At 37.3% G+C, this 72,089-nt stretch overlaps 6 protein-coding genes across 8 annotated transcripts in view; 5 read left to right on the top strand and 1 right to left on the bottom strand.

The window, feature by feature from the left end:
• The first annotated feature begins 22,029 nt into the window (after positions 1 to 22,029).
• Positions 22,030 to 27,762, top strand: LOC113357342 (nuclear transcription factor Y subunit C-2-like). Of its 3 annotated transcripts, none has more exons than XM_026600719.1 (3): positions 22,030 to 22,193; positions 25,104 to 25,975; positions 27,482 to 27,762. In XM_026600719.1, exon 2 carries the CDS (start codon positions 25,135 to 25,137, stop codon positions 25,930 to 25,932), a length of 798 nt encoding a protein of 265 aa, XP_026456504.1. In that variant the 5' UTR covers positions 22,030 to 22,193; positions 25,104 to 25,134; the 3' UTR covers positions 25,933 to 25,975; positions 27,482 to 27,762. The 3 variants fall into 3 exon arrangements, with proteins under 3 accessions (XP_026456504.1, XP_026456503.1, XP_026456505.1); XM_026600718.1 differs by lacking the exon at positions 27,482 to 27,762 and adding an exon at positions 26,816 to 27,050; XM_026600720.1 differs by lacking the exon at positions 27,482 to 27,762 and adding an exon at positions 26,346 to 26,709.
• Positions 27,763 to 28,690: 928 nt separating this feature from the next.
• LOC113357344 (probable F-box protein At2g36090) lies at positions 28,691 to 30,770 on the top strand. Its single transcript, XM_026600721.1, has 2 exons — positions 28,691 to 28,969; positions 29,404 to 30,770. The coding sequence occupies exon 2, from the start codon at positions 29,418 to 29,420 to the stop codon at positions 30,543 to 30,545; it is 1,128 nt and encodes a 375-aa protein (XP_026456506.1). The 5' UTR covers positions 28,691 to 28,969; positions 29,404 to 29,417; the 3' UTR covers positions 30,546 to 30,770.
• Positions 30,771 to 43,587: 12,817 nt separating this feature from the next.
• LOC113357345 (protein trichome birefringence-like 10) lies at positions 43,588 to 47,277 on the top strand. The gene is made up of 4 exons (XM_026600722.1): positions 43,588 to 44,333; positions 45,330 to 45,719; positions 46,151 to 46,309; positions 46,543 to 47,277. The coding sequence occupies exons 1-4, from the start codon at positions 43,858 to 43,860 to the stop codon at positions 46,913 to 46,915; spliced, it is 1,398 nt and encodes a 465-aa protein (XP_026456507.1). The 5' UTR covers positions 43,588 to 43,857; the 3' UTR covers positions 46,916 to 47,277.
• Positions 47,278 to 47,638: 361 nt separating this feature from the next.
• Positions 47,639 to 48,385, bottom strand: LOC113359976. Its single transcript, XM_026603531.1, has one exon. It carries the CDS (start codon positions 48,383 to 48,385, stop codon positions 47,639 to 47,641), a length of 747 nt encoding a protein of 248 aa, XP_026459316.1.
• A 1,981-nt stretch (positions 48,386 to 50,366) lies between these two features.
• On the top strand, positions 50,367 to 51,005 carry LOC113359977. The gene has a single exon (XM_026603532.1). The coding sequence runs from the start codon at positions 50,367 to 50,369 to the stop codon at positions 51,003 to 51,005; it is 639 nt and encodes a 212-aa protein (XP_026459317.1).
• Positions 51,006 to 70,160: 19,155 nt separating this feature from the next.
• The window catches only part of LOC113357346 (NEDD8-activating enzyme E1 catalytic subunit-like), a 3,668-nt gene continuing 1,739 nt past the window's right edge, over positions 70,161 to 72,089 (top strand). The window contains exons 1-4 of the mRNA XM_026600723.1: positions 70,161 to 70,387; positions 70,480 to 70,643; positions 71,515 to 71,717; positions 71,914 to 72,089. The exon at positions 71,914 to 72,089 is cut by the window's right edge and continues 57 nt beyond it. Of these exons, the coding sequence (XP_026456508.1) occupies positions 70,283 to 70,387; positions 70,480 to 70,643; positions 71,515 to 71,717; positions 71,914 to 72,089 (648 nt within the window). The 5' untranslated portion in view covers positions 70,161 to 70,282. The remainder of the gene's footprint in view (positions 70,388 to 70,479; positions 70,644 to 71,514; positions 71,718 to 71,913) is intronic.

Genomic DNA, 72,089 nt, shown 5'->3' on the forward strand with positions numbered 1-72,089 from the left:
TATACATATATGTGTTTCCACAATAATGCTTATATCCTACCAATGGTTATGTAATCTAAACTCTCATTTCAATCATTGAAACATTCTCAGAGGACGTTATATAGCCGTTATTCACAGACCATTTTTTGTCAGAGCAATTTCCAAAGTGATTGAAACATAACATGACATTAGTCACTAGGTAAAGATGAATTTAGCTAAAGCGAAAGCTTACGAACACATATTTCGAGAAATAGATAGGCGAGTTACACTCGGCTCGAAATAACAAATGTGTATAATGAAAGTCTACATATCAAAACGACTTTTGTCTCAAGAATAGGAGATTGAGTAGATAGACTTTTGAGTGACAGATAAATTCAAGTCTCCACATTCCTTTTAGTCAATGAAGATCCACCAGTTCCTTGAGTTGTCCTTCGTATTGTATGATGATTGCCATGGAGTCTTGAGCTCAACTACACTTTTTATCCTAGTCCGAGACCTTTAGCTATATAGGCTAGAAATCAAGACTTATAGTTTTGATCCCTAACATTGACAAACATGCTTGAGATAGTGTTGATGGTGGATTTTAGTTCAGGGCTAAAATTGTAAAACCTAATTTAATGCACTGACATCCTGCAAAGGGTAAAGCTGGTTGACAAGTGATGAGTACCTCTTCGCTTTATTCGAAGCAATTCGATGAATACATGAAATTCACCCAGAATGGTGCATATAGCAACGAACCCAAATATTATGTGAATTTTTTAGCATTATTTAATGCATGATTATCCTAGTATTTCATGTGTTGTTCCACTCCGAACTTTCATTATTAGCATGAAATGACGACTGAGTGTTCACTCTCAGCAGAGTAGCATGAATCTCCAAGTGCCAAATTCGAGACATGCATGAAATACCCGTACAGGCTACGTCACTCTCTAACAAAGAGAATCTTACATCGGCGTGCTTGTATTAGCCCGATCGAGCATGTTCAATTCCCTAAAGGGAATCTAGACTGTCCATATCAGTCTACGAAACGACCGCGGCCACACAAGTTGGCCGCGCAATTTAACAAGTCTAGCCAAACCCTGGCAAGAATAGGCGATTGTCATGATGACCACCGGCGGGCCCACTTATGCCCTAGCCGGTTGGCCGTCACATGAACGTTTCTTAGCAACGTCAAACACCAACCCTAAGTAGGGTGGTCGTGCTGCTTTATAGAGATTCGATCGAGCATAGACTGTTCAGGGAAGTCTTAAAACGATCACGACTGCCAACTTCGCAAGCATGGATGGACGGATTAGATCATCCCGCGATTGATCAGTGAAGCGCTAATGCACGCATTAGTGGGCCCACTCCTCACCCACTTGATCAGTTTTCTCACGACCTAGCCCCAGAGCAATGAACGCTTGCTCGAAGTGAGGCTGGCGTAATGCTTAAAAGGTCGTGGAAAATCCACTAGCGTCTTAAATCGATCACAACCATCCAACTTCGAAAGCATACTTGGATGGCTTAGATTGCGCCTACGACCGTCAGGGAGGTGCACATATGTTCACCGCCATCCCAACGTGGGCCCCACATGGTCGGTCTCCCCAAAGGAGGAGCATGGCCTGCCAAACCGTTTGTCCAAAGTTGCGCACGCGTGACTATTCCAAAACCCTAATTAGGGTTTGCGGCATTGCATAACTGTCATAGTTTGATCACGACCATCCATCTTCACAAGCCTGGATGGAGGGTGTATATATAGACTTAAGAGGTCTCGAAAGTATCAACGAGATCACCGTGGGCCCACCTATGCGCATGCAAGATCGGCCTAGGCCAACCATGGCTGAATGCCTCGAAACACGCGCCTATAGGAGCCATGTCGACACGGCTTCCAAATCCTTCACGACAATGGATTTATGTCGCAAATCGATCACGACCACTCATCTTTGCCAGACAAATTGAGTGGCCTAGATCGCACCTCCACAAGACGAAGTGGCATGGACTTGTACACCGGCAAGTCGTCTACACGCATGCCCGGTCAGTCCCACCAAAAGAGGTTTCCATGCTTGATTTCGGTCAAGCAAAAAAGTGATGCTTGCGCACTTCTTTAAAACCCTAAAATCCATCAACGGTCGCAAACGTGTGTCGCGGATCATCTCGTCCATCCAACTTTGCCAGCTTGGTCGGACAGCCTAGATTAAAGGTTAAACGGCCAATGAGGCATATTGGTGATCACCGTCCGTCACTCTACCACAAGGAGTGATCGGCCAAGGGATGGCCCGCCCATACGGCCTCCAAACAATCACTCGAAGATGGTTGGGCATGCAGCTATTTTAAGAACGCTTAATCCGCGACTTGCTCCGTTAAGCTTTAAAACAGTGATGTTTCATACATATTGATTGTATTATATGCATTATAAGCATAGAGTATACACGATATTTCATGAATATCGGTTTCCTAAATAACTCAGTTATTTAACCTAGCACCATATGCTACTTCCTGTGGGTCCCACGACCCACTCATTCGAGACATCAAACATGTCACAAACTGGGGGATACTTACTGGGTATTGGTCTGCCGGTTTACAGCGTGCGGCGTGCAACATGCCCATTTACAAGAACGTATCAGGAGGCATGGACGGTTAAGAGGATGAGGGAAGTGGGCCAAGATGTGATCGTAAAAAACCTACACGACCCCACTACTCCATCACTCAACTTCCTCCAGTTCCTACGAGATGAGGGTTTGCGCTCAATGACTTGTATAAATAGGTCCTTCGCATATTTCCAAACAACACAAGAGACAAGCACAGAAAAACCAAGTGTTGTCACAGTATCCAGAAAACACCAGAGCTGACAGCTTACATTGTGCAAGCCAGTTCAACATTCTGATACAAGTCATAAACAGCCAACACCTTCACAATCTCAACACCTTCTTCGCTTCCCTCCCTAAGATCAACCCCATCTCCTTCACTTTGTGACCGAAGCAAGTCTGGAACGGCCATTTCTTGGTTTAATCCAGAATTGTATAGATTGATATCTCGAATCAAAAGCACTCACGTGCAGTGCATTTGTTTAGGGTTTAGACTCATTTCTCATCCACACACACCCAAAATTACCAAAACCAACAGAAATAGTTTTCACCCATAAACAGATAGCAATGCATGCGAGTTCGACCGAGCAATGCTCTAACAATAAGATTCACTTAAACTAGTTCAGAGTTTCGAAAGGGATCTTTAGACTATTGTTAGTTCTAAATACGAGCTTGTGATAATCCATTGTTAACAGACTACGTTTTGTGTGTGATTGATCACAAGAGATTCAAGTGATTGTGTGCAGGTTTTTATTGAAGATCTAAGAAGATTTGAAGACGAAGAAGATATTGAAGATTTCTGATTTGTGGTTTCATAATCTTTGGTGTGCACAATACTTGTTTCGGTAAAAGAGGATCCACCGGTTTATCCTTGTGATAGATTGGATTGATTAATTGAGTAAATCGGCATCAACACAATTCTTTGGATTAATAGTGTTGTTGCCTTAATCTTAAACGATTACTTCGGTAATTGAACATAAGATAGATCTAAGGACCTGACGAAGGAGTTTATGTTAAGATAAACAGAAGCGCCTTTGTCCGACTCATATCACTTGGTTGAATAAAGTTGATACCAAACATATTTGTTGTTCCTTTACTGTTTGGGATACGAACCAAAGGAATTGTTCCAAGTACATGACTAAGGTTGGAGGTGTGGGAATACAAAAGGAACTAGGTGAACTATAGGTTTAGTTGCTTGGTCTCAACTATACGAAGTTAGGTGTAATTTTTTGTAGCGGCTTAATCCTGAGAGTATTCAATTCTGGACAAGGTCCCAGGGTTTTTCTGCATTTGCGGTTCCCTCGTTAACAAAATCTTGATGTGTCATTTACTTCACACGAAGTGTGAATCGATTAGTTGCACTGTCTCGACTTAGTCCATAGACAATCACTTTCGGAGAAAGGACTTATAGGTAGGAAAAGTTTTATCTTGAGGTATATTTGGGTACCCTCGCCTTTTCACTTAACTTTTGACATATATGAGATAATCATAGTTCACAGACGTAAACACATATATCCCATAATATTTTTGCAATATATAAAACCAAAAAGATTAATACTGCAAAATCATCTTCCAAATAACTTAGAATTTAAATACATAAATCTAAAACATTGCAAGATGAAAATCGTTGGCAATAGCTATGTGTAATCACAGTATTTGCTATTCCAAACCCTAGTTATCCTTCTTAAAACATAAGAATACATTCTCATAAGAAGTTTCCTATACATTAAGATTATTGAAAAATTCTTTATCGTCCCCGAACTCCTTGTCGTCAACAAACAATGGAACATAAGGTTCATGAAGAAAGGAGTCAAATCCAATGAACCTTCTAGACTGATGCCGAACCAGGGCTTTCTGAATTTCAAGAGTTCTTAGAACAATAGCCTTTATTTGCTGAATCTCCATCCTTGTTTCTTTCAACTCTTCAAGAACACCAGAAAACTTCTGAATTTCATATTCTTTCTTTTTCTCTTCAAAGTTGTAGAGGAATGAGATTTATCTTTTTCCTTCATCATATATGGCTTAACAATCATATTAACATCTTTTCCATCAAGTTATGGAATTGTGAAGAAACACACAATACTAACTCCACAAGCAATCTTTTGATAAAAAAAAATTTAGAGAAGGAAAAAGGAATGTAGGGTTACGGAACCTATATACAGAGTAAGTAGGATTCACGTACGACCAACTCATAACCCTGAAAAAGGTAGAATTGTCGATTTTAACCCTCTTTTAATAATCAAAACAGGGGAAACCTATTCAATATCAGTTATGAAAAGATTAACAAAATTCCAGAAAACAAAAAGGAAAATAATCAAATTTTCTTAACCTAAAACCCCATTGTGCATAAATCTTCTCTTTTTAAATTCGGGCACATGAGATAAGATGCACTTTTAACACAAATAAGCTGTGTTGGGGTGAAATATAATCTTTCCACCATACAATTCTTGCCCGGAATTCTTAATACCTTTTTCATAGATTTTTTAGACCTTGTTATTTTCTGTAGAGGTCTAATTTTTTCTTTAGAAATTAACTTCTTCGGAGATGAGTTGAAATTACATACCTCAGATGAATTCGAATTCTGAACAAATTTGAGCTTGTTTGCTAATCGATTTTCTCTTCTTTGAAGTTTGTGGACATATCTTATTTTATGTTTGTATTTGAAACAATTAGAGAGTTCATGACCCATAAAAGTACAATAAGAACATGTCAATGTGGAGGACGGTTCAGACACCATAGCTGAGCATGCTGCTAAGAAAATCGAGGTACCTGAAACATGTGAGATAGAATTTTAAATAGACAGGGAAAAATTCCATTTTATCCTCCGAAGTGGTTAAAGAAGTTTCTCCAGGAAGAATATCAAGATTGATATACGTATTGCTACAATTATCAAAATCAATATTTTCACCAAGGAGTGCAACACTTGACTTTTCATCTTCATTTGAATCATAGCGATCAGCCATTTCATCAAGAGTTGCAGCAAGACCTATGTTTCCAGTGTATTTTCTACGATTTGGACACTCATTAGCAAAATGACCAAAACCTTTACACTTGAAGCACTGTGGCATATCCTCATCATCAGTATCGACGGTATCCTTGTTTTTAGGAGGGGCACGGTCATGAGGTTTGACTGATGACATGGGTTTATCTCTGATAAACCGTTTACTTCTCTTCAAAAGAGGATCTCTAAACTGTCTTGTGATCAGTGAGACTGAGTTATCAAGATCCTCATCTGATAAATCAGATACGAGACGTATTATGAGGGTCTGCGATATATATATATCCAAGATATGGATATATCTTGGATATTTATCAATTTGGTATTTATTTATTTAGTTTATATTCTATTGATCAGGATAATTAGTTTCCTTTATTGCAATTTTTTTATGAGAATAATATATTCTCTTAGGCTGGTTAGGAATGTTCTAGATTTTTAGGTTTTGTGTTTAAGGCTATAAATAGTCATTTTCATTATCATTGTAATTTAGCTGCGGCTCGCTATTATCGTTTAATGAAAACTCTTAAGTTGTTGGATTATACCATTAATTATTTGTCTCTTTTAACTCTTGGATTAGAGTCTTTGCCATGGATTGGAGTTTCTACCATCACCTCGAGGAGTGGAATCTCCTTATCTCTTATCGCTTCCGCTTGTGCCATATTAACATGACTTATATTCCCGAAGAACAACCTAGAAATATCAATCACCTCACAATAATCTTAATCATATGATAGCGAAACAAGATATTGTGGAATCACAAATGATGAGACGAAGATGTTTCTGACTACTTTTTATCTTGCCTATCGGAGATTAATCTCGAGCAAATCTTAGAGAAGATAGTACTCAATTACGATAGAAAACAATAAGATCAGAACACGCAACTACAGAGAAAATAGTTGGGCCTGGCTTCACAATCCCAATGAAGTCTTCAAGTCGTTAACCTACAGGGTTTTGGAAAAACCTAAGGTTAAAGGATAATCGACTCAAGTCGCAACTAGTATCACACAGGAGGTGTGAGTATTGGGTTTCCCAGTTGCTAGAGTTCTCCTTTATATAGTCTTCAAATCAGGGTTTGCAATCAATGTTACCTTGGTAACAAAGCATTCAATATTCACTGTTAGGTGAAAACCTGATCAGACTCAATCTAATATCTTTCAACCGTTAGATCGAACTTAGCTTGTTGCACACAAATGAAAAGTGACTTCATTTAGATATAAGTAACCGTACCTAAACGTGTACACCTTTGTTGTCTCAACGATAGTTAACCGAAGTTATCCATATGAACACTTTCATATCAACCTGTTGATGGTGGTTTTTAGCTTAGGGTTGAAATCATAAAACCTTGCATCTGATGTGACGTCACTCTGTAAGGAAACGGTGCTGTGAGTGCTAACCTCTCCATGGGCCTATTTATTGAGCCGTTCAACATACTTACATGAAATTTATCCAGATTGGCGAATGTAGCAACCATCCCAGATGTTCTATAAATTTCGGCGCCTCGCTTATATTCACTTAATATAAGTTCCTTTGAATGCCTTCTATGCTATGTTCTCTGGATGAACCCTTAATATTGATATGGCATGACGATTTGTGTTCACTCGCAGCAGAGTAGCACGAATTTCCAAATATCAAGGATAAGGTCATTGCATAAGGTATTCAATCAGAAAAAGCATGCTTCTCTCTGGCAATGAACTTAAAAGAACTCTGTGTCAACACATAGAATTCAATCAATTGCCCTGATTAACTTGCAAAAGTTAGGGTTTTGCGCCTCCCGCATTATATCAGACCTTGCTTGTCGAAATTAATCCTAGGCAAACTAGGTAATTAATCTGCCATGGATTATCCGATGCAAAACCTTGCTCAGAATCAGAAAACATGGAGCCGCAACACCAAAGGGAGGCGTGGCCATGCTTTAGGCCAACTGGCACCACTTTCCATTGGCCACGCCCCATCCTAAACGGGCCCTATTTCTCTCAACCGATCGTGTCGCCTCAAATTAGCCACGCGCACATAAGTTGTGGTTGGGCCCATACTTGTCGGCCCCACTTCCCATCGACCAATCAGGTCGCTCTAAAGTCGCCACACTCTCACCAGAAGTGTAGCCACGCCCATACTTGGCCGACCCTCTTTTAATCGACCTATCAGGTGGCTCTAAAGCCGCCACACTTTCACAAGAAGTGTAGTCGCGCCTTATGTTTGGCCGGCCCCTTTCCTTGGACAATCAAGTCGCTCTAAACTTTCCACCATACATTAAAGGCCAAACGCACCCTACTGCGCCACCATACTAGAGGGCAAGCCAAACGCGCCTTACCACAACAACATATTGATCGACATGCCCAACATGCCACTCTGCCGCGTAGCATGCCACTTTAGCCTTGGTCGCGCCGTCAAGCCCTAATTTTACCACAACGCAAAATCCTAGCCTTGGCCACGCCGCCAACCCCTAATTTTACCACGACGCAAAATCCTAGCCTTGGTCACGCCGCCAAGCCCTAATTTTACCACGGTGCCGAATCCTAGCCTTGGCCATGCCGCCAAACCCTAATTTTACCACGGCGGCAAATCCTATCCTTGGCCACGTCGCCAAGCCCTAATTTTACCACAGCGCCGAATCTTAGCCTTGGCCACGCCGCCAATCCCTAATTTTGGCCACGGAGCCAAATCTTAGCTTTGGTCATGCTACAACGCCACAGGCGTGGCCATGTCACAACGCCACTGGCATGCCGCCATGGCACGGCTACTAGCATGCCGATATGCCATGGATCCACCAGGCTCTACTATGCCAATGGCGTCACATCGCTATACAACAAGATGCGGCCATAATCAATGGCCACTCTTCCTCATGAGATGCAATCTCAGCCATCCAAGTTCGCCACTGAACTGACGGGCTTGCGGCAAGCCCCAGGAAACTCGCTACACCAGGCGCCACTATGTTAATGGCGCCACTTTGCTACACAACAAATATGTGGCCATAATCAACGGCTACCCTTCCTCATGAGATGTAATCTCAGCCATTCAAGTTCCCCACCAAACTGACGTACTTGTGGCAAGTTTTAGGCGGCCGACCAAGGCAAGCCTAATAGCATCACATGTTATTTTCCTATGGAAAAGTCTCTTGACTTTGACTTGCCACACATAGAAACCTGCTACACGTTTTCCACGAAAACACTCGAGACATCAAACATGTCACAAACATGGGGATACTCATCAAGGTATTGGTCTGGCGGTTTACAGCGTGCGGCGTGCAATGCGCCCGTTACAAGAAAGTGTCATGAAGCAGGACAATTAGTGGAGGTGAAAAGTAACGGTGTAAACAATTCATTACCTTCATCATGGAAGCGTAATGACTGACGGTTACACGAATTCACTTCCCTCATCATGGAAGCATAACGTCTGACGGTTACACGTTACTCTATTCTTCCACCACTCAATCGTTTCCACTTCCTACGAGACCAGGGTACGTTTCAATATGACTTGTATAAATAGGCTTCACCTATTTTCACCAAAGGACAAGTTTTGGTCGGCAACAACACAGTATCTAAAAATCACCTGATAGCTTTCCATTCTGCTAGCCAGTTCTACTTTCAGATACGAGTCATAAACAACCACACCTTTAGAATCAACTATTTTGGTCTCAACACTCTCTTCGCTTCCCTCCCTAAGACCAACCCTTATCTTTCGCTTTGTGACCGAAGCAATCCTAGAACGGCCATTGCTTAGTTTAGGTCATGATTGTACAGATTGATCTCTCGAATCAAAAGTACTCTCATGCAGTGCATTGTTTAGTGTTTAGATTCGTTTCTCATCCACACACCCGAAATTACCAAAATCAGCAGAAACGGTTTTCACCCATAAACAATTGGCGACCACGGTGGGAGATTAATCTCTCGGTTGCAATACCAATTTCCAAATTCCACTTTCATTTTTTAAATCCCAATTTCAAGATGGTAGAGCTCAGGTCCGGGTCAGCAACAAACCCTGAAAACACTAGCGCTGAAATTATTCTAGGTACTAGTGTTCCTTCCAGTAGCGTTAATACGCCACCTGTCAACGCCGGCAGCGCGGAGAATGTTCCTTCAGGCATTACACCTTCGGTTACCAGAGCCAGAGCCGCTGCCGTGGAAAATGTTCCTTCAGATGTTATACCTCCAGTCACAGAGCCAGAGCCGCTTCTTCCCCCCCCCCCCCAACATTTCTTAAAATGTGATATCTCCAACCGTCACCAGAGCCGGTGCTACTCCATCGGTACGAGAGACTGGGGAAGCCAGAGTGAGCCGACCCCATATTACCATTGCTGACTTGATGGAAAGACAAGAAGTTCTTGCTAGGGCTCATACGGACATGGCTTCGACTCAGAAAGAGGTGCTTCTTTTCCTCAAGACACTAACGGAGCGTCTACCACAGGAACCGCGCCAACCAGAGCCAACGACGAACACCTTCAATACTCCTGTCGTCGATGCTCAGCAAGGCACACCTTTGTAGATGAAGAGACTCGTTCGGGGGCTCCAACGGAGAGGAATCATCCGTCCAATTTTGTCACACGAGAGGATTTGGAACGAATTCTTCGAAACCGAGACAAAAGTGATTCTGCAGACATGCATCAACATTAACGCCCGTATCCTCCTGAAGTACAAAGAATTACTCTTCCGAGAGGATACTCTTCTCCTCAATTCTCCTTATATGACGGTACCGGTAATGCGCGTGAACATGTCTCTCTATTTTTGGAATCCTTGGGCGAGAACGAATACAACCATGTTCTCCGTTTGAGGGAGTTTTCAAAGTTACTTACCGAAAGAGCATACACCTGGTACAACAACATTGCACCAAACAGCATACCCAATTGGGGTGACATGGTTAGGGCTTTCTACAAGAAGTACTTATTTGTATCTGGGCAAATTACCTTCTCAGATTTAGGGAGGATGTTTCAACGAAGCAATGAACATCCAAATGATTATGTCACAAGATTCAGGATTCAAGCGTTGGACTGTCACGACCCAAATGTGACCGAACAACAATTAGTATATTCTTGCATCAATGGTATGGTTCCCATATACCGTGCCTTACTGGAGAATCTGCGATTCCAGACGTTCTCTGAACTTCATAAGGCTGCTAAACAGTCGGCCACAACAGCACCAGCATTGTTGGAAAGAACCAGGCCAGCCAAGGTTGAAGACACACGCGAAACTCGAGGAAACAGACGCCTCATCAACAAGCAATATAAAACTGGCCCCTTTGTGAGCGTGGTAAATGAGAGAGGAAAAAGGAAGGCTCCAGCAACAGAACAGTAATCCAAGTGTGCAACACCAGCACATCAGGCGGATCCACCGCGGAAGAATGCAGCTAAGGCTCCTGGGCAATATCAAGGAGCCGGAGAAAGGGCCTTAGATTTCCCGTTCCCAATAGAGGAAGTAATTGAACTCTTAGAGGTATGTATCCAAGATGACGCCATCAGATTGCCCCCTACTAGGCGCCCACCAACTGAAGAGGAAATGGCAAATCCTAAGCATTGTCGCTACCACATATTTGTCCATCACCCGACCAGTGACTGCAATAAGTTAAAGCGTATTTTCAAAGAAAAAGTGGAGGCAGTGGAACTTCAACTGGGAAATGAGGGAGTTCACAGAGATCATCTTCCAGTCAGGAGTTGCATGCTCTCTGGGGACTCTGTTCACAAAGCCTTGCAATCCATCATGGAGCATGTGTGCGAGATTCTCTGTTTCTCCAAGGCGCAACGTCAAGATATATTTACAACCCTCAATCGAGTTGTATCGGGCAAGCGACTTTTTCCTACTGAAGAAACTACGCCAGAACCCCAAACTCTCTCGGGAAGCGGTGCTGGAAAATACAATTGAGGACTGCTGACCATGGTTCATCTGAAGGACGCCGAGCTCGACAACACATTGATCGAGGCGGCCTCTGACTTCAACATCGTTACCATAAAAACTCTGAGAGCTGCGGGAATTTCGAAGCATGAGGCTACAGGTTCCCCAATCATGGTTGAAAATTTGGAAGGAGAAGCAATAGACGCATATGGCTACATCAACCTTGAAATTAAGGTAGGAGACGCTCTAACACATGGCAAATTCCACATTCTCAAAGAACTCTCAAATTACGACATGATTCTGGGGCGCCCATGGGTACATGGCAACAAAGCGAAATTAGGAGTATCCCCTCTGCCGGTGCCGATACCCGAAATAATTTCCAACAAACCATCCAACTTTGAAGATTACATGTTTTCGTATCAACAACTTACCGAGATAACTCAATTATCTGGAGAAAGCCCATTAGCGTTCATCCGCAGATTCCAAACGCAAGTAAGTTTGGTTAAACAACCCTTTCTGCACCCAGTCACTTCTCCTCTCGGCCAAGCATGGGGACTCAGTCCAGTCACCAACTTGGGCGTCATTAAGAGATGTGAATGGAACGCTGGGCCTTTCAAGTTCTTTGTCAAAAATTTGGAAGTTGCCGCGGTCAAAAATGACGAGCTCAAAAATAAAGTGATTGCGCAACGCACGAACCCCTTTCAAATTGGATATATGGTAGTCAAGACGACCTCGTTTCAAGTTGGAGATGTAACAGTGAGGATAGCCGCTCAACCTGATTCGTCTAAAGAAAAGGAAGACGAGCCGTATCTGGTGGCAGACGTTATCTTGGGTGGTTACTGCAAACTCATCAATGCCGACAAGTTGGAAGGTGTGACGATTCATTCGCGATGGCTCAAGCCCTTCAATACCTAAAACGTTGTGCTACTTTCCCCTCCAGTGTTCTCTTTTCAATATTCTCTTCAGCAATTTCCCCTTTCATGCGATGATTGTAGCTTCTCTAAAGTGATTGCACTGCTTGCATTCATGAGTAGAGTTTTCAATTTCAATTAAAGAACATCTTCCCTTAAAAAGTTTTCCTGGACCATCTTAAAGGAAAAATACCAAGTAAACCCAAACTCTCACAGAGTCATTACCCGTCGATTGAAAACCAGAGAAATCAAACCCCCACAAAATGTCTTATTCATAAAATACTGAAGAAAAGAATAATGCAAGAAAGAAGATCATCAAGCAGCGGCGCAGATACTTTCCATCAAGAATCTCTAGCCACGACTTTCACCTGACGGGTTTCTCTATTTCTCTCATGACGTGTTATCCAGCTTGTGGCAGCTCACACTTCTACGCACTCAGGCGGAATGCCACGGAAGCCCTGGATAATTTGCAAGGGAAAATCCAATAAAAAGAAATGGTTCTTGGAAAAAGTGTCTTTTCTAGGTCTCTTCTAGAAGGTTTTATTCATTCAATCAAAGATATGAAAGCAACATAAACGAAGGAATGATACTCGGTGATACATGGCTTCGGTCGCACAAAACAAAAAAAATTAAAGTGCCAAAAAAAATCTACGAGCTACGAAAAGATTGTTTTTCTCTATGGAAGGGGATCACAAAATGGGAAACCAGTTGTCAATAACGAACACCTTGGTCAATGACGCCTCCATCAGAGCTTTTTCAAGCACTTGCCCCAGCACCTTTTCCGATAGCAAACATTCCATCCAGAAGCTATCTCAGCAGAAGATTCAGCATCCCATCCAGAAGTCGTTTCAGCCTCAACATTCCATCCAGAAGCCGTTTCAGCAGCAGCTTCAACATTCCATCCGGAAGCCGTTTCAGCAGCAGCTTTAACATCCCATCCGGAATCCGCTTCAACAGCAGGTTCAACATCCCATCTGGCGCCACTTTCCATTGGCCACGCCCCTTCCTAAACCGGCCCTATTTCTCTCGACCGATCGTGTCGCCTCAAATTAGCCATCCGCACATAAGTTGTGGTTGGGCCCATACTTGTCGGCCCCACTTCCCATCGACCAATCAGGTCGCTCTAAAGCCGCCACACTCTCACCAGAAGTGTATCCACGCCCATGCTTGGTCGGCCCTCTTTTAATCGACCAATCAGGTCGCTCTAAAGCCGCCACACTTTTACCAGAAGTATAGCCGCGCCTTATGTTTGGCCGGCCCCTTTCCTTGGCCAATCAATTCTCTCTAAACTTGCCACCATACATTAAAGGCCAAACACACCATGTTGCGCCACCATACTAACGGGCAAGCCAAACGCGCCTTACCACAACAACATATTATTCGACATGCCCAACATGCCACTCTGTCGCGTAGCATGCCATTTTAGCCTTGGTCAAGCCCTAATTTTACCACGACGCCAAATCCTAGCCTTGGCCACGCCACCAAGCCATAAATTTACCACGGCGCCAAATCCTAGCCTTGGCCACGCTGCCAAGCCCTAATTTTACCACGGTGCCGAATCCTAGCCTTGGCCACGCCGCCAAGCCCTAATTCTTACCACGGGGACAAATCCTATCCTTGGCCACGCCGCCAAGCCCTAATTTTACCACGGCGCCAAATCCTATCCTTGGTCACGCCGCCAAGCCCTAATTTTACCACGGCGCCGAATCCTAGCCTTGTCCACGCCGCCAAGCCCTAATTTTGGCCACAAAGCCAAATCTTAGCTTTGGCCATGCTATAACTCCACAGGCGTGGCCATGCCACAATGCCACTGGCATGCCGCGATGCCACGGCTACTAGCATGTCGCTATGCCGCGGCTACGCCATTGGCATGCCACTATGCAATGGCTATGCCACTGGCATGCTGCTATGCCATAGATCCACCAGGCGCTACTATGCCAATGGCGTCACTTCGCTATACAACAAGATGCGGCCATAATAAACGGCCACTCTTCCTCATGAGATGCAATCACAGCCATCCAAGTTCGACACTGAACTGACGGACTTGCGGTAATCCCCAGGCAACCCGCTATGCCACGGCTACGCCAGGCGCCACTATGCTAATGGCGCCACTTTACTACACAACAAAGATGTGGCCATAATCAACGGCTACCCTTCCTCATGCGATGTAATCTCGGCCATTCAAGTTCGCCACCAAACTGACGGACTTGTGGAAAGTTTTAGGCGGCCGACCAAGGCAAGCCTAATAGCATCACATGTTATTTTCCTATGGCAAAGTCTCTTGAATTTGACTTGCCACACATAGCAACCTGCTACACGTTTTTCACGAAAACACTCGAGACATCAAGCATGTCATAAACTGGGGGATACTAATCAGGGTATTATTCTGGCGGTTTACAGCGTGCGGCGTGCAATGCACCCGTTACAAGAAAGTGTCATGAAGTAGGACAATTAATGGTGGTGAAAAGTAACGGTGTAAACAATTCATTACCTTCATCATGGAAGCGTAATGACTGACGGTTACACGAATTCACTTCCCTTATCATGGAAGCATAACGTCTGACGGTTACACGTTACTCTATTCTTCCACCACTCAACCATTTCCACTTCCTACAAGACCAGGGTACGTTTCAACATGACTTGTATAAATAGGCTTCACCTATTTTCACCAAAGGACAAGTTTTGAAAGGCAACAACACAGTATCTAGAAATCACCTGATAGCTTTCCATTCTGCTAGCCAGTTCTACTTTCAGATACGAGTCATAAACATCCACATCTTCAGAATCAACTATTCTGGTCTCAACACTCTCTTCGCTTCCCTCCCTAAGACCAACCCTTCTCCTTTACTTTTTTACCGAAGCAAGCCTGGAACGGCCATTGCTTGGTTTAGGCCAGGATTGTACAGATTGATCTCTCGAATCAAAAGTACTCCCGTGCAGTGTATTGTTTGGGGTTTAGATTCGTTTCTCATCCACACACCCGAAATTACCAAAATCAGCAAAAACGGTTTTCACCCATAAACACGACCATATTCATCTTAACATAACTAGTTCAAATGAAACTAGTTTTAGGGTTGTTCAATTGTTTATATTCTCATAGAAGTATACAAGACACAATTGAAGCAAAATCGATTTTGATTCACTCGAATCAAGTCATGAACATTATAGCCACGGTTTGCAAAAGATTGCATTCCTTATTATATAAATGTATTAGTTCATGAACAATCCGATTTTAGAACATTATTCACTCAAGTATGCAAACGGGTACGCATAGATTAGTGGTCGGACTAAGTTTGGGTTCGCCAGTATGCGAACGGGTACGCATACCACAAAACTCAGTAAAGTCCCGGAACTTGAACCTCACGCCAATACGTGTACCGGTATGCATACTTAGTTCCCGGACCTCTACTAAACCATTCAGTACCCATACGGGTATGCATACCATGGTTCCCGGACTTGGATCATACATATGAAAGTACGCACACAGTGCTTATATCCAATTGTTCTAAACTCTCATATCAACCATTGAAACATTCTCGGAAGATGACAATAGCTGTCTCACACAAACTATTAGCTTCAAATTAAGCAATTGTCAAGTGATTGAATGATCAATACGAAACATTCCGAGTCTACATCAAATGACTGTCTCACACAAATCATGTAAGATGTTACAAGGCGATTTTCACATGATCATATTTTGACTTTCGTCAAAGAATATAAGATGGACTTGGTTAAAGCAAAAGCTTACCAACACATATTTCGAGAAATAGTAAGCGAGATGAACTCAGCTCGAAATATCAAATGTGCATAATTGAAGTCTATATAGTTATACGACTTTTGTCTCCAATAGGAGATAGAGTAGATAGACTTTGAGTGATAGATGAGTTCAAGTCTCCACATACCTTTTGTTGATGAAGTTCCATAAGCTCCCCTTTGTAGTTCTTCGTCTTCAATCGATGAACGCCGTGAAGTCTAATGCTCAACTACACTTTCTATCCTAATACGAGACTTAGCTATAAGTAGGCTAGAAATCAAGACTTATTGTTTTGGCAACTAAACTTGACAAACAAGCTTGAGATAGCAACGCTTGCGAGTTAGACCGAGCAGTGCTCTAACAGTCTTAACCATGTTCATCTTAACACTTTTAGATCAAATGATAGTTAAATGAATCTAATTGTGTTACTCATAGAGTTGTTCAATCCGAGATATAGTTATAAGTAGACTAGAAATCAATACTTATAGTTTTGACAACTAAACTTGACAAACAAACTTGAGATATCAACACTTGCGAGTTCGACCGAGCAGTTCTCTAACAGTTTTTCTCTAATTGAGTCTTCTTTAACAGTATCTTCAAGTATACTAATCTTTTCGCGTTGTAGAGTAGTTTCTTGAACAAGATTTTCGATATTGTTAGAAAAAGACTCAACTATAATATAGATTTCACGTTCTCTATCAAGAGACTTCTCAAGTTTATCAGTGAACTGAGCATATTTTTCTTCAAGAGATCTGATTTTAGAGACCTGAATATCAATAATCTCAGCAGATTTTTTAAAAGTTCTGGTGAGCTCTATTTCAGATTCTGACATAGTGTTAACTGTCACATTAGAGGGAATGTTATCAGAATCTGATAGCAAAAGTTTTCTACCTCGGGATTCGGAAGAATCCGCTAAGGAATTATCCTTTGAGGTAAGCCCAAGATATTTGGCATAGTAAAAAACTTTGGAAGACATTTCTAAGTACGTAAAGGAGAGATAAACTTTTATTCCCCGAAATCAGTTTGCTACAAACACAAACTTATGAGTCTTAGCGTGTTTGCCTACTCTAACACCAATTGAAAAAGCGGGGGTATAATAACCACACCAAAAATTCGTTCGGAAATCTGTATGGACAAACTCCAATATAATTACGAGAGCACCAACTTAAAAGCGAGCTCAATTTCTTAATAAAATCTGCAATCGAACAGATAGAAATTTGTGATCCTGATTGGTATGAGAAATAACTTAGACGGTACCAAAGACCAATGCGCAAGTGCCAATAAATTATTATCCAACAATCACGGTCGGATTTACCAATTGATTAACTACGCACAACATATGATATTTCAATTATATAAAATATCATGCGGAAAAGAAAAAACACAGACACCACGGGACCTATTCCAGATTGAACACCACACTGTATTAAGCCGCTACAGACACTAGCCTACTACAAGTTAACTTCTAACTAGAATGTAGTTGAGACATAACAAAGTCTCACACAGATTAAGGTACAGTCGCGTTCCTTACGCCTCTAGAACCATGCAGATTCTGCGCACTTGATTCCCTTAGCTGATCTCATCCACAACTAAGAGTTTCTACGACCCAAAGTCGAAAACTTATAAACAAACCTGTCTTACATAGATATGTTTATTCTGATAGATAAATCTGTGTCCCACAAAAGTACCTATGAAGTTTTATTCCGTCTTATGATAAATCAAGGTGAATAGGAACCAATTCATAATCCAGTCTTATACTCCCGAAGAGCATCCTAGAAATATGAATCACCTCACAATAACTTGACTATATGGTGGTAGAAGAAGTTACTGCAGAATCACAAAGTATGTGACAAAGAACTTTGTGACTATTTTTTATATCGTACCTATCGGAGATAAATCTCAAGCAAATCTTAGAGAACATAGTACTCAACACGATATAACAAGTAAGATCAGAATACGCAACTACAGAGAAAATAGTTGGATCTGGCTTCATGAATCCCAAATGAAGTCTTCAAGTTGTTAACCTAATGGGGTTTTGGAAAAACCTGGGTTTAAGGAGAATCGACTCTAATTTGCAACTAGGACACAGGAAAGTGTTGGGATTAGGTTTTCCAGTTGCTAGAGTTTTCCCTTATATAGTCTTTCAAATCAGGGTTTGCTTAAAGTCAAAGCTAAGATAACTTAGTAACAAAGTATTCAATATTCACCGCTAAATGAACTCCTGATTTAAGATTCAAGCGAAGTCTTCTTTAAAATAAAGCAATCATTCCCCACTGTTAGATGGTCTTAGCTTACACACAAACGAAATATACTTTCATTTAGATATGGGTAACCATTACTAAACGTGTATATTTAGTTGGCTCAATAACAGTTAACCAAAGTTAGCCACATGAACACTTTTGTCTTAACCTCATTCATCTAACACTTCTAGATCAAATATGATGACCAATCAATCACTAAACATAATCAAATGATTTTTTGTTTCACATAGAGTTGGTCAATTGTTCACTATCTCATAAAATAATATCTGAACAAATTGAAACAAAATTAGATTGATTTGTAATTGTACAAAGTACTTATACAATAATCAATTCATGAACATTAAGCCACGGTTTGCAAAGATTGCTTTCCTTAATTTATTAATGTTTAATTCATGAGTATGAGAATCATACTTAACTGATTTTAGAACTTAAACCACTGTGTTCGCCATACTTAACTGATTTTAGAACTTAAACCATTGTGTTCGCAAACCAGGTACGCGAACAGCAGCTCCGGATCTTGGTATGTCCATCCGTTCACAAACTAGGTACGCGAACAACAGTCACGGACCCAACTCAGGTAGAACCATTCGCATACTAGGTACGAAAAAAAGGTTCCCGGACCTTTACAGGTAAAACCGTTCGCATACTAGGTACGCAAACAAGGTTCCCGGACCTGAATCATAACAATAAAGTTCGCATACTAGGTAGGCATACCGTGCTGTATCCAGACATGGTTAATTGTTCTAATCATTGAAACATCCTTAGAAGATGACAATAACTGTCTCACACAAACTATTAGCTTCAAGTAATTTTCAAGTGATCTAATGATCAATACGAAACTTTACAAGTCCATATCAAATGATTGTCTCACACAAATCATGTAAGATGTTTCAAGGCAATTTTCACATGATCATCTTTGGACTTAATAGTTAGTTTCCAACAAATAAATTGTTTCTAACTAAACTCGTCAAGAATAATGATAAACATAGTCAAAGCAAAAAGCTTCCAACACATATTTCTAGAAATAGATAAGCGAGATAAACTGAGCTCGAAATATCAAATGTGTATAATGTAAAAGTATATATATCTATATGACTTATTCTTATTAGAAGATAAAATAGAATAGACTTCTGAGTGATAGATAATTTTTAATCTCCACAAACCTTTTGTTGATGAAGTTCCTCCAAGCTCTCCTAAGTATATCTTCGTCTCCAATCGATGAACGCCGTGAAGTTTAAAGCTCAATTACACATTTTATCCTAATCCGAGATATAGCTATAAGTAGACTAGAAATCAATATTATAGTTTTGATCAACTAAACTTGACAAACAAGCTTGAGATAGTAACGCTTGTGAGTTCGACCGAGCAGTGCTTTAACATCATCTACATGTAATTCTCTTATTCATATCATGCATAAATTTCCAAAAAGGCCGATGAGGTAAACAAGTTCATTCTGGTGAATATAAATCATACTTCGGACAATTTTCTCTTCTCCCTCTCTCTGATTCTCTTTTAGCCTCCATCAACCCCAACCGACTTAGAAGATAATCAGAAAAATCTAACTACATATCACTGAAGACCTGATCGGAGATTAGCGATTAGAGTGATAATCAAGATTATGATCTGACATTAAGGATTGTGTCCTAACATCATGAAGGATGTGCAATGGTAAATTCGACGTATCTTCAGACTGTCCAAAAAGAAAAACTCAATATGTTTATTCTTAGCAATAACAACAGTATAAAAGAAAAAAAAACATCAAAAATCGGATCTCTTTAGTCGAAATAGAAGCTTAACCATCAAAAGAGAAAACCAATCTTTTGTGTTTCTCAATAGTTTAACAAAGTTTAGTTTGGTAGTTGGTATTACCTTCACCACTCTAGTTACTATAACCAACGTAATCACTTGGCGAAACGGGGTTTAAAATTCACTGAGATAGCGGAGATTTCATTGAGATGTTGCAGAGATCAAGCCGAGACAATCTTAACATACTGAAATCTGGTAATAAAAACCAAAGCCAGCCCCAAAAAATCTTAACATACGTAGAACGTGCAAAATGCCTAATATATGTATTATGGATATAAAACTTAAAGATAAGGATTCCAACATTTCACCAAAAATCTTCACGGCATAAAGTTGTCCGGGCAACGACATCGAGACAAAATCAAGAACCAAAATTGAAGAAACCTGTTTTGAGGCATACTGAATTTTTTTGAGGCATACTAAATAATGCCAAAATAAGGTCACTAAATAAAAAACAACATCACCCCTTATCCACTCTTTTTGATAATGGCATAATTACCCTTACATAATTAGTGTTAATGATTGATTAAATTTGATTAATTAGGAATTCTAAGAATTGATTAAAAATTAAATTATTAGTGGTAAATTAGTAGAGAAATCAAATTTATGTGAGAGAATTGGGATTTTTGGGAGGAAGAATAAGAAGAAGTGAAAAAAACTTGGGTTTTAAGATTTTAGTGATTAGAAGTGACAAAAATGTGTGATTCAAATCAGAGGTAGACTTCTATACAAGGTTTAATGTCCTTTTTATAAGTTGAATCTGTCAAAAATTTGAATTTTTAAAACCCAGATCTACTGACCAGATGAACGGTTCGGCTGACAAGTTATCAGTCGAACTTTACTCTGTAACTCACGAATTTAGGTTCGACTGATTCGAACAAAATCATTGTTCGCCGAACCCAGGTGTATTTTCAAAAAACAGAGGTTCGGCTGACAAGTTATCGGCCGAACTTCACTCTGTAACAAACAAATTTAGGTTCGGTTGATTCGAACAAAATCTAGCAAAATCGCATTTGCCGAATATAGTATTTCTCTAAATCATATACTAGGTTCGGCTCAAAATTGATATTCCAAGATCAGCCGAACTGATCTTCTGAAAACCCTAATTTCATCTTTGAAATCATATTTTATCGATCAAACAAAATAAAATCAATCAAAAACAAGATGAGTTTGTTACAAATGCATTCTAAAATACATCTAGGAGCGATTGAGATTTGGATTTCGCACTCCAACATCGCTCGCTTCGATTCGTGTTTCCTTTGATTGATTGATTACTTGATTGAATTGCAGTCCAAGATGTTTAAATTTAAAGGTTATTTTAATTTTTAGGTTTTTGAAGATCAGGGCACTCTAGTAATTAGATTGTTTAAGGATATATAGGTAATTGCACCAACTTTAGGCACCCCTTATAAAACCACCCTAGATGGGATAATAAATAAGTATGCCTCAAAAAAAATTAAGTTTGCCTCAAAACAGGTTTCCAAAAAAATTGGGTATGCCTCAAAACAAGTTTCAAATTGAATCCATATGTGGAAATACTGATCACGGCTGAGGCCCATTGACAATGAAACTGTAACGTATGCCCAAATGCAATCAAGGAGCGTTATCTCCCAAATCCGGGACTTCATTAGAATTATCCACAAAACCAAGGGTACGACAGTCTAATGACAACAACCTTTTAGTCACGTGCGTGCCAAACTGGTCCATTACAAGGACAATTCCGGTAAATATCACCTAACCTTGCCTAATAAACAACCAGCTGTCGACATCCAATTAGCTGACCTTCACAGCTATTTCGATCTAACGAATCAAAAGAAACAAAAAACTCTGAGACATATAAAGGGGTAAAACTGCCATAAAATAAAAGGTTAGAAGACCTTTTCCCTTGCCCTTCCTGATTTCGACGAACCAAAACCTCGGTATAAAAAACAAGTCCAGTTGTCTCTTATTGTAACCCTAGATTTCGATTTCGGAGTGTTCAAACAAAACCAAAACAAAAAAAAACATTCTCTCTTCTAAAATCAGAAAGCAAGAAGGATCACTAAGATTTCTACAAGGGTTTCGAATCGGACGGAATCGACAAGGGTTTTTTTATTCGAAGGTGAGAGATTCTCTAGGGTTTTGTTTTATTCATGTTCGTTCGATTGTCTTTCTGCGTTTTTATTTATGGCATGTTTTTAGCAAAATCGTAGAATATTATTTGTATTTTAGCGCGATTAAGTGAGAAATTATTGCATCCTTGTTGGTTACAGAGTTCAGTGATTGATTTTGCAGTTTGTGATAGTGCGAGGCTGTGAGGTATAACCTCGTCTAGGCTTAGGAATAGAGAACAATGTTGGGGAATTCATAATTCGAATAAGTGCAATGGAGATAATGCTGTGCTTATAGTTTAAGACCTCAGACTTGTTTTTTGTTGTCTTCGTTACACACGGTAAATGAAAGTTCAATGGAGAAATGATCTGAAGTCTGCTCTTTATTATAAAGTATTATCTGTGATTTAAACAACATTTGAGGAAAGATCTTCCTTTAGCTGTAACAACTTATAAAACCAACTTGCTTGGGTGTCTTGGGTTAGGAGGTGTGGCAATTCTGACAAATACTAGCAGTCTTTCAGTGCTAAGTAGTATTGGATAGTATGCTAAAGGCCCCTTTTGTATGTATATATTTTTTTTTATTTTTGTTAGTATGGTTGAGTGGAGGAATATCAACGTCGTTTGTGTAAATTAGAGGCGATGCTTATGCAGTTTCAGTAACAATTGTGTGCTGATGAAGATGGTTACTAGTAGTTATTGAAAGTAGCATACTAGCTTGTTTGCTTTCATTTTTCTTTTTTTGTTGAAGGGATCTGTGGTTAAAAAGAAAATGTTGTTGTTCATTTCAATCTTGTGATACAAAGCTGATGTGTGAAGCCTGTCATACAAATGCTGAATACAAGAGAGCCCACATGACCGATACTACTAAGCACTTGAACACGTGTTTTGCTTATATGCTGTTTCTTTATATCCAGTTAACAAGCGACAGTTTCCTTACTTTGTATACATTCAACCTCTTTTTCAAACAATTACCCACTAGTTCGGTGTTGTTAGACAAGGAGCATTGCTCAACTTTCAGAACTAGAGCCCTTGGTGAGTGCATGCTCCTTTGTAGGGATTCATTTGAGTTTAGCTATTATGCATTAACCTCTATAGGTTGTTTTTGCTAGTAATTAGTATGATTCTTCTTCGTTTGTTTACACTGGTTTGGGTTTTCTGCTGTATATTCTTCATTACTGTCTTATGCTCATGGTTTGACGATCAGCCAATCTGGCTGCAAAATTCCAACAATGGAACAGGATCATAAGGTGTGATCTATCTGATCATCACTAGATTCGGGTGATTTGCCGGGATTTGGTTGATCCTTGCAAATGATAGAGAGAGAGGGAGGGAATCATGTTTTCTTCTTCCTCTTTCTTAATTTTTTATGCTTTTGTGTGTGTGGGGGGGGTGTTTTTCCTTTTGAGTATAGAAATTCTGCCAATCTATCGAGGTGGTATGTTTGTGATTATGTTGGTACTTACAATGATTATGGAGGTAAATCCGTCGTTCTTTTTTCGTGAGAAGAAGGAACATATTTCTTTTACTGGAGAATAAGAGCGGCCGCAGGATTTCTGCAATTTTTAGGATGTGGAAGGATGTTAAATAGTAAGGGTTTGAGATTTGATAGGGTAAGTATTGTAACTGTAGGAATAAAGTTTCAATAGGGCGGGTTTTACAAGAAAGGAGTTGTCTTCTTTACATAACGGGGAGAGCTTTTTCAACAGTTTTAATATTTACTTCCGTCTTTTTACAATAGATTTTATCGAAATGATGAGTTTTAGTTTTCAATTTTATATGTAAAACACATTTTAGTTCATGTATATCCTGATTGGGGTATCAAAAGGATCAGACTTAGTGTTGCTGATAATAAATTCTTCCACTAATCTCCAATTGAAGTGCCGTGGTTTGTTTGATATAAGATCGAGGTTAGGAAGACAACTATACAACCTCAGCACTAAGATAGAAATAATTGGTGCAAGACATTCTTAGTGTAATCGTCAAGATAAGTATGAAATGAATATTATGCCTTAAATATTTTTTGAAGTGGCTTAAGTTAAGGATCGACAGCAAGATCTTGTTAAGGTACTTTCTAATTTTGATAATGCAAAATGCAGTTTCCCTTTCAGTTGGTAATGATGGGTACGTGTTATTGAAATAGATTTGTTGGCGGATGGGAAGTTATTGTATTAGAGTTTTTGGTCCATGCTTGCTGGGTTGTTTTTAAGTTCGTATGATTTATGCCAACAGTGTTTCCATCCTTTACTTTGGCATTTTGGGTTTTATAGTTGGGAAGATATTACGGATTTCAGTTTTATCCGGAAGGATTGAAGATCTTATTATCTATGCTACTATATTCTAATGCGCCTAATCCTTGATTTTAGGGGTATAGAATTTAGACCTTGAGTAAATTTTCTTAGTTGGATTTCAAAGATAAATGCTGTCGAATATCTTAAATTGCATGTCAATGTCTACTATTTGAGATTTTTAGGGTTGTAGTTTATGGAGGTTTAATTTAGTTGTCTAAAATGTTCCTGGACTTTCCTGTATGACCATTACAGAAAACGTTCAGTTCCTTGTTTTTCTTTTGTTTTCCTTGGATATCAAATTTGAATCTGATGTTTGAACCCGGGGTTGTGTTTATATCTCGCGTATTTGTAACGCTCTTCACATGCATGCTATTTCCACTTTTCTGGAAATATGTTTCTCTGCACCTGTGAACCGTAAGTTGGCTCAGTTTCATAAGAAACTGATTTTTGATAGGTCCAAAGCATGATACATCTTTCTCGCTGTTGACAGCATCTAATATACGTGTTTTCCAGAAAGCAACTTCATCTCCTCTCCTATCTTTCGTTCTTCTTTATAAGTGAATAGCAGCTTCATCGATTACGTTGCATCTGACTTCAATGGAATTTTTTGTTGTTGGATGCTATATCCAGAAAGGCAGATTCTAGCTCCATTTCAGCTATAATGGATCAACAAGGACATGGACAGCCCCCAGCTGTGGGGATGGTTGCAAGTGCAGGTCAAATGCCATACGGGACAGCTCAATATCCATCTAACCAAATAATTGGGGCGCCTCCTGTAGGCTCTATCCAGTCTCCTGGCCAGACAGCCGGATTCTCTGCCTCCCAAGCCCAGCTTGTTCAACACCAACTTGCTTATCAGCAGGCCCACCAGCAGCAGCAACAGCAATTGCAGCAACACCTCCAGACCTTTTGGGCTAGCCAGTACCAAGAAATTGAACACACAACCGACTTCAAGAACCACAGTCTTCCATTAGCAAGAATTAAGAAAATCATGAAAGCAGATGAAGATGTAAGGATGATTGCAGCAGAGGCTCCAGTAATCTTTGCAAGGGCATGTGAGATGTTCATCTTGGAATTGACACTTCGTTCATGGAATCACACAGAAGAGAACAAACGTAGGACACTCCAAAAAAATGATATAGCTGCAGCAATTACAAGGACTGATATATTTGATTTTCTAGTTGATATTGTGCCAAGAGAGGATCTGAAAGAAGAGGGAATTGCGATGCCTAGAGCCGGGCCTGTGCCAGTTGGAGGTCCTTCTGAAGCTCTTTCTTATTATTATCCACCGCAGGTTGGAGCTGCAGGGATGATGATGGGTAAACCAGTATTAGATCCAACTTTGTATGGGCAACAATCTCATCCGTACATGCCTCAGCAGGTGTGGCCACAACCACCTGCGCAGCAGCAGCAACAGCAACAGCAACAACAACAACAACAACAACAACAAGATTCTTGATAAGGGAGGCGATTGGTGATTGGCTGATAAAATGCGTAATTATGTGAGTGCTATTTCTCTCAACCCCTTGCCGTTTGCTTCATTTGTGGTTAATTTACGTAATATGATTATTTTTTCATTTTCTTAGTCATCCAAGTTCTGGTTATAGTTTCTGTTGACATCATATTTGCCTGCCATCACGAGTTTATATAACCATCTTTTGCTAATCATAACACTGATTTTCTTTAAGTGACTTAACCTAGTAGGCTAGTAGGATAAGTTTCTTCCATGTAGATGCAGCAGGGTTCTGTGTCGTATGATATGGAAAATTGGTTAATGAAAATCTGTGTTATTCTCATACACGTTCATAAAAGTTTGGTTCCTTCTTCTGGAAAATCTCTTTGTTAAGTCCGTAATTGCTGTTTCTACTGCAGTATATGCAACAGTTGTATCCTAGATGATTAGATCTTCAGCAGTCGTATACAAATATAAAGGCTGAACGACAAATAGAGAGCCAAGAACCGGTGTCACAAGTTTCTTGATTAATTTTACATTCAATAATCAGTATGAAAATGTGCATCGAGTAAAAGGAAAATAAACCTAAGGACTATAGAAGAACTTTTTCCGGCAGGCTGTTAAGACAGGGTCATGCTCACATAGCATAATTAACAATCTGCATCTTCCTTTTTAGAAGCAGTAAAACACAAACAAAAAGTTGTGTTGATGTGTGATCGAATGTCATGTGGAAAGGGTTGTTTTGATCTAAACTAATGTTAAACTGTGATTCTTTTGTTGCTTTTGGCTGTGAATCTTTTGTTGCTTTTAGCGTTTCATTTCTTTTACAACATAGTTTTGTTTGCTCTTAACTTTGTTCTAAAGGTTTTGCGTGATTTTGGATAATCAGAACATTTGCAGTGGAAGAGAGCTGTTCCTTTTGAAATTACTCTTTTGTGCTTGTGGAGCTGGCAATATCTGCATGATCATTTTTAGTCTCCTCTTTAAGTTGATAAAGATTTAGCCAATTAATGAAATATAAATAGAATTAAGCAGTGTCTTGCTTTCTATTAAATAACAGAACCAACGGTGACTGCGGTTTACATGCTTATAAAGTTTGATTATAAATTTTCATTTTTCTTTCCTCTTGTTGGAATCATGCTAAATTTTTGCCTGGGAATGGTGTGATTGGAAAGAAGAAGGGAAATAGTGTAGATTTAACATGGGCATGGTGTTAGACCATGTCCATATACATGCAGAAGGTTTCATCTTATTATTATTACTATAGTAACCCACTTCAGCGGACATAAACATTACGTGGTTTCATTACATGATCTGTGAGTAAGGTTCCTCGAAAATCATTTTAGCTATACCAGTTATTCAGGAAAAAGATGAATAGACTTCTCTTGGTTGATAATTTTCTTATTTCATAGGCGGAAGAACATAGTAGAAGTCTTCAATTTGATTCATTACTTTGTATTTGATTATTGTTTTGGAACGAGATCGTGATGCGACTTCTAGTGGACTTGCAAGGTAAAAATATGAGTCTCACATTGCAAATTTGTTTTTTTTATAGGTTGCATGACAAAATTTGGGTTAGGTGCCAGGGGAAGTTTGAGGTCACATGATAGGATTTAGGTGCCAGGGGAAGTTTGGGGTGGTAGCACTAGGCCGGTTTTGGGTTGCCGGAAACTATTAGATCACATAATACTCTCAGCAGGTGTATGTAATTACCTTGCCGTCCCACTCCATTGGCTGGTAGTGATAAATGTTGTAATCTATGAGGAGATAACAGTTGCAAATATGCAAGGAATAGTTAGGTTGTTGAACTAGTTCTTCCATGAGGACAAAAGTTTGTTGAATACTATGTATGGAGGAGTATATTTACAAAATGCAAAGCTAATGTGTCCAAATATCCCTTTCTAGAGTACTCAAAGTAGGTTAACCATATCTACATTTTATACTTATTATAAGTGTTTACTTTAAGTTCGATCCAATTTCAGCTATTTCAGAAAAATCCATTTATAACAAAATTTTAAACCGGGCTCTTTTAGTTTCAAACCTAACTTCACTATTAAAAGATATGAATTTTTGAAGTAGATGGCTTGCGTCTTGCGGTCTGCTTTTTCTTTTTGTACTCCCGCGAAGTGCCGCATACTGCATAACTGCATGGCCATAGAACATGAGAACTATGGAAAATGATGGGAAGATCCGTTTCAGTACTTGTGCCGCATACTGCATGGCCATAGAACATGAGAACTATGGAAAATGATGAGAAGTTCCGTTTCAATACTTGTTCGTCTAAGCGTGGTGTAGTGAGTTTTAGACCCTTTGAATGCAGCACAAATGCTCATATGCTATGTCCATGACTTGGAGCATCTACAAAGCTAGGGGTCAAAGTTATCCTACGTAGAAGTTTGATCCTCTGATTAAATTTTCCTCGGCAAAATCATGAATCCCAACTATACTCTGAAACGAATGGTAAGTGAATTGACATATGATGTGATGATCAACCGATATCCAACGGTAATAATAATTGTCACAGCTTGGTCCATTATCACTACAATACTGGCCATTGAATCTCATTTGACACAATCTTAAGAAATTCAACTTACCTGTCTTAATTATGGCGGGAAAAATCGACCTCTTGTTCCACGTGGAAACACCTAACCACCGTGATGTTACCGGCTAACAACCAATCTTTTTCTTTTGTTTAATTGACGAGGGGTTTATGGTCATTTTACGAAGTGATTATACTCAAATAGGAATGCTCTTATTTTGCAGGCTAAACCCCTGAAAAATCTACTAGGGAGAAAGAACAAATGAGATGAGAAAATATAAGTAAACCCTAGTTTCTACCAATTTGCATATCTGAGAAAATATAAGTAAACCCTAGGGTTGAAGCTCCAGCAAATCCTGATTCTATCATGTAGAAATTCATCAATTTCGTCTGAACTTCATCAATAAAAGATCATATTTTTTGAAAATCTGATAATAGTTTGTCTGGAGATAATTTCTCAATTGAGGTTTCTGGAAAGGAAACCCATGCTGGGAAATCATTAAGGTAAGCTTTTATTCCATGGGTCTGTATTAGTTTCTTAAATTATCAAGTTTCTTTTTCATTGTGAGATTTTAGAAAATTGCACAAAAAATTAGTAACTTGAAAACATTTTGCTGTGGAATTAGTTCAAAGCCCACATAGAAAACGCGGCTAGCTGAATCCACAGACCATGGTCGGTGGAGCACATGTAGTGTGTCAAAAACTACTCCAAAGATTGCAGTTGTTGTCATTGTGCTCTAAGTTTTGAAGAACTAAAAGTATAAGGTTTTGATAGATTGGACAGGCAGATTTGTTCTATGTTGCTGTCTGTTTGAAGATTTTAACATACCTCTAGGCCCTAGCTGACAAGAAATAAGATTTTAATTCAAACGTCTTACTTTGATCTTCTTTATAAAGTGCCTAGGCTGACTTGTTCTGTTTTGCATTTTTTTTCCCAGTTCATCAGAAGACTATGGGAATATCTGTCATGGAGTCTGAAAGTGTGGCAATTTTATGCGGTGACCTTTTCCATGACATATTAGGCCGTCTTGATGGTACTACTTTGGCTACTGCGGCATGTGTTTGTGCCGCTTTCTGCTCCATCTCAAAGCAAGAGAAAATATGGGAAAATGTGTGTCACTCTCTCTGGCCTTGTACCAATAGGGATGATGTTAGGAGTTTGATTTTATCGATCGGAGGGTATAGAAAGTTCTATTCAGATTGCTTCCCGCTTATTGTTAACAAAGATGTTTGTCTTTCTCATTGGGACCCTTCTCTTGATTACCCAGAAGGATGGGCTGAGGCTGAATATTATGGTGACCTGGATGTGTTTAAAAGTATTTCACCTTCAGATTTCGTCTCTATAGTTGATGTAATTTACAAAGGCAAATCGATATATTCGAAAGTCCTCTGGGGAATTCCTGATTCCGATAGCATCAATGGTTGGTTTCGTAACTGCCCTTTCCGCGTTGATCTCTTAACCAATTCTGACAGAGAGCATGACCACCACGAAGTTACACTTTCGGTTGATGACGGGCTACCATCAGTTACATGCATTGAGAGAGAGAGAAAAGATGGTAAACTCTGGAAGGAACTATGTGATGGGATTAGACTTAGCTGGATTATTGTGAACAAGAAGTTGAAGCAGGCTGCTAATATCTCTAGCTGGATTCCACTTGGTGGACAAAGACATTGGCCGACTGACAGAGATTTCTTGATCCGTTTTGGTTCCATTCTTCCTGCAAAAGACATTCTTCCATGCCAGGTAGCAGAGTGCATCCTCGTTATGAAATTCCGGGTTGCATTAATCACAGATGGAGAAGGAAATCAAACAACGCTGGAATTGACTGAACTAAGTTTACAGCTAGAAGACATGGAAGGTTCTCATGTTAATGGAAGAAATAGTTTGCTTGTTCTAAAGGAAGCATTAAATTGCCGCCGGAGCAAAAATTATAGTGAGGTTTTAGAATCTTGTCATATTTACTCGAAGGTTCAGAGTGAATTAAAAGAAGAGAAAATGAGAAATGAGAGCCGTTTAGATAGACTATGTCTCTTAAGTGGAATTGCTGCATTTTTCTCTTTCTGCTATTACGTACTATGAAATTGAGCAACTTCATTGTTTCTGACATCCATCTGAAGATAGTTTCTGCGATATCCATCTGAAGAAAGTTTGGGGTACTTAACTTCTGTTCTCTCAAGCTTAGAGTGAATAGCATGTAGCTGCTAGTATTTTACCCTCTATGGAATGAATTCCTAAATTTGTACATTCTTACTCTATGCTCAATAGTAATGATTTATCTCACTAAATAACTAAGTTCTTCTGATTATTTTGTTGTGTAACGAAATTCTTAAGAACATAGAAATAGTCTCATGGAAATGAATGATATGTCATATACTCTGAAAGCCATTAACAAACAATTTTGAGCAAAGGTTGCATAAAATCATCAGCATACATAGTTGATATAATCGCATTCTGTTAGGAACTTGTAACTTTCATACAGTTCTTACTGAATAAATATTCTTACATACTCCTATGATGGGGGACCTAATTATGTTAATACATTAAGGTGTCGTACGTTTATTGACAATATCTCTGTTGAGAATTATGGCGATGCCAACGCCAAGGTCTCTGCGTACGCTAATGTCTGCACCTACGTCAAAGTTTGCATCTGCTGTGACGACATCTTGTCCTAATAGAAAATAATAATGCAGATTCTAATAGATTAGCATGAAGGCAAAATCATTCTCAAAGGCATTTATTTGCTTAGAATTAGATGTACTTTGTATGAATTATTAATACAAAGAGGTTAAATACTTACGGCTAGTAGTTGATACCATAATCACCAGGATATTAAGAAAAGCTGCAGAAAATATCTTGTTGATGAGACATTTTGCCATTTTTGATTCTATTTATCAACATAGAATTTGTTGATCTCTTTTAGAACTTTTCTGATTGATAGACCATCGAATTTATGAGAATTCTATGCACAACAATGTTCTAAAAGAAAATGTCTTTGCTTGTTTGAGTGCTTAGGTCCAATTCCATGGTGATGGTGTGCATGCGCACGTCTTACCCACATCTGCGCAGAGAGTGCTGAGGTCATTTTTTTGATCCAATGTTAGTAGCCTTGGATTAATGAAGTTTATATTTATCTTAGAACCAAGCAAACATTAAATGTTTATGTTATAAATAGGTGATAAAACAAATCTGGATCCATTTTCTTTTGACACTAGTCTGGAGATCAACTGAAATGTCAACTAAGCCGTGTAAGGGTTTAGGAGAATTTGCATGAGTTGTAGGAGTATTTAGCAGTGGCAATTAAGGCCCTGATCTAGTGTTTTACATTAAAAAATCTGCTTAAAGCAGTGGCATAATAAGAGTATTTAGCACCTCAACTAGCTTAGATTAGTCATAAATGAAGTCGGTGGTTACTGTGATTCATATTATTATAACCTTAGATTAGATTTGATTAATTGATTACAATCATGACATTAATGTTAAGTATAGGGATTGCGCCACATGAACATGTGATTAGCTCCAAAATGTTTTGTTGTGTGGTTGTCATTCCTTATTAGACGCAAACATCAAATTATTTAAGCAAAAAACATACACCATGACTAATGTACATTTATATTAATAAGATAAGATAGTCTTGGTTTGTCATTAAGTATGCTTTAATGCATCATCATGTATAATACTATAGTTCACTGGTTGTGTTTTTAGCTAACTTTTTCCACTAAATCATCAATCATGAAATCTTATGACTATTGCCTTTAAACTACATTAGTATTATTAGAGTATTAGAGCATGGTAATTGGGAACTGCACCGAGACCATGGTTAACTAGGCTGTATGGAGCATTTCTCGTGGAATTCGGTAATCTTCTGGTATAGACTTGAAAGTAATTGGGGGATTCCCATTAGAGGACAAAAAGGTCACCCAATCCTAATTTGGATTACCCCTTATCCAAATATTTTGGTAATGCCTAATCTACCCCTTATCTAATTAGTGATAATCTCATTTAATTAGTGATAATCTCACTTAATTAGTGCAAAATTTTAAAATCAAAAGTTTAAAATCAAAATCATTGTTTTTTTCCAAATTTGTACGAAAAGTCGTCATGAAATTTTTAAAAAATTAACGACCCTCAAGAGTCGTCGTTGTTTCAGTGACGACTCTAAGCAGTCGTTAGTGTTCCAAAACGACCCTCAAGAGTCATCATTGTTTTAGTGACGACTCTAGACAGTCGTTAATGTTCAACTACGCATATGACGACCCTTTAATGTATTCCGCCATTAATGAATCTTTAAAGAAGATAACGACTCTTTTATAAGCAATAACGACTATTTAGAGTCGTCATTGAAACAATGACGACTGCTGAGGGTCGTTTTCGGAACAATAACGACTGTTTAAAGTCGTCATTGAAACAATGACGACTCTTGGGGGTCGTTATTTTTTAAAAAATTTCATGACGACTTTTCATACAAATTTGAGCCAAAAATATTTTTTTCGCAAACATAAAATTCAAAAAAAAGAAAAATTGATTTTAAAATTTTAATTAAAAAAAAAAAAAATAAGGGGTAAAACAGTATTTTCAATTTACTATTGATACGCCCTTAAAAATTTTGGGATGCAAACAAAATTGGTGAGGCCCCCAAATATTTTCCAGGCCCCCAATTGAGCCCTGCAAATTAGTCGTAGTGGACCTTATGGTATGATTTGTAGGGCAACAAGCTTTCCATAAGCACTACAGTACTATTTTTCATATATGGAATTTGAAATTCGGAGAGGACAACAAAATTCCAGGGTCCACCGGTGTCTTCAACAACACTTCTTAATCCGAAAACAATCTCTCTCTCCTTGTCAAATGTGAAATTAGCAGCAGGCTTGATGGTGATACGTGACAGCAAATGTTCATACACGTCGGTACGATATATATATCGGTACTATTGGGTCTCATCTTTCTTTCGAATCAATTATTCTTCTCGATTATCACATGATTCCTACGCGAAGAAGATCTTTAGCCACCTAAAACCTTTGATATCCATGGACGTTGTTCGCGAAAAATTAATTGTATCCATACTTTAACAAATGGTTGCCAAACATGACAGGACTACAATTGGCGTCCTCATTAAGCCGTGGTGCGACTGCAATGCGTTACAATCTCCAATACGCGACAGTCAACAAGGATCGAGACTTTCCTGCGAGTATTGACGGAAGTTCCGCTGTAAGCATCAGGAGGATAGGCATTGAGATAGGTAAACCAGTGGCTGGCTGTACGCGTCCTGTACTCTATCAGAAATTTGCAACACGTTATGCATAACCAATGCGACAAGAACTGGTTTGTTTTTGAAATTTAGTATATAAGTCATAGTTTAGTTTAATACTTAATTAGTGGACCTCTCATATTGTGATCTTTTTGGTAAGAATCTTCCATGACCACTACTAGCAGTATTTTGCAGGTCCACTGGTGCCGTGTTAGCATTCTAATACTTTAAATGCTATTTCCTTTTCAAAATGAAAAGTTAGCAGCAACCTCAGATGGAGATTTGTAACAGCAAATTAATGTCGATAATCGACTTTGGGCCTTTCTAACAAATTGTCATTGTAGTCAAAGAAGCGGCCAGTGAATGACTTGAAATGATCTCTAGGAGGAGGTCCAGTTCATTCATTCCCCTCCATTTCTGTTTGGCTTTTCTTTATCTTTAACCAGTCCAATCACTGGATTTGGGATGTTTTCCCTTCGGAAAGAGAATAGTTATTAGAGATCTAGGAGATAACCTAAAAAGCCATTAAGCTAAAAAAAGATTATTTTTGGAGTGAAAAGTTGCGCTGGAATTTTCTTGCAGAGAAAGCTTTATAGATTTGGATAAATTTTGTTTTGTTCTGCTTTCTTTAATCGTGGTTAGGAGCATAAGAGGTGGTAAAAGCGTAACAAATGTAAAGTTTTCATCCATAAATGAGATTTTTATTGAGTCTGACTCTTACTAATCAAAGTGTCCACCTCACCATTACAGTCCTCTTTAATTTTTTCAACCTGGAAGTCGGCAAAGCCAGAGAGAGTTCTCTTTTCTTTTCCTCCTTTATTGACGTGGATTGATGTAGAACAATTACATGTTCAAGATATCCGGGCCAATACCGGGCCGGTTGATTCGAGTCTGCATCTGGATTCTAAGATTGGGCACATTAACAATTTAGGACCCAATGGGTATTATCGAACTGGACCCGAAGTCTTAACATGTCCAAATGGTAGTATGTATCAACTACGCTGCGCCTGCTAGGACAATAGTAGCAGCTCCAGCTCCAATTGTTTGAAATTGCTCTGATACTCCTCACATGTAGGACATATGAGTATTTTCAGACCTTCCCTTATAGGACAAGAAATTATGATGACCCGGTCGCGAGAGTACGATATATTGGTGTAAAAGATTGAGTAGTAGCTATCAAAGAGATGCTAAGCCTGCCGCCAACGCTTTGCGGGTCGTATTCGTCTGATCCAACAGTTTCGCACGGATATAGATCTCCTTTCGTCGTCAACCGGGATCCCTTGTCTTGTATCTAAGATCTCTTCCATTGCTTGTTGATCTCCTACCCGATTTATATATTCATTCTTTAATTCATCGTTTTTGTAAAACTTTAGATATTTTATTGGTTTTACTTTTGATTTTTTTCGTTTTTCGTTTTGTTCTTACACTTCTTTGTTTAGAACATCTATAAAGAAATAATAATACATTTTTATAAAAATAATTTGGATCCAAGCCAAAAAGAGCTAGATATTAAGTTTCTGGAAGAAAAAAAATTGATGGTTTTCATCCAACGGGTACCCAGAATCGATGGTCGCCCGAAATTATTATTGAGTCCGGTCTGGGTCCATTGGTACCTTGATAGACCCGTACCCATTGACAAAATTTAAGAGTAGGAATGATGGAGCAAAGTCCATCTATTCTCCCAATGCAGAATATTTTCTACAATGTTTAACACCTAGGTCTACTTTAGTAATGTAAACTATTTATTAACAAACTCGAACTTAATAAAATCAAAATAATTTGCTGACCACTGATAGTCATATAGAATAACATTGATGAACCAGACAATTTAGTTAGTTTTATTTAAAAGATAAGACATAACGCATGAATGATACAATGCCTTATATAAAAGGCTAGAGATTGTAACAAATAATTGGCGACAAACCAATTATAGGAGTCAACAAAAAATGAAAAGTAGTTACATGACAGTTGTTAAGACGGAAAACTGTATATAGCAGCACCCATTGACAATTGTTGAGGAAGCCTCTCTAACTCACAAGTTTGCGAGTCCCCTAGGAATGACAAAAATGCTCAGTTTGTCCCTCAAAAGCTCAAATTTGGAGGTTGATAGGCTCTTAGTAAAAAAATATGCAACCTGAGAACGTATGGAGATGTAAAAGACTTTCAGAATTGTAGATTAAATGAGTTTGATGACGAAGTTAACGTCAATTGCAACATGCTTCATTCTAATGTGCAATAATGAATTAAAAACAAGAGCAATTGCACTCTTATTATCACGATCAGAAAAGGATAAACACGAAGGAAAATTTTAATAATTAACAAACTCATATATAATACTTACAGTTGGAGTATGAGCTAAGGATCCATATTTCGTTTCAGTCGAATTCCTAGCGATGGTTGATTATTTCTGTGAGGACCAAGAAATATATTTAAAACAAAAAAAAAATACACAGAACCACTGGTAGATCTTAAATTATTTGGATTCCCCACGCAATCATAATGACAAAAAAGTGCATGCATTCCTTTCTGTAGAACAACATTAAAGTCACTTGTGTCTTTTATATACTTGAAATCCTTTTTGCCGCGATAAAATGTGTTGTAGTTGGTTTGCTCATCTTGTAATTCAGAGAATCAATATTGTGCACTATGTTTAAATGAACTTTAGAAATGTCGGATTCTATGATGAATCAGAGTAAAACAAGAAAACATTTCAAAGTAAAAAAGGAAGAAGAGAGAAGACAAATGGAAATCGGGTTATTTCTAGCTCTAGCACCATGAAGAATTGTTGAGAAAAGGTAAATCAATCTTATTGATTAAACAAGAAAAAATTATTGAAGAAATAATAAACTATTATTCAGTATTAGGTTCAATCACGCCTACTTTTCCAAACTCTGATACCAATTCTTGGGCACCATAAAAGAAAAGGGACACAAGATCACAAAGTACAGTTGGTGATTTGAACCAAATAGCGATAAATAATAAGAAAGACAAAAGATAAACAACCACACACAAGATTTATGTGGTTCACCTTTACAGGCTACATCGACGACCAACACCACCAGAAAAACTTCCATTAATCAAAGATCATTACATGCTCTTTCAGCAACCCTAGACAAGAGACAAAGAGTTAATAAAACATACTCGAGAATACCATTAAAAAAAACATAAAAATCAACTCTTTAAACTATTTTTGAAACCAGGATCATGTCTTCTCTTCTACACCTTCTTCATAGATGTTATTAATGGAGGTGGAACATGAAAACATTATATACTTGGTTTATTACAAAACACTAAATTCCAAATACTAGAACACCAAAATCCTCTCTCTACAAGTTTTTATCTCACATAATTATTGGCCCTCATGGTAGCACTCAACGCTCCCTAACAAAAAGGCCAAATTCCTAAGCACAAGGATTTACTATTTTTTCTTTTTCTCCTAGGTTGGATGTCTACAAAGATACAATTCTAGTCCTATGTATAGAGAACACAAACTTGACCACCAAGTATGAGTATGCTATTAAGAAACTAAACTCTTTATTAAACTCTATCAAACCTAGATTAGCAAGTCCAACTCAATGTGGGAATGGTCCTGAATTAGGTTTCCTAATATCCTGTCAAGTTTCCATGAATATAACTCAGTAATAAAATTCAGAAGTATTAACCCGATAAAAAGTCTTGGTATAGTATTTCATCCCCAGAGAACAAGGGATATTAGTCTTAGGAATCCTCACAAATAAAATATTACGGTACTTACAAAACTTGCATGGGAAATGTTAAATGAATATGAAAAAATTTGTGCTAAAATCCTTAAACAATTATTTCCTTAAAACTAATCATTTTCTAAAAAAAAAAGAAGAATTATATGGATTCATGTACGTGGAAAGGTATAAAAATAATCTAGATGTGATAAAAATCCAACCATTTCCAATAAAATAATAAGATCTATTATTAAAATCTGGACCAAATTTTGGCTTCCAGGCAAAGAAGAAATAATTAATCGTGTTTTTATAGATGATCATAATAATCCCGTAACAATCAACCAACTGTTTGATGCTAATCGAAGCTGGAGTATACAAACTATTAAAAATTACTTTGAACCAAGCCTCAATAGTATTATCAAATTATTCTTTTGACGCAAAGCATGAGTAAATTCTTTAGAAAAAAAGTAGTGAAGCTCACAAAGAACTGAAGACACTGAAAACTAGACAAATAGGCAAAATAGTTGTTACATAATGAAAGCATGCAAGTTTCTTATCACCGTGTCAAGAGACTGACACTGAAAATTTTAAACTTTGAAACTTTGAAAAAAATACCAATTGAATAACAAACATTTTACATCATTAATTAGTCTTTCAGTGATTCTATACTTTATGAGGAATGTTCTTTCACCAAATAGAACCAAGAATCATGTCCTATAACCTCCATGTTTCCCACTTCTTTTGAATCTTTTCCATTCCCAAGTGAAACTTTCGACAAAGATTGGAAAAACCAAATAAATGCCAATTTATAAAAATAGTTCCATAAGCTTGTAAACACTTCAGACTGCAGAAAAATGTGAGAAATTAGATTATGTTTCCTTCATACATAAGATGGAACCATTAATCAAAATTTCGTCTCTTAATCTCTCTGAAGGGGAGCTGCTTAGTAACATAAGTTCCACTTAAAAAAACAAAAAAATATTTATACCTCTTTATATTTTGTTATTTGACCCAACATGTGGGAAATGAGGACCTTGAATCAGATTTAGCATTTGAGAAACTCATCAATTTCATTACTCGTAAGAAACTATGCAGAAATTAAAATTTCAGTATGTTGTTTCTTCTGACATTAAACCATTTTCTTTAGAGTATGATTCTTACGCTTTCAGATCTTGTTAACTCAAGTTTATTACATCAAGTGTTTCAGGCAATGATATAATTATATGGATATTAACTCCACCATGGGAAGTATACACACATTCAACATATAAAATAATTACAGATTATAAAAAAACCAAGAAACAATAAAAATTTTAAAGACAACTCTAGACACTTGACTCCCTCCCAAAAATAAAAATCTTTTACTGATAAGTAGTATCAAGAATGTTACCGCTAAGAAAATAAGCATTCTTGTCTTTGGTGTAAACTATGTAATACAGATACTTGTGAAAATGAAATTCATCATCTTGTTAAATGGAACTTTATTAAAACCATTTGGTTTGATATCTCCTTACCTATGCTTTCAAACTGTAATCAACAGAGACATCAAGAACAAGTTATAATCTTGGTTAAATGATCACTTAGTCAAACACTAATTTTCTAAAATCACCTTTGTAATTTAGTCTGTTTGGAAATATATGAATTCGATCATCTTTAAAACTATTCTGTAATTCAGAAACAATCCAATTATAAGCTCAGTTAAACTAGTTGTTATATAACAGAATATCAGAATTATGGAACAATAGTCTAATTATGGTTGGATAATCTCTCTTAACTTATTATTTTGGAATTTGACTGTATTGTGGATTTGCTATTTTTATTTCTGACAACATATGGACATTATAGAGCAGGGGCGAGATGGGTTGCCTTCTCTTTGAATGTTGAAGCAAAAACCTTCCTAGAGATCCTAAAGTGTATTAGTGAACTGAAGATCACTTCCTTTTGCATTAGAAGTGATTGTTTGAACCTCGTCAATATGATGAAAACAAAATCAAATATGCGGTCAAACCCTTCTTGGAGATTCTCCATCCCTTTTTTTTTCTCGCTGCATTATGTGTTTGTACAATTTTACAGTACGATAGTAATAACGATGGTGAACGATACAGACTGAACTAACCATTTCAAATTACGAAGCAAATTCCTTGAGTTAAATTCTTAGAATTTATGTTCTTTTTAATTTTTCCACCATCACATACAAGTGTATGGATGGTTAACAATAATTCATTTATTTTCTAATTTTTCATCCTGATCTTCACCATTCATCTACTGGCACCTTGATGGGGAAAATTAAATTTAAAATTAAGTCAGAAATTTAACAGAGCGTTTGGATACTTCTTACTTCTGCTTCCCAAGAAACAGAAGTGCTTTTCAGTATTTAGAAGCAACATCGCTTCAAAAATGGAATAATTTAGAATCAACAATATTTTGCTTCACAAAAAATCAATAGCTCCCACTGCATTGAATTAAGTGTTTTGTTTACAAAAAAATACACTTAGCAAAGCCCGGCTAAATTGGGACCTATGTCCATTAATTTGGGCCTACACTACAGGACAAAAAAATAATAATTAAGAGATGAAACTACCAACTTACCCTTTATCAAATACTAATACTACAAATGTGTCCCCATTAAATTCTAATCATAAAATTAAAAATTAAAAATTAAAATCAAAATCATAAAACTCAAATCATAAAATTAAAAACCAAAACCAAAACCAAACCTAAAATTATAAAATTAAAAACTAAAACTAAAATCAAAATCAAAATCAAATTTATTTTCATCTCCACTTCAACTGATTCTTCTTCTCAATTTAAACTAGGTTTTAATAATATGCAATCGCTCAAAAATTGAAATTTTTGAAATCAAACTTTTCCGGGTTTACCAGAATCGGTTAACGTTAATGTACATGTGACCCGATTGTCCTGGATATGTTTTTTTGTTCGAGAAATTTGAACCAGAATCGATCAATGTTAATGTCCACATAGCTCGATTGTCTACCATTTGAATTCATAACTGCTTAGCCCATAATCGGATTACATTAGCACTTATAAAAACCGATTATTGATGTATAACGCTAGAATCGGATTTTATATGTGTGTCGAGTAAACCGATTGTTGTAAGAAAAAATTCACAATTTTTTTGTATCTTTTTTTTGTTAGAATCGGATTACATGAGCACTTTTATAAACCGATTCCTGTTGTGCAATGTCAATAATCGGTTTTTATGTCTGTATCGTGTAAACCGATTCTGGTTATACCCAAATTGAAAATGAGTATGAGTATGATTTTACACAATTTCAAAACGAGTATGATTTCATACTCAATCTCAAAATGAGTATATGAATTTATATACGAACTGAAATCGAGTATGAAATCATACTCATTTTCAGGTCGAGTATGATTTCAATTATGTTTGATTTTTTTTTTTCCCATAATCGGTTTTTTGTGTACATTTGTAAAATCCGATTCTGGTTATTTTTTGTGAATTGAAAAAATCAACCCTGAATCGGTTTATGAGAGCACCAACATATACCGATTCTGGTTTGATTTTTCTCAAAAAATAAATAAATCACGTTTTGATGAAGAATCAAGATTAGTTAATTTTTAGTTTAATTTGATTAAACATCAATTAATTACCCTATTACCATAATTAATCAAGGGGTAAATTAGCTATTTTTTAAAATAATCGGATAAGGGCTGGTTTTTTTTTAATTTTTCAATGACCTTTTTTTGTCATGTAGTTGTAGGCCCAAATTAATGGGCATAGGCCCCAATTTAGCCAGGTAGCAAAGACGTATGAAATTTTATAAAGAGCTTAAGGAAGTTCTAGACTTCTAGTGCACGATTGCATGCGCTAAAAGAGTTGTAACCTTTTAAATGAGAACAGTGCGGGTTTAATCAAATCCCTTCCACCAAAATTACGACCTTACTTTGCTTGTTTTTCCACATGTTGTGTAACACAGCCTCACAATTAATGGTGCCCTTATCTTTAGAGTGTCTGTACTTATATTTTCTGTTACTGTCAGTCTCACATGTGTGTTGTACATGTGTAAACTAATCTGTTCTGACCACTGTTGTTACTACACGTGTATAGTGTAGATTGGTTTGTCTATATAAATGTAATGTCATGACAGCTCCTGTAACAACTTTGACTGTTTTTCATTAAATAAAATATCATTTCTTTTCACCTGTCATTATGGTACCGAGAGCAGGTTAAGCTTTTTGATCCTTCAATGGTGATTTTTTCTTCATCTTCAACGAAACTCTGTGTCCTTTTTTCTCTTGCGACGGTGATTCACAGATACACTTTTTGGTGAAGATTATTTTCCTCCGGTATTCTTTGTTTTCCAATTCTTGCGAACTTTCTGAGATCTACTTTTGTTTTTTGAGCTTTTCAATTCGTTCTTTAATCAAGATTTACTCGAAATCTTGATATGTTTGTTCATCATAATCGCTACTATCTTGATTTACTTTCTTTTTCTCTCAAATCTTGATTTCTGTTTTTCAATTTTATCTCAAATCTTGATTTCATTCGATGGATCACAGACCTAATGTTCGCATTTCCACACTTTCGCTCAATACTATTGCTCATATAATTCCTTTGAAACTCAAGGATGATAATTTCATCACCTGGAAAAATATCATTTCTTTTCACCTGTCATTAACAACAACATTCAAAATACATAATTACCATTGTGGCCATTAATTAACGGCTATATTCACGAGACTTAAAAGAACAAAAAAAAAAAAAAAGCAGGATAACGGAAGACAAAAAGTAGTACCCTTTTTTCAAATGATGCCAACATACTTTCTTCATGGGAAGAGTAGTTGAGTTCAGCATGTAACAAATTTGCATGAATCCATATATTCTCATCATGACCTTCAACCCTACCACACTTCATGAATAATTAGGTCTTACTGATTATGAGTAATTATTTGCTACCCTGGTTAACCCCAGTCTGCATTATGAAGATATCTGAATACAATATTGAAATTATTTCTTGTTGTTGTTGACAGTTTAAACCAAACTTAATAGATGCAAGTCGAATAAAAATATAACAGATGTCACTGTAATATTCTGGTCAAGTTATTAGGTGATGACACCAGTGACTAGAAACGGAGACTCTTCACGGGCAAATTCTTTAGCGATAAAAATAAACAAAAATGTGCCTCTGGCTCTGGACGATGAAATGACCAGTGAGACTAAAATTTTCTCGATGCTGCAACAAAGTGGATTACAAACTTGGGACTCTGATTTCGAATAATGCCTATCTTGGAAATATGAGATATCCTCCTGCTTTACCTCGATTCTATAAGAATGTTCAAGACTTGTTTAACAAACCCTGGTACTGCCCCAGCAGTAATTCACCACTACATTACAAACAAAGGTAATTTACCCCACTACCTCTTTAAACTCTCCGAATTTAACCGTCATATTGATGTCTCCACTCTCCATTTCTTTACTGCTGAGTTTTACTTCTTTATACACCTCCACATCAAACTCTTGATACACCAAACATAAACAACCATTGGATCCAAAGTCAACATTTTAATTGGCAGACTCTCTGGCTACCTCTCCGTCACAAAGATATTTTTACATGGGTGGGCAAGAAGCCAAGAAATCATACTTACCATAGCAAAATACGGTAAAGTCACTAAGTGATAACAACAATGATATGAACTTGTCAGCACCAAACCAACAACTTATTTGTTAAAAGAGAATCTCGAAAATATATTCGATATTAACTATGAGATAATTTATCAATCTTCAAATTTTCATATGTGAATCTGGTTTATGTATAAGCACCCATGTCAGAATTCCTATGTTAGCTTTCAAAACTAGTTGCCAAATAATTTTGCATGACAGAAAGCATTTTGCAGGCTTGCGTTCGAACACTTTTGACGTAGTATCATCACAAACCAACCATTTCGTGTATAGGGTTGAGAAAATATTTGTAAAATCACTAAATTTGTCCAAATTAACTAGATTGATCTTAAACGGTTGCCGTTGCAGGGGCATAGTCCCCGGTGATGCTAGCTAGTATCATGAGACTGTTTAGTAGCATAGCTTTACACTTTTTATCTCTTACTGTAACTGTCAAAAACCCACGAAGACATGAATGCAGACAGCCTCTATTCTTTCTCTCTCTCTCTTAGAAATCACACTCACTCACTATCTCTCTCTCCACTAAACACGGTTACAGAGGAATCACTGCTCTTTTTACCATTTTTAATTGAACCCTCTTTTAATGAGTCCTTCTGTACTCTTAAAAACCTCCTCAGTTTAGAAAAAAACCTTCTTAGTTTAGACAGAAAAAACTTCATTTTCTGTCTCTCTAGATGCAAATGTATAGAAAGATTTAATTTTTGCACTTCATTTTTCAAAACCCATGTCTCGATTTGTCAAAAGAACATTACAGAAAATCTAGAAATACCCATTTTTTCAGTTTAAATGACTGAGAGGCAAAGAAATCAAGACCCAGAAACAACAATGGCATACTTGGAAGTACTGAAGAAGTTAAAACGTGTAAAACCCATTGAACCAGGGATCTTGAGTTGTTTTTTGTTGACAGTTTTTTGTTTCCTTTCTTGTTTTTTTTACTTAGATTATTACAAACTTGTTGTGATGAAAGGGTTTGAGTTTCATCAGATTTCGAAGAGATTTGATTGGTTAGGAGTTAGTAATGAAACTTCTGCTCCTGTTGATTTCAATGGTGATGTTAAAAGAGTTAGATTTTATGGTGAAGAAGGAGGAGGAGAAGACTGTGATGTGTTTGATGGTGATTGGGTATGGGATGAATCATATCCGTTGTATGAGTCTACAGATTGTAAGTTTATGGATGAAGGGTTTCGTTGTTCTGAAAATGGTAGACAAGATAAGTTCTATACTAAATGGAGATGGCAACCTAAACATTGCAACTTACCCAGGTGTGATTCTAGTTTGCCTTTGAACCCTCTTTTGTTAGATTCTTGATTTTTTTCATGTATGGGTTTTGTCCGAGTTTCTGGAAAAATTGAATTTGACTAGTTGTTGGAGTTCTATATTCCTCTATGTTTGATTTTCTTATGAACTGATTAGGCCTAGCACATTTTTATACTCTTAGAACATTTTGGACTATTGGAACTGAATTTATTTAACAAAATCGTACCTGGTCTAATTGTTTTGAAATTTTGACTAAAAAACTTAGAAATTGACTGATGAAATTAACTTCCTGCTGCTTTCTTCAAGTTTGTAATGATTTCTCGGTGACATATGTTGCGGGGGTTCGAACAACTTACGCTTTTCTAAGTTTATTCCGATTGATTTGACTTGAACCTATTGGAATATTTTGTTTGCTCTGAGGTTTTCTGTTGGTGAAGTACAGACTTTTACTTGTGGTTTTATTTAGATCTGCGAGCTTCTTAATTCATGCAATTGTGACTAAAATTATCCTAGAAAATGACTCCGTTAAGTTTGAATTGGTTTTGTAGAAAATAGTTTAGTTGCATCGAAAAGCTTTAGAATTTAGCTAAAATCTAATCTATCTTTTCTTTTCAACTTTGTATTCGTTTCTCACTCGATGATTCCTAGAGTTCATAGCAAATAGGCTTGATAAAGTCTTTTTGATCAATGTGGCTTAAATATATGGAATATAGTTTTGTGCGTTTTGTGCTTTAAGGTTTTCCACGGGCAAACTTATGCTCGTGGGTTTATTGGGATCTTTAAGCTTTTAAATTTGGCTTGAATGTAATCATTGTTTTATTGCATTGCAATCTCTTTCTAGGTACTTTTGAAGTTTGTGATGCTTGTTTTTTCGATTAGTTGATGGTGTTTGGAGTTTCGCTATATGTGTTTGGAGATCATACTTTATATCAAATTGACTAAATCTTTTGGACCTTCAAATATTATATAGAAATTCAGCCCTTCTCATTCTTCTGTAACAGATTTGATGCAAATACAATATTGGAAAAGCTGAGAAACAAAAGAGTTGTTTTTGTTGGCGATTCAATTGGTAGAAATCAATGGGAATCACTTCTCTGTATGCTGTCAATGGCGATTTCTGACAAGAGTTCAATTTATGAAGTGAATGGAAGTCCGATAACGAAACACAATGGGTATTTGGTGTTTATGTTTAAGGATTATAATTGTACTGTGGAGTACTATAGATCTCCATTTTTAGTGCCTCAGACACGGGCGCCGGTTGGGGCTCCCAAAGAGGTGAAAATGACACTCAAATTGGATCATATGGATTGGACTTCTGTGCAGTGGAGGGATGCAGATGTGCTGATTTTTAATACCGGGCACTGGTGGAACCATGAAAAAACCATAAGAGGGTAATTCCAATCTACCATAACTTCTTTTTTGTTTACCGCTTGGTATCTCTTCCATTTTCCATTCAATCAGTGGCAAAGCATATAACTTCAAAGCTTTCATATGTTCTGTTTGCTTGTTTGGGCCTATGTTTCAAAGTATATAACTTCGATCATAGGAACAGCATAACTAAAGAAATTTCTTCATATAATGGAGGTTGTTTTACATTGTTCTCTACAGCTGTCCTTCATTAACTGATATTATACTTTAGGCGCTCTATGTTAGGTACTGAGAGCACATTCAAGCTAAACTAACATATCTATACCAGTACAATATGGATGTACAATATCAAATTCACACTCAAAGAGAGTTTATTCGCTGATTATCTAATTACCTGTTGTGTATTGGTGCGAACTCTTATCTGATCTTGGAAATTCTTATTGGTTGGTCACAGGGGGTGCTATTTCCAAGTAGGGAAAAAGTTGAGGATGAATATGACTGTTGAACAAGCATATGAAAGGTCGATTGAGACGTTGGTCCACTGGCTTGGTACAGAAGTGAATACAAGCAAGACCCAGGTCTTCTATCGCACCTATGCACCCGTCCATTTCAGGTTTGTTTCTTAAACTTTATTGTCTCTCAGACTCGAAAATCATTTCTCATTTAAGTGCTTAAATATCTGTCATGCATTTGTTTTCTTGTTCTATGACAGTACTTGTTCATGTATGATTTGTTCACTTTGTGTTGTTAATGTTTATTATTAAGTAGATTTGTCATACGTATATCATGTTCGACTCGTACATTCAGTTCAGCAAATTTTTAATAAACAGCAAACTTCTTTTACAGAGGCGGGGACTGGAAAACTGGAGGAAGCTGTCACTTGGAGACACTACCTGAATTAGCTTCAACTCCATCTCGACTGAGTCCCCAATTTCACATAGTCAGTAATGTATTTGTAAATCATGCAAATGAGCCTCAAATGTCTGCACTGAGCCTGCTGAACGTTACAGAAATGAGTACGCGGAGGAAAGATGGGCATTCATCTGTGTACTATATCGGAACTGGTGGTCCTGCTCCTCTTCACAGGCAGGATTGCAGCCACTGGTGCCTGCCTGGGGTTCCCGATGTATGGAATGAACTCCTTTATGCAGTCTACCTGAATAGAGTATTAACTCCTCCGCATAATTTGCATAACCACACACGACTCATGGGGAAATAGTCACTTGTAAATTGCAGAAGATCTGAATATCCCAATACTTCTTAGAAGACCTGCAATTTTCTCAAGGGTTGGCACATACAAGATGAATGCTGCTAGGATTTCATCATCCTGTTATGAAGAGAAGGTCGCAACAGGATTCGTTGCAAGCCTTGTATTCTGGGTAGTTAGTTGGACAAATTATACGGCACTTTTTATTCTTATATTCTTATATGGTCGCAAGGTATAGCTCCCCTTAGCATGAAATTACACAATGTGGCATTCATTCCATTATTTGATGTAATTTGTGTAGATATATATCAATTCAAATTTGAATGCCAAATTTTGTCAAGATTAAATTATGAAGCAATGGTTTCTGTGAGAAACTTTCTGTAATCTTCTTCTTTCACACTGATTTCTTGCAAATTGATTTCTAATAAGTTGCAGAATACCTTCCGGCTTTCTGCCATTTCCTCAAACACTTAACAGGAACAAAATTGAATTAAGGCTTTAACAGTCCTATTCCGCATTGCTCTTTAGGCTCCATGAAAACTCAAAATTAACATCTTTGCTTTTGCTTTTGCTTTCTCGTTATCTTCTCAAACAAAATTTAAAGTTTTAAACACAATTCTCTCAAGAAAACAAAAAAGAAATCATCTCCAAAACTTGAAAAGAAAAATGAAAAAAAAATTAACCATACAAAAATTGAACTAATGCTAGGTAATGATGCTAGCTAGCATTTTCCTTTCACAATGCTCTTCTTCTTCTTGTCCATGTCCTTTTTCTTCTTGTTACAAACTCCATGAATGGTGAAGAAGAAACCCTAAAACTCTTGACCCATTTCTGCAAATCTTCTCCTCTGTTGAAGCCCAAGCTCATCAAAACAGCACAAGTACAGAATCCAAAACCCCAACTTTTGATCCCTCTCTTCCAATCTCTTTCAAGAACACTCAACAAAAACAACCCTAAAATCCCAAAAATTCCTAAATCACTCAACCCTTGAGATTCCTTCCTGAAAACCAATAACAGCACCAAAACGCAAACACCAAACAGATACTTGAGAATCCCCAAATTCATCTTCTTCCTTCTCCATCCATCACCTCCTCCACCTCCTCCTCTAAACCCATTCCAAGAACCACCAAATCCTCCCCCATTACCACCTTTACTCCTTAGCCCTTCTCTGATGATCAGATTAACTGGTTCGGGAAAGAAATTCAGATTCGTCGCAATTCGTAAAGCAGACTCTATTAGGGTTTTCCCAGATTTACCTAATCCAATTGTTCCCCTTCTCTTCCTTGCACAAACAATTGCATTAGTTCTCGATCTTTTCCTTTGAGAAGACGATGTGAGATTGAAATGTAAAGGTAATTGAGATGGTTCTTTCTTGATCAGATTCAGGAGATTTCTTGATTGAAAAGAAAGATGATTCTTATTGTTAGTGAAAAGAAGATGTGATTGAAAATAAGAATCAAGAACTAAACTTTGATGCTGCATTTTTTTTATTTTTTATTTTGTTTAGGTTCTCTATGTCTCTCTGGGAAAAAGGGAAACGAACACAAAATCTATATGTAGAGAGAGAGTGTGTGAGAAAAGAGGAGAGTAGCGGACCGTTTGTTTGCAGTTGACAAACCCCATGTTTTGGTAGGGCTCGGCCGCTCAGTATTGGATTTGGGCGCCTGGTTTAGCACTTTAGCTTGACTCCATATAAGGTTGGCATGGCTGACTGGTTCAAATTCATTAGCTCGACTCCTTTTCTTTTTTTCTCTTTGATAAACAAGGAACCTTTTTATTAATAGGATTTCAAGGTTACAATGAGTTTAAGATCGAAAATAAGAGAATACAAAATAATAAGAACATACCGTAAGAATACAATAGTCAGAAATCCGATAAGAGAAGAGAAGGATTATCGGAGTAAGACAAATACAAGTATGAATAAGATCCGATTAAATCGGAAGAAGGATGTTTTTTCTCGGAATTAAATTCCAACCATTTAGTTTGTTTTTCTTCTTTAGAAAGAAATGCTCCCAAAATAGGAGTGATTTGCTCAAATCTCTTGTAAATAGTGATGAAGCTTTCGTCATCAAAAAGACCACCGATAAAGATTTCGTCGCCGGATAAGTTGATGATGAAGATTCCGATGAAGAGTTCGTCGTCGGAGACAACGAAGATGGAGATTTTGTCGTTGGAGAGCATCACTATTGATCTTAGAGCTCAACCCAATAACCCAAAATCGCCATTAAAGCGAAGATAAACCTCAAAAGAGTAGATAAAACCACCAAAATGGTGTAGATAAGTAGAAAACATAATAAAAACTAAACTAATCTACTAAAGAACCTAGAAAGCAAGGAATAATGAAAAAATTTGCTCAGATCTAGTCCAAAAATGGACTAGATCTGACCAGAGAAGGGTTGTTTTTAATGGTTTTGTTGGAGAAAAAAAAGGAATAAGAGAGAGGAGAGAGAAGAGTCTTTAAAATTTTCAGGACTAGGTATTTCTTATTTTGCTTGAATCCATATAACGTTGGCATGACTGACTGGTTCAAATTCAAGCTTACAGAAAATATCGCTAACATAAAAAAAATAGAGTAACAGACTTTTTTTTTAAGAGGGGACCGGATTTGTTCCTCGTTATAGCTAAGGCCAACCACCATAGGCCATTGTTATAATGTAGTCATACGTCTTTAGCTTGACTTCAGTTTTTCATTTTTTTAGCTTAAACGGGAAATAGATCTATTCCGCTTATAGCTAAGAAATGCTCGACGGAAATTGAAGAAAGAAAGAAAAAGAGGGATAAAAGAAACGAAGAGAAACAACTTTTCAGAAAGTTAGACGTAAAAGAAAAAAACTGGCTCCGAGAAAAAGCTAATTAATTCTAAAAGTCGTTTTCAAAAACTAGCATTCCAACGAAATTTCAGCTTTTCTATTTTTATAATGCGTTTTGGATACCAGAAGCAGAAGACAATACTAAAAGTCAGAAAGTTAACTTCTTTTTACTTCGAGAAATCATTTTGAAATTATATCGTCAAACTAACTTCTGGGTTTTTTCCTCTGATGACTTGCTTTTGTTTTGCATTCAAAAAAAGATCGAGACCCTTTTATTTTATCTTATTTTCTCGTAGTTAAATGTCTGGAATAAGAAAAATAAGAAAATGAATAAACCAACAAGCAAGAAAAAGGTTTTTTTCCTCTTTCTCTTTTTTATTCCTCACGTCCAGGATTACGTCCTAGATCATTAGATAGGAATCCGAAGATAAAAAGAGAAACAAAGAATATCACTACTATGCCAACAAAGAGTTTGAGAGTAACCATTGCACAATCTCCAAGATCATTTTTGTAAAAAAAGGGGAATTTACTATTCTTTTTTAAACCACATATCCTCAAACACGCTACTCGAAGTCGAAAAGTTACATCTATTAAGCAACGAAGGTATAGAAACATGCTCTTAAAACTATGGGTGCAGAAATAACAAAATATTCATGAAGAATGCTATGCAACTTAATATGATCTCAGGTTTTAACATTAACTCCATTCAAATTTCCCATCTCCAATTTGCATATGATACACTAGTATTCTTAGATGTAACTGAAGAGGAAGCTCACAACTTGGTGATCATCCTTCAAGTTTTTGAAGCTATTACAGGCTTGAAGGTGAACTTCACTAAAAGCTCAGTTATTACCATTGGTGCAGATCATTCAGTTGCTGCCATTGCTGAGATTCTAAAATGTAAAATTGAAGTGCTACCTCTAAAATATTTGGGAATGGCAATGGGTGCTGCTTCAAGAAGTTATAACATTTGGGATTCAGTGATAGAGAAATTTCAAAAGAAATTAGCTCCATGGAAGAGGAAATTCTTCACTAAAGCAGGCAGAATTCTTTTGATGCATACCTCATTATCCAGCCTACCAATATATTATATGTCCATTTTCCAAATGTCAGTTTCCATTGAGAAGAAATTAGACCAGATAATGAGATATTTTCTTTGGGGTTCATCAGCTGACAAGAAAAGAATTAATTGGGTGGCATGGGATAGAGCCTGCAAACCAAAGAAATTGGGTGGCTTGGGAATCAGGAATCTCGGACTCACCAACAAGGCTTTATTGGCAAAATGGTCATGAAGGTTTTCAAAAGAAAAAAAGAAATTATGGAGAAGAGTAATTCAGGAGAAGATGCAGACTCATCCACAAACAATTTGGGTGAAAGATTACAACAAACCTCAAGGAAGAGGAATGTGGAACAATATTCAAAAGCAAAAAACAAGTGGTGCAACAAATTTCAACTCTCTACATGAACAAAAGGAATGCAGTTAGTTTTTGGTGTGATGCATGGTCTGGAACTCAACCTTTAAAGTCCATATTTCCATCAATATTGAAGCTAGCCACTCAGAAAAATGCTTCAGTTTCTGAGATGATACACACATCAACATGGAACTTGAAGCTTAGAAGAAAGCTATTGCAGACAGAAATTTCAGAAATGCTTGAGCTTTTTGCAGTGCTTGGAACCCCTCCAGATCTGGATGAACAACTGAAGATGAACTGCAATGCATAACTCCATGTGGTTTCAGCACGAAAACATGCTACAAATGGCTGGTAGAACAACTACCTGACACAACAAATTGAGTTCCTTATTCTTGTATCCGGATTAAGCCGGTACCTCCCAAAGTTCAGTTTTTCATGTGGACAGCTGCATAGAATTCTATTGCAACAACAGGCAACCTTATCAGAAGAGGATGCTCAATTCAGAATGTAATGTGTCCACTTTTACATCAAGTTCCTAAAATATTGGATCATCTATTGATGCATTGCACATTCTCTCACAACATTTGGGGAAGAAACAAAGGGATAAAATTATGGCCACTTATCATTTTTGTTGTATGTTGGGCCATATGGAACTAGAGGAGTAGGATGGTAATAATGACCAGAAAGAAACCTCAAGATGAAGGTGAAATCATTATAGAGATCAAAAATTTACTTAATGTACAGGGGAGAAAAGATAAAATTTCCAGAGCTACCTTCTTTGGAGAACTTGTCGCTCATTGGAAGGTAGTTATAGATTGTAGATAGCATGTAATTACTCACATGGGGGTTTGTTTTTTCATGTTTTTTTACATTTTTTCAATATATTATAAACCTTTTACAACTATGAATCAATATCAAAAGTGTAGAGCTAGGAATGAATGATCAATTTTGTGGGGTTTTGGTGTATGTAACCTATATAGTATGGGGTTGACAGTAGTTTTCACTTTTGGCAATACTTTTCTACCGTACATCACCCCATCCAACGGCAACTAATTTCGCTGAGGTGGCACTTGGTTTAAAAGAATTTATACGGAAGCAATTTTATACGGGAAACCAAAAGTTTTCTCTCCGTCAAAGAGGCAGAGTCGCAGAGAGGATCTAGGGCTGCAACTATTTTCTTCTTCTTGTTTGTGTTGAAGGGATTTTAATAGGTAAGATGGATAATTTGGGGATCGATTTATGGCATGAGATAATTATGTTTCAATGTATTAAGTTTGTTTCAATGATTCCAGGAGGACTCTTATTAAGGTTGATGTTGTAGCTTTTGGAAATCTTATCAAGTGTTTGCTTGCTTATTACATCGAACTTGACAACATCACACGCACGAGATATGGAAAAGGAAAATAAATGTGGAGGAGTTTCTGAGGTTCTTGAGGAGCAGGTAATTGTAGGCTTAGGTGATGTTAATTTGACTCCTAAGGCATAAGAAAAGGAGCAGGAGGCATCTAAAGCATTGCAGCACAATCAAGTGAAAACCGATTTCATGGCAGAGGGAAAGGAGCAGGAGGCATCTAAAGATATCAATGACGGAGATGATGCGACGTCCTCCTCCCAACACACTGCTGGTGCAGTTTTTAATCTGTGGCCCAAACATTTTCGTCTTATCAAGTCGCCACCTATGCCGCTTACAGATGCTGAAGTGGCGCAACAGATGCAAGCAGGTTTAAGGGACTTTCGCAAGGGGGAAAGTGCAAGGAGAAAATATCTCAAGGAAAGGGAGGAGGCTGCACGAGAGCTGATTGTTTCTCGCTTCAAATCTATGGGTGTTTGTAGTCAAGAGGACCATTCTTGAAAGGTCTTTGTTTTATTTTCAAAACTCGTGAATTCAGCTTTCTTTCTTGCTTGCTTTAAATTAACTTGGATCATGAATTATGAGTAGATTATTTGATAGCATGTCCACCATTACGCTTACTCGCTACTTTGATCTCATGATTATGTTATTAGACTCTGAGAAATTGTAATCTTTCCATGTCAGCGATGTTAATTTAGTCCATCCAGGTGGAGTTTTCAGTGCTGATACAGGACGTATTTGGCGCCTGGTCATTGCTTCCAAGATTTGACTAAATCTTGAATATTTATTAATTAGCATTTTTAATTGTTAGAATATTTATCTGTTTAAGAAGATTCTAGATTCAGGGTTTTATGTTCGTTGGCTATATATAGCCTTTGCACTGTAGCTTTCTGTTTAGCTGCGGCTCGCCTTTTATCGTTGAATGAAAACTATTAAGTTGTTGGTTTATACCATTGATTATTTGTCTCTTTTAACTCTTGGATTAGAGTCTTTGCTCTTGGATTGGAGTTTCTATCATCACCATTAAGGAGTGGATTCTCCTTCTCTTTTATCGCTTCCGCTTGTGCCATATCAGGTGGTATTCAGAGCAGGTTTTCCTGCGTTGTTCGTCTGTGAGGACGCCTAGAAGAATCAGTCGAGAATTCCTGTGATCTCTAGGTATTTATCAAAAAAAATATCAACAAAAAAAAAGTCAGTTGAAGGAAGATTTGGATCTTATTCATCATCACAGCTACGTAGGTACTTCACTGTTTGGTATGATCTCTGACTCTTCGATTAATTATTGATTCAGGGTTTTTGAAATCAAGGTTTTCAATTTTGGGTTATTTGTTTTACGTGTTGAGAAGGTCCTGTTTGGGAAAACAAGATTTCATAAGCAAATCTATTCGTAGGGTTTCACTTCCTTCTTTTATTACTCGTTATAATCAAGCCAATCTTACTCATCGGCATACCTATCAAACACTTTTTCAACAAGTTAATATATGAACTTACTGACTACAGACTCCTATTAATCTATATTGTTTTCGAAACAATGGAATACTCGACCGATTAGAGAAACAAATTATTTCCTGGATTTGTTAATGGGAGTATGTGTCGATTTATGATTGATGGTGGTTGCATTGATAATTTGGTGTCAAGAAAAATAGTATATTTCTTGGGTATGGAAATGGATCGGTATCCTCGTCCAGATCAGATCGAATGTGTGAACTGGGGTACAATTTCATGTGTCGATGTTTGCATATTTTCGTTGTCAATTGGTAACAAATATTATGATTCAATTGTATGTAAGGTTGTTGACATGGATCTCGATCTTGTGTTGGGAAAGCCATGGGTGCTCGAAGTTGGTGTTAAGCAGAGATGTTGGGACAGTTCGTATGAGTTTTGTTGGGGAAAGACAAAGGTAATTTTAATACCAGGGTCTAGACCCACGAAAGGAGCTGAGGAAGTGGTGTCCAGGACTTTAGGCCAAACACTTGACAACATGAGTACTTCCATTCAGCTGAGTGAACACGGTAAGGTGTATAAAAACTTTGTGAGTAATATTTATGAAGATCCTTTGGCTATGTTTGGTTCTGCAACTTCCATCAGATGTCATCAAGATTTTGCTTGGAAGGTTTCGTGGGAGTTCTTACATTGCAAGGGTGGGGACAAACAACATGGGTTGCTGAGACGTTACTGCATATAATGAATACTGCGAAATTGAATTTATTTGCGGAATGGCTAGTGATCCCAATGCATAACTCAAGGTAAACTTGTGTTACTAGTGGAAGTTCCAAATTTCTATCTCCAGTTTGTCATTTCCTGTTAAAACTCGAGACGAGTTTCATCGCAGTAGGGGAGCCTGATACAAGACGTATTTGGCGCCTGATCATTGTTTCCAAGATTTGACTAAATCTTGAATATTTATTATTAGCATTTTTAATTGTTAGAATATTCATCTGTTTAGGAAGATTCTAGGTTCAGGGTTTTATGTTCGTTGGCTATATATAGCCTTTGCACTGTAGCTTTCTGTTTAGCTGCGGCTCGCCTTTTATCGTTGAATAAAAACTATTAAGTTGTTGGTTTATACCATTGATTATTTGTCTCTTTTAACTCTTGGATTAGAGTTTTGCTCCTGAATTGGAGTTTCTATCATCACCATTAAGGAGTGGATTCTCCTTCTCTTTTATTGCTTCCGCTTGTGCCATATCAAGTGCCTACTTGTCAGAGTGTATGTATGTATCTTGCTTTCAGGGCATTATAATTCCCAATTGACAACCTAAATATGCAAGTGAAAGGAGCCTCAGCGCACCTGCTAATTCTGATGCATTGCACGATCTACACATAGGGGTCAGATATGTCAACATTTCAATTGGGCCAAGGCTTTAAAGAAAATCTTAAAGAACGATTTTCTGGGAACTACTTCAAAATGTGGGGGACTACTATTACTTTTTGGGTGGATGTTAGAATTAATATTGAGTCACCCCTTATCTAAGTCTTTTTTTAATACCAAACTTGCCCTTGATAATGATTAGCAAGTTAATTAATGATTAGTGAGATTAAATTAATAAGTTGATTTTTTTCAAAAGAAGAATTATTGAGAGGGAGAAGATGAAGATGAAGATGATAATGAAGATGAGGGTTTTGGAAGAAAAAAAGTTAGATCTTTTTCTTTAAGAGCCACAACAAGAGTATGATGTTTTGGATACTCATGGATACTTCAAATATATTTAATGGTGCTTGAATTTGGCCAAAACATTCCTAAAAATGAACAATTTACAAAATTGATTTCGGTTTGGTTAACAAAGCTCGGCTACGACATATGAAGAACATGTAGCCGAACTAATCTGCAAGTGTAGTTCGGCTAATGTTTCTGAAAACACAGGTAGCCGAACTCAGCTTTAATGGAGTGTTTTCTTTTAGAGAAAAGTTCGGTTAGGAGAAGAAAATTGCCACGTAACTGAACTCAATATATAGGTTTTTCAGAGAAAAGTTCGGTTAGGAGAAAAATATTGCGGCGTAACCGAACTTTTTACGACGTAACCAAAATTTTTGCGACGTAACCGAACTAAAAGTTCGGCTGGGACATTATTTGCGACGTAACTGAACTTTTTACGACGTAACCGAACTTTTTGCTATATAACCGAACTTTTCTCTGAAAAAGAAAGAAAAACCTCCATTAAAGTTGAGTTCGGCTAGTTCGACAAAGTTTTTCACATAATTGGGAGATACTAAATTTCTGGAGGATAGAAGTTACTACAAAAAGGAGGAGAATAAGACTGAGCGAAATACAATATGCCGTCTAATCTAATTTTCATGGAGACTTTTTCCATACACAGCAGACCGATGGCATATATAATCAGGTTCGCTAGTTCTTCTTAGGGTGTAAATAATACCTGGAAATGCTCGGTCTCCCTGTAACCGAATGAACCCAAAGCCTGTTGCATCCTGTCACGGGCCGCCTGACCTGGTTAGTTTAAATTTTCCATAAAATTTAATAACCTGGCATGGTACCTGCCCGAACAGCCCAACCTGATATCCGTTTAATTTTTTTAAGGGTTTTTGTTCTAATGTTAGAGCAAATTGTTATGTGTTTTGATTTTATTTTGGATTAAAATTCATATTTTCATTTCTATTTTACATTTAGAAGATTAGTTATTTAAGTTTATTTTAACTTATAGTTCATTCAATCTCCAAATTATAAATTGAAGTTAAATCGGTTATTACAGAATTTTGAAAATTCAAAAATCCCGAAGCTTGTTTGGCCTGTCGGGCCTGGCCTGCTTATAGAATGAGCTTTGGGCAAGTTTCGGGACTCAAAATAAGTGTTCGTACCTGTACCGCAGCCTGACGAGCATTTTGGGTAGCTAATTATGAGGCATGTCTGGCCTGGCATGCAGTAGGAAACGGGCTGGGCTGCGAGTCCTGGCCCAATTTACACTCCTAGTTTTTCTGTCAAACAACACATGTATGCGGTGTTTTCTCCTATTTTTCTTCCATATGGAAAACTATTCCCGTAGATGTATTTTTTTTTAACACGGTAGACAATTTTCCGTGTAGTGTCTACTACCAACCACTCCTTCGGATGAAGTAGTATACAAAAGAATTTGAGTTACACGGGGGTTGGTAGTGTCCAAAGTAGAACTAAATTAAAGCAAACTAATAGTCTCTCCTTTATTTTGAAGTGTGAGACTACCTATAGTCCTCACTCTAAGGTAATATTACAGGTTACATTTTAACTCAAAATGCTCCCTTAAAGCAAGTTGAGTGGAGACACATAAAAATGTCTATTTGATGGTCCACGTGGATGACCAAAGTCAGTTTCTCACAGTAGATAAAAGGTTATTCGGGGATGTTTGAATCAATCGGCGATGGTTTTGACGATCATTCCAAGTTAAGTGGATACTAGGTTCAACTTGAGTGGTTCAACGGTTAAACTAAATCAGGTCGTTCATGGGTTGGTCGACAATGGCCACATTTTTAATCGTTATCAAATAGTTGTATCTTCGTTCTACCTATATAAATTTCCTCTCGTCCACTAATTAACACAAACGATTTTCATAAAAATTTATTCAATTTCTTTAATATTTTACTTGTTTTCGGACTTTTCAATCAAGATTTTGTTTTTCTAATGGATCCTAATTTGGAAAATGAGGAAACACACACATCTACACTAATCTTCTTCTAACACAGAAAAACGTTTATATAACAGTTGGATCATATGGATGAAGATTCAGACGATGAGAGAACAATGACCAACGCCATAATACAAGTATACACATGAAAAATACCGCGAGCTCCAGAACCAAAAGCAATATTGACAATGAAAACGTGGGGGTAAAACAACCACACCCAATATTTCTTTCGGTAATCTGTATGCATTAAACTCCAATATAATTCCGAGAGCACCAACTTAAAAGTGAGACTCAATCAAGAAAGATATCAAAGAGATTTATCTCTTTCTCAATACAATCAGTAAGTCAACTAGATAGAAATCCGTGAGACTGATTGATATGAGAATAACTTGGACGGTACCAAAGACCAAATGCCCAAGTGTCAATCAAGTTTCTATCCAACAATCAAGGTCGGAATTATCAACTGATTGAACTACGCACAACCTGTGATATTTCAATTATATAAACAAATATAATGCGGAAAAGAAATAACACAAACATCAGATTTTGTTAACGAGGAAACCGCAAATGCAGAAAAACCCTGGGACCTAGTTCAGATTTGAAAACCACACTGTATTAAGCCGATACAGACTCTACCCTACTACAAGTTAACTGCAGACTGGAATGTAGTTGAGCCCTAACCACGTCTCACACAGATTAAGGTACAGTCGCTTTTCTTACGCCTATAGAACCACGTCGGATTTTGCACACTTGATTCCCTTAAATGATCTCACCCACAACTAAGAATTTCTACGACCCAATGTCGAAGACTTAAAAACAAATCTGTCTCCCACAGATATGTTTATCCTTTATTCTTTTTGTTCCGTCTTTTGATACAAATATCAAGGTAAACAAGAACCAACTAATAATCCGGTCTTATACCCCCAAAGAGCAGTCTAGAAATATTAGTCACCTCACAATAACCTAACTGATTAACAAAAAAAGTTATTGAGGAATCACAAGAGTCGGAGACGAAGAACTTTTGTGATTACTTTTTATATCTTACCTATCGGAGATAAATCTCGAGTAAATCTTAAAGAAGATAAAACTCAATACGATAGAACAAGTAAGACCTGGCTTCAAGAATCCCAAATGAAGTCTTCAACTTGATAACCTAATGATGGTCTTGGAAAACCTAGGTTAAAGGAGAATGGGATCTAATTTGCAACTAGAACACAAGGAAGTGTCGGAATTAGGTTTCTTAGATGCTAGAGTTGTCCCTTATATAGTCTTTCAAATTAGGGTTGCTTACAATCAAAACTAAGATAGCTTAGTAACAAAGCAATTGATATGCATCGTTAGATAAACTCCTGATTTAAGTTCAAGCTAAGTCTGCTTAGAAATTAAGAAATTAATCTCCACCGTTAGATGGTCTTAGCTTATTACACACAAATGAAATATACTTATATTTAGATATGGGTAACCGTACCTAAACGTGTATATTGGGTTCGCTCAATAATAGTGAACCGAAGTTGGCCATATGAACACTTTTGGCTTAGCCATATTCATCTAACACTTATAGATCAAATATGATGATCAATCAAGATATATAGATAATCAAATGAATCTAATTGTGCTTCAATAGAGTTGTTCAATTGTTCACTATCTCATAGAAATATTCATGAAAAAATTGAAACGAAATAGGTTTGATTCGTGATTGTACAAAGTACTTATACAAGAATCAGTTCATGAACATTAAGTCACGGTTTGGAAAGTTAATTTGCATTCCTTAAATCATAAATGTTTTAGTTCATGAGTATGAGAATCATACATTATTGATTTTAGAAGTTAACCATTGCGTTCGCAAAATGGGTACGTGAACAACAGCTTCGGACCTTGGCCTAGTCAAGCCGTTCGCAAACCCGGTTCGCGAACAACCGTTCCGGACCCTTCTCAGGTAAATCCGTTCGCATACTAGGTACGCAAATAAGAGTTTCGGACCTGAATCATTACAATACAGTTCGTATACTGGGTATGCATACCGTGTTGTATCCACATAGGCGATCGTTCTAAACTCTTATTTCAATCATTGAAACATCCTTAGAAGACGACAATGGTAATCTTACACATGCCATTAGCTTCAAGTAATTTTCAAGTGATCAGATGTACGAAACTTCCCGAGCTAACATCAAATGACTGTCTCACACAAATCATGTAAGATGTTCAAGGTAATTTTCACATGATCATCTTTTGACTTAATATTTAGTTTCCAACAAATAAATTGTTTCCAACTAAACTCTTCATGAATACGATGAACATAGCCAAAGCTAAAAGCTTTCAACATGTATTTCGAGAAATAGATAAGCGAGATAAACTCGACTCGAAATATCAAATGTGTATAATTAAAAGTCTATATAGTGGTGCGCGTCGTTTACGCAACAAATTAATTACTTCTTTCCACACAATTAACTGGTAATATAATGGCAAGGAGTTCGTCCCCACGAAGAGCAGGGAGTTTTTAGCTGTTAAAGAGTAACCAAATGGGGGTTTTTAGATTTTCAAATTAAAGTAACTAATAAAACAGAATAATAAATATTAGTTTAAAACAATAAGGAGAAAGATGACTAGGGAATCATTCGCCGTCACTGAATCGAAGCCTAATTAAATGCAAATTTATTTCTTGTTGAACTTATATTGTTACCAACCATAGAATAACAATAAGCTTTGTTATCCCCCGGATTCCTACTGCCACTGGATACGGAAGCGCTCGACTACCAGATTCTATTCAACTAACCCACCAACAATAAGCTCTCAAGGTGTAAATTAGTCGAATGCTTTACACTCTGTGAATCAGGTTGATCCCAGCATCAGACGCATAAGCTCGGTCTGCTTACTAGTGTTATCTTTACACACAATTGCTTAACAAAATCCCTCTGTCAGCTCTTGCGATTTACTACTGTGTAAAGAGTTAATGTGACAATTACACGTATCACATAACCCTAAACTAGTAGAAGAAATATTGATTGGTTAACTTAATTGATTATTTTAAATAACCCCTCAATATTCTTAGACAATATCAATAATATAATAAAACTTGAAATAAACGTGGTTAAAGAAAATACTGCTTCATAGTTCAGGACTTTGAAATCATCCCTAATCAATTAAAAGTTTAGCCAGCCATAATTAAAAAGTATCGGCAAATTAATAAAGAAGAAGGAACTGAAATAAAAGCTCTCTGTTTCTATCTCTCACACTGGTAAAGGAAGAAGTGAAAGAAGAAGTGAAGTTTTCTCTAACTTCAGCTTCTATTTATAGTAGTCTGATACCCCAGCTAATCCAAAAAGATATCGCACTGGAAAACATCATCCATCTCAATTGGTTTATGCGGTGCACTAAGAAAATGCCACGTCGCGCAAAAGTATTCTTGTTTAGGGCTGCACAACGGGTAGGGTGGGTAGGATATGGCCTATACCCGCCACCCTACCCGTTTATTGGCGGTTAAGAAAATTTTTACCCGCCAAATAATGAATAGGATAGGATACGGTTAAAAAACTGACGGGTAGGGTAGGGTTGGCGGGTATGAATAGGGTATGTGCATCCCTAGGTAGGGTGGGTAGGATATGACCTATACCCGCCACCCTACCCGTTTATTGGCGGTTAAGAAAATCTTTACCCGTCACCCTACCCGCCAAATAGTGGATAAGGTAGGATACGGTTAAAAAACTGGCGGGTGGGATAGGATTGGCGGGTATGGATAGGGTATTGCACCCCTATTCTTGTTTCTGATCGTGCGCCATCTTACCTCCCCCAATTTGTCTGCCAAATTCAGAATCTGTTGCATGAGAGAATAAGGCATTTGTCGTGGCGTAACGCGATGTATCTTTAAGAGACGAACTATGGCTTATAATCGGCTGCTTCTTCAATGGGTCCAGTAAAGAGGAACGTGTCTTCATGTGATCCGTCCATATACTCAGTTTCAATGATCCGTGTTCCAGTGGATTACTACCTTTCCCAACACGCGTCAATTACTTTGTCAGGCGCGTGTTTTCTGCTGTCAGGATTAATGCAAAGAGGCCCACCACCTGACCTCTTCCTCTATTCATTTTACTACACTTGTTGGCTGGGTCCACCAATGACGCCATTGTTTCTCACCCGCCAATTGCAGAAGCCCTTGCCGTCGACCAATCTCGTTACCATCACCAACGTAGCAGCTCCATTATCCTAAGATTGTTCTTCCATTTTCTCCAACAGAAACTGTCATCGATCACTGCTCCTCAACAGATCATAGTCATTGCTGGGAGTGGCAGCAGCAACAGTCCATCGCCAAACTTCATCGTCTCCGTGACTTTCTCGAACAGCAGCCACTCCATCGGACATCAATAATGGAAGCAAGCCATAACAATCATTCACCATCGACTGTCGTCTGTTCACAACATCATTGTTCATCACTTCCCTGCCGCGATCATCAACCCGAGCTCCAATGGTAGCAGCATCTCCCTGAACTTCATATCGAGCTCCATCATCACCGGTAATGGTAGCAGCTTCATCACTGGATCGAGCACCATCTCTGCTAAGCTCAATTTCATCTCTATATTCTTCCACCGATGATGATCATAACCCATCTCTCATCGAGCTCTCCATTATCATCACTGTCGAGCTCCTTAACAGTCATCAATGGCCGCAGCAGCATTAATCACGATATTGGCAGCACCGGAATAATCGAGTCTCTGAATTGAAACTCATCACCAAGCTCGGTTCAATGGGAACAACCAATAATTCTCTGCCAAACTCGAGTATGATTTGATTAATCAAAATCAGGATAGTACCCATGCTTTCTATCGTCCCCAGGAACCTAGTGATGTATTCAAATTCGAATGTCATTGCTGATCAAATCCATCACCATCGTGATCATCATGATGACCACCATTAAGGACAGCTCATGTTCTTCATGTTCATAATAAGGATTAAGAAGATGTGCCCTGAGTAATTAATAAGGTGCCTTTAGTATTATTCGTATTTTGGCAGCCCCCTATTGTAAAAGATCCGAAGGCCTCTAGCGTTGCTTTGAGAATGACTGCCCCTTAACAGGAAGGTGTCCCTTAACATTCGGGTGGGATGCCGATAGTACTTTCCTTATAAATTGACCATCTTGACCTTAGTCTTATGAGTTCTTGTTTTGCTCATAACTTCTTCATACGAACTCAGAATGACTCCGTTCTTTCGCCATTGCCTTTGCCTTCTCGTCCTCTACAAAATGAAAAGTAGAAATCTTGTACTTGAACGAGTTCCACTTGGTCTTTGGCCCTTCTCCACTTATAGCTAGCTTCTTTTATTGCAAATTCACTTCTTTTGGATGATTCACCTAATAGAACACAAATAAGAGAAAACAAGCGTAACATATAATAATTTGCAAGAAAACCAACAAACACTAGCATGGAATTGACACCAATTATATGTGAAATATGCACTTATCTAATTCCCCCACACTTGGCTTTTGCTAGTCCTCGAGCAAACTATCTAACCTAAAATAAAACAAATCCCCGTCGTTGAGGAGCCGGTTGCACTTAGCTTGTGCAACAAGCCTTTAAACCCCTAGGTGTCCCTAGTGGACGAGTTATAGTCTCGTGAGGGCTTACAAGAGGTATACCCACAAAACCTACTCCAACTTCAAAGCTTTCCAGCGTCCGAGCATCCAAAGAGCTATGAGGACATAGAGTTTCTGCATGCTAGTAATAAGTAGTTAGAAATACCAAAGAACATATTCTCATTCCTAAATGTTGAGTGAGAAATAACCACACCATAATGAGAGAACGCGTGTTTGAGAGAGATAAATAAGCATTTCGCCTCGACTTCTGCCTCACCAATAGGGTTTTATGATAATTGCACTCAATAAGACAGCTTTTTTATGGGTCTCACATGTGTGCAGGTAGGAATGAAGAGAGACACCCTACACACGTTGAATGGTGGGAAGGAAACCTTCCGAATTATTTCTGCACACCCACAAAATCGTGGGAAATAAAAATCTTTTTCTGATGATCTCTAAGAAAGGAAATCAACCATTATAGAAAGGATGAGAGTACTTACCACCTTCACATCCGATCGGCAGTGACGAAAGCACCGCTCTCACATCATCCAATAGAAACGTCTTCGGCTCGTCTTCTTCATCTTCTTGGTCTTCGTCTTCGGCTTCAACTGTTGATGATAAACCTTGAACTTCATAAAACTTTGACAATTTGCAACTTTTTTCCTCTATTTCCTTGTTGCTTGAAACTTCTTTATAGATTTTTCTTCCTCATGGCTTTATTGATGAAATAAATCCTAAATGCAAATCTTTTTGTATTTTTTTTTGTTTTTGATAAAAAAGATTGCAACTACAATAAAAATAGAATAAAATAAACATGGCCATGAAAGAAGGACTATACCACTTGAATTTTCACAACTTGTAATGTCTTCGTATCATAACTTCAATAACTCTCATCTTTTGATTGTCTTTGCTTTTGTAAATAAGTCTTCCACTTGGATATAGAATTATGCTCATTGTATTGTTGCTTATAAACCTTAAACGTCTTCAAATTTCCTTGTGGATTTTGTTATCGCTTCCTTGTTGATGATGATGTGTTTCTATGGACCTGTTGCTGGCGAGAGAGAGAATGGTGCTAACTGCAAATCAAACTACAAGAAAGTGGTTTTCATCTATAGATGTCACCCTCATGATTGACAAAATATCACTCAAGAGATCAAAAATAGTGCTGAAAATGGTGCGAAGTTGGGTAGCTCACCATTCTACCCGGAATTAACGTACGGTGACACACACTCAAAACAAAGCTTTTTTAGTCAACTAAAAAGAATTGAAGGTCCGGTGCCTCTGTTGATATGAAAATAGGTAGTCTCCACTAATGATTGATCAACAACTCTAATAATGCATTTCCCTCTGCTCCTCATTTGCCACCGGCATGATTAAATCCATTATTTAACACTCTAACAAGTAAGAAATCTGAACGTCGTTCCCTAACATTTCCAAGTTCAGTTATGTCGGTCAGAATCCTCTTTGTAAACATACCTAGAAGTATGCTAGTGACTCTAAAATCTCTACAAGTTGAAGTGTTTTTTTTTTGTTTTTTTTATGCAATAATTACAAATTTTTTTGAAAAATTCGACTCAAGAAAGTTAAAAATTCTATATGCAAAATATGGAAACACTCCCCCACACTTAAACTTTACATTGTCCTCAATGTAATTGAGTCATCCAAAGTAAAATAAGGTGGGAAATAAAAATAGTTATAAGTAGACTAGAAATCAAGTATATAGTTTTGATCAACTAAACTTAACAAACAAGCTTGAGATAGCAACGCTTGCGAGTTTGACCGAGCAATTCTCTAACAAACAAGAAGATCTACGTGATTATTTTAACAACTAATGTATGTACTCTGATGAAGATTTTCAAATTCGCTTATGCATGCCTCAATACTTGGGTCACTAGGATTATTGGAGAGCTTTATCGGCTAAACTCTCAATTTGATGCACGAAACATACGAGGACATAGTCCTGACCAGAAAGTCACTACATATAGGTTATGGTTTACAAGCGAATTCCTATAATAAGTACATTCGTATAGCAAAAATCATCATTCGATTTTTTTTGTATGTTTTGTGAAGCTGTACTCAATCATATTGGACCAGACAACCAACGCAAGATGATGTCGAAAATACTACAATATAACTTCTATAAAATAACATATTTAGGACCAAGAAAAATTATTATTTTAAAGAGATATTATTTATCGATAATATAATAAATCATTACTTTATAGTTAACTAGTATATTATTATTTTAAAGACTAATGCTTGGTTGGAGATTTAATAATAATCGTAGATCATAAGTACAATGTCGACTAATTTTGTAGAGATACTATATTATTGACTAGTTACAATACAAATTCAAGGACTTTAAGTATCAATATTTCTTTAGTACTTCTTGTAATACAACAACGTGACTCCGATTCGTTTGAGTGCAGTAGGAATTATTAAGAATGAAATAAAACTTTATTTGAATTTTAAAGAAAAACAAAGCAATATTAAACCATATTTTAAGAAAATATAATACTTACTTGTTATTTTTCTAATAAAATTATTATTTTATATATTTTTTGGGACTTATTAATGCTTAATATGAACTTTTAATATGTATTATTTTATGATTTTATCGAATTTATTATTTTAGCACTAAGGACCCAAGTCGGGACCAAGATATTTTCTAATTTTAACGAGAATATTATATTATCGAGAATTATTTAAAAAAAATACAGTAGTTGAAAATCAAAGAGGGGCTTTCCTAGGATGTTGGGGTAACCTTGATAGCATACATCGAGTGTGGCATGGATATCCTTATGCTTGGCAAGGTTATATAAGGGCCACTACTCAAAACCAATTCTAGAAGCAACGAGTTCTTATGATTGTTGGTTAATGGCATGATTGTTTTTTGGACTTCCAGGTTTAAATAATGACATCAATATTTTGCATGAATCTTCTTTGTTTGAAGAACTGAAGTATGAGATGACTCCAAGTGCAACTTTCTTAGCCAACAACAGTAATTATAACATGGGGAAGGCGGACAAACTGTGGTCAACTTTATTTCAAACTTACACTGAGATACCCCGAATACGTGAAACGACTCCAACTGCAACTTTTATCACCAACAACAGTAACTATAACATGGGGAAAGCGTACAAAATGTGGTCAAGTTTAGTTCAAACTTACACTGAGATACCCCAAACACGAGGAAAACTGTGATAAAAGGTATTTTAACCAGAAGAAGATGGGGTGTAGGAATTGTTAGAGCATTGCTCGGTCAAACTCGCATGCGTTGCTATCTCAAGCATGTTTGTCAATGTTAGTGATCAAAACTATAAGTCTTGATTTCTATCTTACTATAGATAAGGTCTCAGACTAGGATAAAAAGTGTAGTTGAGCTCAAGAACTCCATGGAAATCATCATACAAGACGAAGGACTACTCAAGGAACTGGTGGATCTTCATCGACTAAAAGGTATGTGGAGATATCACTCAAAAGTCTATCTACTCTATCTAATATTCTTGAGACAAAAGTCGTTTTGTTATATAGACTTTGATTATACACATTTGCTATTTCGAGTCGAGTTTATCTCGCCTATCTATTTCTCGAAATATGTGTTGGTAAGCTTTTGCTTTGCCAAGTTCATCTTTACCTAGTGACGAAAGTCATGTTATGTTTCAATCACTTTGAAAATTGCTCTGACGAAAAATGGTTTGTGAATAACAACTATATAACGTCCTTTGAGAATGTTTCAATGATTGAAATGAGAGTTTAAATTATATAACTATTGGTGGATATAAGCATTGTTGTGGAAACACATATATGTATAAGTCCTTATTCCTTGAACCGAAGTTTGCGAACTTTGTTGATCAAGAGAACTAGAATAGTGGCACGAGCTAAGTACGCGAACCCATTCCGCGAACTGGCGGAAGTTCTCGACCCGAGAAAATCTGCTGGAGTTTGTGAACTCCTCCCGGGAACTTAAGTCAGCGAACCCAGTCCGCGAACTTGAGTTGGTTATATCTAAAAACGATTGTTTGTGAACTTATTCATATTAATTAAGGAATGCTAAATGCAAACAGTGGCTATACAGTTTTGAACCGATTCGAGTGAATCAAATCGTTTTTGCTTCAATTGTGTCTTGTGTAGTTACATAAGATTTCCTTGCAATTGAACAACTCTCTAACTAGTTCATTTGAGTCATTTGAACTAGTTATGGTGAAGAAGAACATGGTTGATATGAAAGTGCTCATATCGCTAACTATTGGTTAATTATTGTTGAACCAACAAATGTTCATGTTTGGGTACGGTTACATAAACTCAAAATAATACATTTCATTTGTGTGTAACAAGCTAAGTTTTTGATCTAACGGTTGAGAAATATTAGCTTGAATCTAATCAGGTTTTCATCTAACGGTGAATATTAAATGCTTTGTTACCAAGCTAACATTGATTGTAAACCCTGATTTGAAAGACTATATAAGGGAGAACTCTAGCAACTGAGAAACCTAATCCCCACACCTTACGTGTGATACTATTTGTGTAAGCTAGAGTCCATTCTCCTTTAACCTTAGGTTTTCTTCTCTAAACCAGGTTAACGACTTAAAGACTTCATTGGGATTGTGAAGCCAGACTGATACTACTTTCTCGTACTTATGTGATCTGATTTTGCTGATTCTATCGTGTTGAGTACAATCGTAACGATGGCTTGAGATCTTTATCTCCGATAGGCAAGATAGAAAAGTAGTCACAAACATTTCCGTCTCATCTTTTGTGATTCCACAATATCTTTTTTCGCTGCGTCGATTAAGATTATTGTGAGGTGATTGATAATACTAGGATGTTCTTCGGGAATATAAGTCCGGTTTATCAATTGGTTCCTCTTCACCTTGATTTATCAAAAGACGGAACAAAAACTCGTAGGTATATTCGTGGGAGACGGATTTATCTATTACCGTAGACTTTTCTGTGTGATACAGATTTGTTTATTAAAGTCTTCGACATTGGGTCGTAGCAACTCTTAGTTGTGGGTGAGATCAACTAAGGGAATCAAGTACGTAGCATCTTGCTGGGATCAGAGACGTATGAGCATAACTGTACCTTGGATCAGTGTGAGATTTATTGGGGTTCAACTACAGTCCAGACCGAAGTTAGTTTGAAGTAGGATAGTATCTGTATTAGCTTAATACAATGTGTGTTCAATCTGGACTAGATCCCGGAGTTTTTCTGCATTTGCGGTTTCCTCGTTAACAAAATTCTGGTGTTTGTGTTATTTCTTTTCCGCATTATATTTTGTTATATTATTGAAATATCACAGGTTGTGCATTGTTCAATCAATTAGAATATCAGACCTTTTGGTTGTTGATTTAAATTGATTGACACTTGGATATTGGTCTTTGGTACCATCCAAGTTATCTCTCTAGTATTTGATAAAGACTCGGAGATTTCCATTTGCTTGAGTATATATCAAATCGAGAGATTGAGATATAAACTCTTTGATATACTTTTTATCTAGATTGAGTCTGACTGTCTAGTTGATTCTCTAGAAAGTATATTGGAGTTTGTTCATACAGATTGCTAATCGAAATATTGGGTGTGGTTGTTGTACCCCCGCCTTTTCAGGAATGATGTCGAATGAGCATTTTGAATTTTGAAGAGGAAGTTCCATATATTTGTGGATCATATCGTTCATTTAAACCAATAAAAATGATTAAGAATATGCTTAGATGCTGCATCATTTTGCATAATATGGTAATCGAGGAAAGCCGATGGGATACTAGCTAGACAAGTTATCCAGATAAAGATTTTAGGTAAGATGTTCAACCTGGTCCGTAAGAGAGTATAGAACGTCAATATAAAGAATTCAAAGCATAGGTTTATATTTAAGACTAAGGAAGATCTCACGGCACAGTTGAATTCGAAATAAGAAAACATCACATGATTTCATTTTAGTTATATAGTTATCATTTTTGTTATATTAAAGTAATTTGATTTGTCGTAATTTGAATTAAACAACCACTAAAGTTCAAACTAAAGAAAATACAAAAAAAAAAAAAAAAATACTAAGGATCACATAGAATTTGTAACTCGAGTTTCTTGTTCTTTTCCATTCCGCTCGAGCTTTTCATGTTGTAGTTTGAACATGTATAAACGAGTTATTACAACAAACATAACATTTTAAAAAAATCAATTTTAAAGTTGTAAACCCCTTTTTTTTCTTGATCTATACTTTATTTTAAAGTTGTTGTAAAAAAATTATACAAAATATAATTATTAAACAAAAAAAATCAATTAAACAATTTGAAATACACCTTGCCACATTAACTTTCAGTATCACCACTTTCTTTACAACAACTCATTTACATCATCAAAATTATTTAATTGTTCATGTCTTTGCTGATTGTATTAAAACGACCTGGAAACCCAACAACATCACAACATTTTAGATTTCCAGTTTTCTGGCGTAATTGTTCAAAGATATTCCCCATTATGTTGTTGTTGAGCACCATTGACAGGATCAAGCGTACACGTTGCATAACCTCTGCAAATAATTTTATCTTTATCCCCAATATATTTTGGGCTGCGAACTTTGGTGGTTGTTGAAGTATTTTATGTTTATGATGAACCTGCCATTTTTTTGAGGTATTTTTCTTCTAATTTGGATATTAAGAGTTTGGGATTAAAAGCGAAAGAAACCGTAAGAATTTTTTGGGGCAAAAGACATGATTTTAGAGTTTAAAATGGTTAAATTTATTGGTTCGGGATAGGCCAATAGTCTTAAGCGAGGACAATCTTCGTCTCAACATGAGACGAGTCACCTCCTAGACTTGGACGATCGGTTCAGGCCAATGCTGACCCTTTGTCCATCCTAATTGACCCTTTGTCCTGTCCATTATGACATACGGAAATGGGCAAATTTGCTCCTGGCCCACTCAACAGGATCGGAAAAAAGCCCTAACAAATACGACGGCACAGATTGTATAACATCAGTCTTGAGTTTATTAAGGTATCAAAAATATATATTGTAACCTTTCTCAGTGAAAATCATCAGAGCGTCAAACTTAAGCTATAGTCGGACAGAGCGAGCCAGAGAGAGGGAAAGAAATCGTCTTCTTCGTCAGGGTTTCTGCTACACAAAAAATCCATGGCGAACCCTGATTTCGAGAGTAATGCTAGATGGAGAGACCTTGATAAGCTTCTCCTAAGACCTGGTAATCTCGTCAACGAAAACTTCGAACCTGGTCCTCAGGTAATCTGCTAAACCCTTATTTGTTTAATTTTGTTGATCATATTCTTACTTCTACAGTTTGTTTAACTCTGATATTCTTCTTTCGGTTGTAGTTGAGGAGTGATCTACAAGAATATGCAAGGGTATTAGTAGTCGGAGCAGGTGGATTGGGTTGTGAGCTTTTGAAAGATTTCGCATTGTCTGGATTCAGAAACTTAGAAGTTATTGATATGGATCGTATTGAGGTTACTAATCTTAATCGTCAATTCTTATTCAGGTAACCCTATTTTTTTTTGTTTTGTTGAGATACAGACATTTGAAGTTTTTAAGATAGAAACCCTAGGATGAACGATAGAGCAAAACATTGTTGTCATTAACTAGGCGCAGAATGTCTGGATTCTTTGATACTTGAATGTTTGAACTCTTGTTAGTTTATGGTTACTGTTATTGTTAATTAAGGGTGTCCACGGGAATAGTGTTGTTGACATACTTGAGGATGTGAATGTTATTCACATGGAACAGTTTGCTGATTAGTCTTTTATTTGAACCTGTAAACCAGAAGTAAGATAGTAGGATTTTGGAACTATTGTATAGGTTTTGTTTTGGGGTTCCTTGATACGAGTGCGTAGCTGACTGTTGAACCTAACTCCTTTTGTTTTACATGCTGTTCACATTCTTGAGAATTTTAATTGTTTGAAAATGTCGGTGAACATGGGACAGTTTTACTAGTGAATGTGCTTCAGTTAAGGTGTTCTGTTCTGCATGTGTGAGCCCCCGTTTTTTTTTTAACATGTTGAGTTATCTCTAAGAACAATGTTGTTCACATTCTTGAGATTGTTCACAATGTTGTTCACATTCTTGAGAATTTAGATTGTCTGAAAACATCTGTTCGCATGGGATAGTTTGATCAATTATTGTGCTGTAGATTATTTGGTTTTTCCTTCAGCATTTCGGTTAAGGTGTTCTGTTCTTCATGCATGAGTAGTTTTACCAATTAGTGTGCTATAGATTATAGATTATATGGTTTTTGCTTCAGCATTTCGGTTAAGGTGTTCTGTTCTTCATGCATGAGCATGTAAGATGGATTGATGGATTGAAGTTGTTTATCACATTTCTCTTGATGGTGTTAATTATGAACCTTGGCGTAGGCTTCAAGATGTTGGAAGGCCAAAGGCTGAGGTTGCCGCACAACGAGTCATGGAAAGAGTTAGTGGTGTGAACATTGTCCCACATTTTTGCCGCATTGAAGATAAAGAAGTTGAGTTTTACAATGATTTCAATATTATTGCCCTCGGATTGGATTCTATCGAGGCTCGGAGCTACATAAATGCTGTAGCCTGTAGCTTTCTAGGTACGTCTACTTTACTTCTTTCATAGCGGTGAACTCAGCAACTTTCAGTGGTATTCTGATCCTTAGGTCTGCTTTCTTGTTTCGTAATTGATGAATCTCCAAATTACAAGTGTTATAGTTACACCTACTGCATACATTACTGCTCTCTGTATATTACCTTTAGTTGATGTAGTCTCCTTGGTTTTGGTTAATCTAGAATATGACTCTGAAGACAATCCAATTCAAGAGACTATGAAACCTATGGTTGATGGGGGAACTGAAGGTTTCAAAGGTCATGCAAGGGTTATTATGCCGGGTGTCACACCATGCTTTGAGTGCACCATTTGGCTGTTTCCTCCTCAAGTTAAATTCCCTCTATGCACATTAGCAGAA

This window comes from Papaver somniferum, chromosome 3, assembly GCF_003573695.1.
Source record: "Papaver somniferum cultivar HN1 chromosome 3, ASM357369v1, whole genome shotgun sequence".
NCBI lineage: Eukaryota > Viridiplantae > Streptophyta > Magnoliopsida > Ranunculales > Papaveraceae > Papaver > Papaver somniferum.

Coding starts and splice junctions, on each gene's coding strand:
- LOC113357342 (XM_026600719.1), top strand. CDS start 25,135: ATGGATCAACAAGGACATGGACAGCCCCCAGCTGTGGGGATGGTTGCA.
- LOC113357344 (XM_026600721.1), top strand. CDS start 29,418: ATGGGAATATCTGTCATGGAGTCTGAAAGTGTGGCAATTTTATGCGGT.
- LOC113357345 (XM_026600722.1), top strand. CDS start 43,858: ATGACTGAGAGGCAAAGAAATCAAGACCCAGAAACAACAATGGCATAC. Junction 44,334..45,329: donor AAACATTGCAACTTACCCAG/GTGTGATTCTAG, acceptor CTTCTGTAACAG/ATTTGATGCAAATACAATAT. Junction 45,720..46,150: donor CATGAAAAAACCATAAGAGG/GTAATTCCAATC, acceptor GGTTGGTCACAG/GGGGTGCTATTTCCAAGTAG.
- LOC113359976 (XM_026603531.1), bottom strand. CDS start 48,385: ATGCAGCATCAAAGTTTAGTTCTTGATTCTTATTTTCAATCACATCTT.
- LOC113359977 (XM_026603532.1), top strand. CDS start 50,367: ATGAAGAATGCTATGCAACTTAATATGATCTCAGGTTTTAACATTAAC.